Source organism: Stenella coeruleoalba (assembly GCF_951394435.1).
Source record: "Stenella coeruleoalba genome assembly, chromosome: 8".
NCBI lineage: Eukaryota > Metazoa > Chordata > Mammalia > Artiodactyla > Delphinidae > Stenella > Stenella coeruleoalba.
Genome location: NC_137154.1, coordinates 24609150 through 24681238, shown reverse-complemented (window position 1 = coordinate 24681238; position 72089 = coordinate 24609150). Strand labels below are relative to the sequence as shown.

Sequence of the window (72089 nt, the reverse complement as noted above, 5' to 3'; positions counted from 1 at the left end):
AGGCCAGAAGAAAGTGGCTCCTCACTTCCTGAGCACAGATAGGAGTGAAGCTCTCTATAACATCTTTTTAAAAAAATTAATTAATTTATTTATTTTTTGCTGCATTGGGTCTTCATTGCTGCAGGCAGGCTTTCTCTAGTTGCAGCGAGCAGGAGCTACTCTGTTGTGGCGCGCGGGCTTCTCATTGCAGTGGCTTCTCTTGTTGTGGAGCACAGGCTCTAGGCACGCGGGCTTCAGTAGTTATGGCACACGGGCTCAGTAGTTGTGGTGCACGGGCTTGGTTGCCCTGCGGCATGTGGGAATCTTCCCGGACCAGGGCTCAAACCTGTGTCCCCTGCATTGGCAGGTGGATTCTTAACCACTGCGCCACCAGGGAAGTCCCTATAACATCTTAAATGGCCAGGTCAAACCTTCAGACAGAGGAAAGAGAGCTCACCTTTGGAACTTCTGTGAGGCAGAAATATTCACAGCTAACACAGTGTTCAAATACCTAAACTTTCAATCTTCAGAGAACTGCTATAAGAGGCAGGCTCAAGGATCTCCATCCCCATTTTTCAAGAGAAAATTAAGACCAAGATGTTAACTAACTTGTCAAAAGTCACACGGCTACTAAAAGGAGAGCTGGGACTCATACCCAGGCGATCAGTTCTGAAGCCCACGCTTGGTTTATTTACCGTGATGTTCTTCTAATTGTCCTGAGTGGGAAAGAGAAGAAACCAGGACCAGTTATGGGGGAGACCGGGTCAGGGGCAAAGCAATAAGTCAGTGGCTGTTTGATATTCTAGCTACTTAGCCAGGGTGGAGGGGATCTTCTTCGCACTCCAACTCCCTCAGGAAAAACCTAAGTGCCCCCGAGACCCATCACAGAACAGCTAACAGCGCCAAACCCAAGCCTGATCCATAAACAAACGTAGACTGCTGGAAAGCAGGTATGACCAGGCTATTCTTCCTACAGAAAATTCACTGGGTAGAAGAATTAAGACAATAACGTATATTGTAACATAGCGGACCACATTACAAACCTCCGTGACTACAATCAACAGACGTGGGGAGGGAGGGGGGTCGTGACTTCTGTCTTTTCTCAGAAAGGGAAAACTTGTGCAAACATGTCCTTGGGCTACTTTGTTCTTTGCTTCCGTTTCCTCAACTGTAAGATGGGCGTAATAGTACGGAGCCCTCACAGGATGGCTGGAAGGATTAAATGAGCCAGGGTCGGGTACAGGCCCTAGTACCTAGTAAGCATTCACCATATGGGAGCTACTAAAGCTACAAGCTCTAAGACATGCTCCAAAATGCAGATGCCTCTGTAGTGCCCACCGCATGGCTACTTCCTTTTCTGCCTCCTGTCCCCACCCCTCAAAAATAACAGTTAGTAGGGCTTCCCTGCTGGCGCAGTGGTTGAGAGTCTGCCTGCCGATGCAGGGGACACGGGTTCATGCCCTGGTCCGGGAAGATCCCACATGCCGCGGAGCGGCTGGGCCCGTGAGCCATGGCCGCTGAGCCTGCGCGTCCGGAGCCTGTGCTCTGTGGCGGGAGAGGCCACAACGGTGAGAGGCCCGCGTACCGCCAAAAAAAAAAAAATAATAACAGTTAGTAGTACCAACGTGACATAGGCAGAAAATGACCTTTGATGTTTACAGTGAAGCAAAGCAAATAACACAGGTGTTCCTACTGTTACAGAGGTAACGAGGATCTCCAGCAGGCAGGGAGGGGTGGCCCCGAGAAGGAGCTGGGGCAGACACTCTGGTGCCAGGCTTATTTGGGTTCAAATTCTGGCTGCACCACTTTGGTGTGATATTTTACAAGTTATTTAATCTCTTTGGGCCTCAGTCTTGTCACCTGTAAAATGGCAAGAAAAATAGTCCCTGCTCCACAGGGTGGACATGAGGATTAAATAAGTAAATACATGTAAAATGCTGAGAATAGTGATTGGCACATGAATGCTACAAGCAGCAGCAGCATCACACAGGAGAAGCCCAGGGCGGGCGGCTGGGCTCAGCACCCTAAAGATGGCATCCATCGGTAGCCCCAGCGGCGGGTGGTGAACGGGGTGAAACTTAAGCAGCTCAGTGTAATCGCTCCCCACTCAAGCAGCTCTGTCACCCAGGATGAACTGTAACTCAGGAAGCTGCTCCACTCAGGGTAGGGCCGTAACACAGGAAGGAGCAGTCACACCACCCTGGACCTGTAGCACTGATGGCGAAAGAATGGAAGCTCGGCCCGAGGTCTGTGGCATCAGCTTGGTCTTCCTGAGGCCTAAGAAAAAGTTTAGGGCCGAGGCGGCCTACCTGATCCAGATTCACGTCCCTGTGGACCACTCACCTACATGGCAGACGACAGCCAGGCTGAACAGGAGCCCGAGCAAGGCGAACCCTCCTTTGCTTCCCATTGTGACCGGCTACAGATTCTGGAAGAAAGGAGCACAAAGCATGGTCATGAACCAACAGGTGATTGCCGGGTATCTCAGAAACCAAGAGGTGGAAGGCCTGGGGGCTTCAAGAAACATGGGAAGGAGTGAGCAGACCAAGAAAGCAGGGAATGTCCGGGCTGGGTGCGATGACCCTAGGGTGCTCTCAGGTGGGGCCGTGCTTGCTCCCTCCCTGGCTGAGACCTCGGCTTACTGAAGAAATGCTGCCGGGCCTGGTGGGAGGGGCAGCTGCGGGGAGTCAAAGCACACCGGGCCCACCCCAGCTCTCACCTACAGTAGCCGTGCACCCTTGAATAAATTCAGTTCCTCTGAGCCTCAGTGTTCATGACTGAGCAGTGGGACAGCACTATCTTCCCCCTCAGGGTCGCTGACTCAAATGAGAATATTAACAAAGTACATAACGCAGCACCTGCGATTTCAGCTCTGCAGGCCCCACCCCCAGCTGCTGGCTGAATTGAGCCTGAGCCCAGTGAGGGCCACTTCTCCAGGCCACGCCACTAAGTGCATCAGATGGAAGGGGTAACTCTGGAGGGCACCAGTGTGCCTTCAGAACAGGAAGCAAAGGCTTAGCGTGCACAGAAGCTCTGGCTCCCCACCTCCTCCTTAATCACTCTGGAAAAGTAAGGAGGGGTTCCAGGTACCTCTGGTGACAAGTCCCCATTACATTAATGCCTAGATGTGTGGCAGTGAGCATCAGGGGAGAAGAGGGGAGGGCTGAAACACCTTGAACCCTCCTTTTACCTGAGCAGGAGGCCAAGACACAGGGAGGGTTTTTTTTTTTAGACTTTATTATTATTATTATTATTATTATTATTATTTTTGCGGTATGCGGGCCTCTCACTGCTGTGGCCTCTCCCGTTGCGGAGCACAGGCTCCGGACGCACAGGCTCAGCGGCCATGGCTCACGGGCCCAGCCGGTCCGCGGCATGTGGGATCCTCCTGGACCGGGGCACGAACCCGTGTCCCCTGCATCGGCAGGCGGACTCTCAACCACTGCACCACCAGGGAAGCCCTATTATTTGTTTTTTAAAGATTTTTTTTTTATGTGGACCATTTTTTAAGTCTTTATTGAATTTGTTACAATATTGCTTCTGTTTTGGTTTCTTTTTGGTCCTGAGGCATGCGGGATCTTAGCTCCAGGACCACGGATCGAACCCACACCCCCTGCGCTGGAAGGTGAGGTCTTAACCACTGGACCACCAGGGAAGTCCCCACAGGGAGGTTTCTAACTTGCCTAAGTCCAAATCATGAGCAGTGGATCTAAGGAGTCTCCCGACCCTACCCTGACTTCCCTGAGGCCATCCTCCAACAAGGAGGCAGCAGCTGCCCCAAACCAGGGCAGCTCCACATTCTATTCTCCTGGGCCGCACAGGCCAGGATTTCTGCCTGGTAGACAGACGGGGCTCTTGGTGGGTGGGCCCTGCCCTCCTCTGGGTTGGAAATGGCATCTCCCACACCTCTGAAGGTCATGTGATGCTGAGGAGTTGGCTGAGGAAGGCCGGGCAGAATTGGGAAGCGAACAGGGCAGGGCCTGGCATTGCCCAAAGAAGACGCCATTGAGTAAAGCCACGCCCGGGAGAGAGACAGGTTGCTTGCTGACGTGTGGGAAAGTGGGGAGAAAATCTAACTGGGCCTGGCCTTTCTTTACAGGTTGAATACCCCCCACTTCCCTCTGGTACCTGCAACACCTACCACAGCCTACTAATGCCCCCCGCCACCGGGCTGACCCTCCCGGGGCGTAGCTGCCCACAGCACCCCTGTGCGGTGAGGACCTGAGGCTGCCCGAGGCCAGTGGTCAGAAGCTCAGACTGGGCTGGCGAAGACCTGGACACAAGGTCTGGCTCTGCCACGGCTACCGAGCCTGATTCTCTTCACCTATAACAAGGGGCAGGTACATGGGTGCTTTCCCACACCAGGAGACTGAGGTGAGACAAGTTAACTATGTGCTTGACAGTCACAGAAAAGTGGTGGCTGTCACTGCTTCCTACCTCACCCTGGACTTCCTTCCTGACCACACCCAGATTTCCTGACCAAAGTCAGGCACGTCCATACCTCCGTGTCAGACTATTGGCCTCTCCAGGCTCTCTTGTTCCCTGAGCCTGAGAGATGGAGGCAGCGAGGTCTCTGCATCCTAATAGCTCAGGGAGAGGCCCCTGCCCCTCCTGCCAGCACCTGACGCCCCTGCAATGCCGTCTGTCGGGAACCAGACGGGTCAAGGGAGAGAATCACAGCGTTCCCGCGCCACCGACCCCCCCAGCCAGTGGCCCAGGCCCAGCACACCCCAGCTCCCTGCCTGGTTCCTCATGCTCGGGGGCATCTGGGTAGAAAGGATGATTCACACACTCAGCTTAGGCAGGCCTGGGGCTGGGAAGAAGTGCTGCAAGAGAACAGGAGAGGAAGGCACCCATCTGAGGTCCCCGAACAGGGACGCGGAGAGCAACAGACTCTTCCTAAAAGTTAAGAACATCTGCTTCCTCAGGTAGCCCTATTGGAGGAGGAGGGAGGGACCTCCTGACGGGGGCGGGTAGGTGCTGGAAGGGCGCCAGGCTGGCAGGAGCTGCAAGCTCCAGGAGACTTCCCTCGGAATGGTCCTTGGCATGAATAACACCATTACAACAAAGAGGGTGCAGTGCAGTGAACTCGCCCTTGATGACACGCATCAGAAAGAAGGGTCTACTAAGAAAGGCTCATCTCTTAACAAAAGCTGCGGAAACGGCACAGTGAACTGGTCTAGGGACAGGCTTTCTCCTCGACCGGTGAACAAAGTCTTGAATATTTCTGGCTCTGCCACTTATTGCCATGTGTTACTCAACCTCTGGGCCTCCCTTCTTCACCAAGTAAACACAGGGATAATCACAGGTACTGCACAGCATGGTGCCTGGCCAAAGAAGGCCCTCAAAAAGCAGTAGCCACCATGAGTATTACTGGGAAGTCACGAGGTTCCCAGGAAAAGAAATTGGGCAGGCAGTGGGTGTTGGTGGGTGGAGGGTGTGGCAGAGAGAGGAAGTGATCAGTGTACGGATGTTGAGCTGTTCGGATCGGAAGACCAGGTCTTCATTAACCACTACTAAAATATGAATTTCCAAGAGCGATATGTTGTTATGAAATGGCAGGGGTGGGGGACAGAAAATAGCTGATTGTCTTAAAGCTATTTTATAAATGCCCCCCAAATGCTGCTGATAGTAGTAAACACTAAGCAGGATTATTTATAATCTCTTATTTCTCTTCCTGACCTTTTACTTTTTGCCATACCTCCCCAAATATTCTATAATGAGCCAAGCATTATTTTTATAATTAGAAATAGGAAACTCCGCACATTACAAAACTTTCCCTTTTAGTAGTCATAGATCACCTGTCTTCTGGCAAGTCTGTTACAGAATTAAAAAGAGAACCGAACCTCATGGCTTGAAACTCTTCCCCCTAGTCTAAAACATCCTCCATTTTAAATTTAAAAATGATGCCCATAAGTTAAGTGTAGATCAGATGGTAGATGAACCGAGAGCTGCCATTACTTTTTCAATCCACCCAACCAAACACTTAGATGCAAGATGTATCCAGAAGACCTCATCACTCTTTTCTAAACATATTGAGACTCATTTAAATGGATTTAATTATTGGAAACAGCCCAAAGTCATTCTGCCTCCCATCCAAGTACTAACCAGGCCCGACCCTACTTAGCTTCTGAGATCAGATGAGATGGGGCGCGTTTAGGGTGGTATGGCCGTAGACCCAAAGTCATTCTGGAAAAGGTCCACAGAATAAGATAGGTGAGCCTATTGGAAAACACCATTTGGGAGTCATAGGACACGTCTGGAGCCAGCCTTAGGAAGTCTGGACAGATTTTCCTGGGTGGCTCTGAAGTTGACTCTAAAGGGAATTCCTTCAGGGGCACGCCAAATAGGCTTTTCACCAGAGGAATAAGTAACAGTCAAGGATATATAAGCATTGTTTAAAATAGTAAAAATTTGGTAACATACATTTCCAACAAGAAGATGAGTAAATTATGGTACACTTCCATGGTGGGGAACTATACAGCCATGAAGAGTAACAGACATGGAAGACTATTCACAATGTATTAAGAAAAAAAGCCAGTTTAAAAATAGCTATAGGGCTTCCCTGGTGGCGCAGTGGTTGAGAGTCTGCCTGCTGATGCAGGGGACACGGGTTCGTGCCCCAGTCCGGGAAGATCCCACATGCCGCGGAGCGGCTGGGCCCGTGAGCCATGGCCGCTGAGCCTGCGCGTCCAGATCCTGTGCTCCACAACAGGAGAGGCCACAACAGTGAGAGGCCCGCATACCGCAAAAAAAAAAAAAAAAAAAAAAAAAAAGCTATAATTTTATTACTTTGTCTTAAAAAAAAAAATACATATATATATACACACACACACACACATACATACATACACACTCGTATAAAAAAATGCTTGGAACACCTTCCCACTTTTCCAAAAATTTTGGATCATGGGATTAACAGCATGGTAGAATTATGAGCATCTTATTTATGCTTAAATATATTTTCTTAACAATGAACCTTTTTATAGAAAGAGCTCTCAACATGAGTGAAGAATATTTTAATGTACTTAGGTGTCGTTTCACTTGCAGCTTAAGTTTTTATTTTCCTACTACTCTACCTGATTAAGTATTAAAAATATATACCACCTTTCAAAATTTGCTACATTAAGGTAAAAAATATTTCATGGGTATATATTCTCCTATGTCTAAAAATAGTTATTTTAGTCACACCCTATATTTGTAAAAAAAAAAAAAAAAATGAGGCTTGTGTGATTTTCTAGTCGTCCTGAAAGACCTATATTCTAATCCCACTCTGCTGTCAATTTATATAACCTTAATGCAGCCAACTACTTTACTTCAGTTCCTAATTTGTGAAGTGGTAATAATGATTTTATAGAATGATAGAATATAAAAATAAGACTTGAGGGTTTTAAAGCTCACTATGGGCTAAAATGTTACGTGGCACTTTAAGGAACAGACAAATGCACACACAATCCTGGGGTTACTCTGTCCTGGGCTTAGACCTGAGCTGGAAATAATATTTTTACTATTAGGTGCCAGATTTCTGAATTTCTTCCAGTTTATCAGGACAGCAAAGTACACAGCTGTAAAAGCCAGGAGAAACGGTTGGGATAAACCAGGGCTGTCCTATTTGGAAAAGTATAGTCAGAGACAGTAACCATCTTCAAATAGGGTAATGGCCACCAAGGAAGAGAGGGAGAGGTTATTCTGTGTAATTTACAAAGACAGCATTAGGATCAATTAGGGAGGCATTCTGAGCTTCCTAAGAGCAACTGCTTGCTATCACTCCACCCCTCCCTCCCTCCCTGCCATGTGCCAGGCACTGTGCAAAGTGTCAGCACATATGGAAATCAATTCCCTGGTGAAATGTGAAAAACTCCCCATCACTTGGAAATGTTCACACAGAGAGCAGAGATCACAGATCAGAGATGATGCAGAAAGATGCCAGCAGAAAGCAGCAAGGGGTTAAAACAAAAGATCTCTGAAGTACTAGAGATTCTCATCCTACAATAAGAACCAACCTGATCATTATTTATTCATTTCCATCCACCTGAGATGTACGGGGAAGCTACAAGTTGCAAGGTGATTTACAAATACAGGCACCCCTAATCAAGTTCCTGAAAATGTTTTGGGTAGCCAGTTTATGGACAGTGTAAGCCTATATTCCATTATTTTAAATAGGAAAACAAAGACGTGTTGCCGTCCATCCAAAGACCCCAGCCAGTCCCCCCAAATATCTATCTATCTATCTACCTATCTATGTATCTATCTATCTATCCATCTAAACAATCGAAATAAATGTGAACATAAAATATTTAACACACCAATGACCCAACAAACTGAAGGAATCCATCGGTGCATATATTTACTCTACGAAGTAAGTTCAGTCTCGGCACCTACCCCCCAGTCATCTCCACAACGGTCATTTATGAGCCCACTGTGAGCTGAGCAGGTGCCATGCTAGGCACTGGGCTACAGTGACTGCTGAACCAGGCGAAGCCCCACTCTCAAGAACCTTACAATCTAGCGGAGGTGGACACCAACTAACACTAAAGACCAGGAAGAAAATAACATAGGGTAACAGTATTGGTTCTCTAGCTTTAGTGGGCATCAGAATCACCTGGAGGGCTGTTAAACACAGATTGCTGGGCCCTGACCCTCTAAGTTCTGATTCTGCAGGTCTTGGGTGGGGCTCAGTTAGAAATTAGCATTTCTAACTGGGGACCACACTGAGCTGAAGATTCAAAGAGTGAGATGGACTTTGCCCACCCATGGGGATTCTGAAGACAGAGCAAGGGGGTCACAGCTGAGGCATACAGGTGGCCTCTAGGAGTGAAGAATGGTCCTTAACTGACACTCAGCCAGGAAATGGCACCTCAGTCCTCCAACCCCAAAGACTGTACTGTGCCAATAGCTTGAATGGTCAAGGGGACAGATTCTCGCACAGAGCCGCCAAAAAGGAACACAGCCCTGCTGACACGTTGATGCGAGCCCAGTGAGGCCCGGGTCAGATTTCTGACAGATGGAACTGTAAGATTAATAAATTTGTGTTGTGTTAAGCCACTAGGTTTGTGGTGATTTGTTTCAACAGTAATAGAAAATGAATACACCAACCTCAGAACTGGTGCGTGGCAGAGCAGCATTTAAACCCAGGTCTGAGCTCTTAACCACAGTTAAGCTCTCTGGTGGGGAAACTTCTTGTGAATTCAGCTTCTGAAATAAATTGGTTAACACAGGCCACCAGAGAAGAGATTTTACATTGGCAACGTTGCCACAAGATTCACAGATGCCCGGGAGTATAGTTTCTGTTCCTGGGAGCCTGGAGCCTCAGAGGCTGATAAACTTTAAGGCTAGAAGTATTCTCAAAAATTAAACCCAACGTTCCTATTTTATAGGACATTAATGGAGGCCCCAGGGGATGAAATTACCCATTCCCAAGGCAACAGGTTAGTTGCAAAGACACACTGGGTGGATCTCCCTTCTATTTACCAGGGGCCAGTAACTCACAAGTAGCTTAACATTACCTGGAGGCCAGTAGTGTTAGTGGCTTGGGGCTTTGCCTCCTTATCACCTTGTACACACACAGCCTGGCAAGCTGAGAAGATCACTGATCTTACACAAAGATCACTCAGCTCAGAGAAGTCATTACTTCAGCAAGTAGAGACAAACAGAAAGCCACCATCATAATGAACAGCCCCTCCCAGTTACTCTGAGGTGCCAGAGACAACCATCTCAGAACTCTCTAAACTACACAAATCGGAAGCTTCCTCAACAAGGAAGGGCCTTCCTCGCAATTTGTTCCAGGAACTCAAGTCTCTAGTTCTCCAAAGAGGGCCCTTTCCAGACAGCTTCGTCACGGCCCTGCCCTTTGAGATTGTACGTGGAGAGTCAACTGTGTAGTGAAGATATTTCACAAGATATAGGGTGTAGTAATAACATGTCCTCCGCTTCGGAAATTCTCAAGCATCTCTGGGCTTGGTTTTGTTTATGGCGTCTTTGCTCGTGAGGTTCTTCTGGAGCTGGCCCAGAATTTTTTATGCATTTCTTTTCAAGAGCTTGTACCTGCAGCTGTCAAAGCTGAATTCCATTAGACACCCGCTCTCCACACTCTAACATCCATTTTTATTTGGACTTTTGCCTTACAAGCTACTCAGCATAATGAGGTGTTTTCCTTATAGTTTTCTGTTTGAAAATACAGAAGCCATAGTTTCACACATTTGGTCCACAGTCAGGCACCTCCCTCAATTAACATTCTGAGCTGTATGTGCCTTCCTTAGAGAACTGGGAGTAAGCTGCCCCCAACGGGGAACATGGGTACATAAACATTAACAGCCACATTTGTTCTCCGCTTACCAGGTGCGCACAGAGTCCTTTCCACGAATTATCTCATAATTGGTGAGATATTCGTGTCCTTATAACACCCTAAGAAGTAAGGCCTGTTATTTTAGCAATAAGAAAATGAGGTTAAATAGCATGCTCAGCATTACGCAGCCAGTAAGAGCAGAGCCAAGGCTCAAACTGGTGCCAAGCCCAGGCCCTTGACCACACATGAACTTCATCACTTCTCTGCAAGCAAACCATGTCAAATTGTACTTATTTTAGGAGCATTCCAGAGCCATCATCACCGACAGATGAAGCTAGACAACGGAGAGCAAGGTGGTAGGAAAGAGCTGTTTCCCTGATCTGTGATTCTCAGAATTGCACACAAAGTAATCTTCGGATTATCTCGCCTGTATTTGAGGTCTCTCCCTCCTTTTCAAGAAATGTCTATCATCACAAGCAACCCTGATATGGTGTGGGCTATGTCTCTAGGTTTGTAAAACGTATGGGCTGATTTGTTTAGAATGAAATAGAATTATTGCAGTTGAGAGTGGTGGGCAGGTCTCAGCTGGAGCCCCCTGATATCCTTAAAAAACTGGCCAAGAACAGGATTTTTAAAAGAATCAGCTGGCCAAGAATCAGGAGGCACTTTCAAAGCGGACATGAGGCATTATAGGAAAGAAGGAAAGCACTGGTCAAAAGGAAAACCGGAGGAAGCCTGGGCCAGAGCCTTCACTAGGTGGCAACCAGGCCAAATCGCTATTTCACAGACTCCGAGGGCACGGACGAGATCCGAGTTTCAGAAGTCACACAACTACCGCCAGGGTGAGTCACAAATCCCAGCTCTTCGTGTGAGTTCCGGGATAAGGGGTGAAGCCACCTACGTCAGAGGAGAAATGGACCGTTACCTGGTACATTTCCAGGATCCATGGAGAAAACCACTACTTAACGTTTCCTTAAGTCTGCCGTTAGACTCTATGAAGGGTGCGGCCCAAGCTGGCCCAAGCAAACTAAAATTGGACTCAAAATGTCTAAGTCACGACCCCACCCTGCTGTTTAAAACTCAAAATTTAAACCTCCAGAGGAAGAGAAGAATGTCCATAACTTCCAGGGATGGCATTAACCTCCTTTCAAGGTGCGATGCGATTTCTTTTCCCTAAACTGCAAGAGCTTCCCTTCAGATTCAAATTTCGAAACAAATACTCCCAGGAGAATGGAGGGCAGGGCCCGCGGAATTGGGGGTGTTTTGGAAAGCGCGCCCGCTCCCCCCTTCTCGTTGGTCGTATACAAAGGAATCACCAGTTCTGCGGGCCGCGGGCGGGGGGAAGGGCGCCGGATCTCGCCGTCCCTGGGCGCGGAGGCCGGCGCAGGGTGGGCACGGCCCTCTCGGACCCTCCAAACCCCCCAGTCCCGCGATGGCAGGGGCCCGGGCCCAGCTGCCCGTTGGCGCATGCGCCGGCCCAAATCCCCGAGTGCCGGACTCGGAGCGCGGCTCCGCTCCCCTCCTGGCCCCCAGACCTCACCTTCCAGCCCCCGTCGTCCGCTTCTGCGCGGGTACGCCTGCTAGGGTTGTCCAGTCCCGTTATATCGCCTCGGCTGGGGCGGGCTCCGCCTCCTCCCGCCGGCCCCACCCCGCCCAGACTCCGGCCTCGCCCTGCGCGCCGCAGTTTGCCAGCGAAGGTCACCCGAGCCGGCGCAATTGCGGGCTCCAGGACCCGGTGCAGAAAAAGCCCTGTGGCCAGGACTAGATTAAGACCTTTATGATAAAACACTGAAACGGAAAGTTTATGATGTTCTTCCTCCGATTTGTTATCGAAAACAAAAACAATATGAAACTCCAACACTTATGAATTTTCCTCCTTTGTTGAAAAAAATATGAAAATGTTTTTCAAAATGTTTGTGTGCCCTTGCCAAGCTCCCAATTGGCCTGGCTATCGGGTTAGCCAGCCTGGCTGCAGCCTGAGGCTCCTTTCTGCTCCCGGGCTCTGGTAGCCTCCAAGTATCCTTCAGCCATAGTCACCTCTGTGACTTGTTTGGAACCGAGATGAAATTCTGCTGTGGGTTTTTTTTTGGGGGGGGAGGGGAGGCGTGCCCTGCAGCTTGTGGGATCTTAGTTCCCTGACCAGGAATGAAACCCACGCCCCCTGCAGTGGAAGCCGGGAGTCTTAACAGCTGGACCGCCATGGAAGTCTCTAGAACGTTATTTTTAGGTGAAGATGTAATCTGAAGTTTCTGGTTATCACTTTGTCACTACCCACTGCAGAACCGGCTTAAAGACGGCCATACAAGGGGGAGTGGGAAAAGCAGGCCAAAAGTACAGGTCTTTCTCCAAGAGATTGACCTCTATTGGGGACTGTGAGACTCCTTGAGGATCAGGGTAAGAAGGTATTGCATCTCAGGACTGCTCCTGTTGAATCGGGAGCGGAGGAACCCATGACAAAGTTCAAGCAGGGGAAATCGTATGACAACTGATCATGACACGTGCCTTCTACCATGATCCTCTGATGGCTTTGGGATGTCAGGGAATGAATTTCATTTGGTGGTGCCTTAATCTTGGTTTTTCTCTATACAAACAGTATTCTCAAATCAGAAAGATTTGCTTTGATATTTAAAGTGTGTCTGCTTAAATCAGCTAATACGTGTGTTTCCTATGATAGCTTTACAAAGCTCTTCCATATGCATTTTCTATGCATCCTATAAGCTCTTCCCTCCTTTAAACTCTCTTGGGTTCTGAGATGCCACTCTCTCCTGGTTTTGCGTCCAGTTCCTTGACCTTTCGGTCTTGAGATTCTTTTGTGTGTGTGTGTTTTTTTTTTGCGGTCCGCGGGCCTCTCACTGTTGTGGCCTCTCCCGTTGCGGAGCACAGGCTCCGGACGCGCAGGCTCAGCGGCCATGGCTCACGGGCCCAGCCACTCCGCGGCATGTGGGGTCCTCCCGGACCGGGTCACGAACCCGCGTCCCCTGCATCGGCAGGCGGACTCCCAACCACTGCGCCACCAGGGAAGCCCTCGGTCTTGAGATTCTTTTCCATTACCCCCTCATAATGTGGTGTTGCCAGGGTTGGACTGAGAACCATGGCTGTATGTTTTCCCTGGGAGACTATAGTGCACCCACTGTTTTACCTTGGGAATACAGTTGGCCCTCCATATCTGTAGGTTCGGCCAACCAACTGCAGAATATGCAGTTACCAAGGGCTGGCTGTATGACACCATTTTATATAAGGGACTTGAGCATGTTTTGGTATCTGTGGAGGTCCTGGAATAAATCCCCTGCAGATACCGAGGCATGACTGTATGTATGTTTGCAGATGATTAGCAAATCTTTATTCTCCAGTCCCGACCACTCCCTGGATCTTCATATTCATATCCAACTGATTACTGGACAACTCCATTTGTATGTCCCACAGACACCTTGAACTCAAAATGTGTCCAAATGTTCCACTGCTTTTCCTGCAATTTTTTTTCATAAATGAAGCCCCGTACCTGGAATCAACTTCTATTTCTTCCACTCCCACACAGGCAATCACCAACTCCTGCCTATTTTATCATTTAGCTACTTCAATTTCATCCTCTCTTCACTCTACTCCTACTGATACTGCCCTAATTCATGCCTGTAGCATGTCTTACTTGGGCCATTACAATTCCTTCATACCAGGTTTACAGGCTGCCCATGTTAATACCTGCATCTCTTGCCCCTTCTCTACTTTTGCTCCTGCTGGAGACCTGGCTGGTTTACCTCTCTCCAGCCTTATGATTGACTTTTTACTTTCCATTTAATTTTTCCCTTTTCTCGTCATCCTTCCTGGAATACAATATGACTGCAGTTGCTATCTTGCAGTCATGAGGTGACCTTAAAGTCTGCTACGAATGGTAGAACAGGAAGATGGAAGGAACCTAGAATGTTGACACCATTGGGCCACCTTATCAGTCCTGAGCTAGTTACTTTCTACTTTTCACAAGAGAAAAAAAAAACCCTAAGCTATTTAAGCTCCGGTTTATTTACGTATCTGCCTCATCCTGATACATCAAGCTTCAGACAAATGAGTAAAAGTGGTTTTCTGAATGGACCTAGGAGCCAGAAATGGGCTTCACTCCACCAAAAGCAGTCTGATCAACTGTTAGATACCTTTTCTGTGTGAATACACATTCTTGCCAATGAAATAAAACACCTGAGGATGTTATCAACTAATCAATCACACCTTAGTAAGAAATAGAGACCATTCATTCAACATACTAAGAGAATGAATTCTGATGGAAGGATAAGCAAGCCTGAAGCATTCTGAGGAGCAAGGATTGGATGGGGTGGCAGGGAGATTTGGGACATCATGAGTACTCTGGGAACTGAGAGAAGAGAGGCCATTCTGAAAAAAGAAAGATGCAAAGAATGGCAAGGTATCCTGGCTCCAGCTTTAACTTCCAACGTTAACTAGTTTTAATTAAATCACTACTTTACTGGGGAAGTTTATTTTTCAAAAAACCAGTGGTTTGATTAAAAAAAAAAAGGATAGGCATAATAGATTTGGGAGCCTATTTAAAAAGAAATAAGCAGGAAAAACTACTTACTCCACTTCAGAACATTTTGACATGTGCCAGTATGAAAGACTAAGTTTGCCTTCATGGTCCCTGATGGGAGCTGCTTAATCCTGTATATACCTCCCTCTTCCTACAGTTTTCCCTACAAAAGAACTGTTCCTGGGCGAAGTGCGAGGTGGAGTACATGACAGAGTATCGTCAAAGCCAGGAAATGACTTTGAATGGGCCTCTGGCAATAGGCCAATGAGTTTTGATCTCATCTTCCATCTTAAGAGCAAAGGCTTATTAATATTAGTTTATGGGAAATAGGCAATTATACAAAATACAGGATCGGAACCAAAATATGTTTTCAAAATGTGAGTTTTTGACACTTGGAGGATTTCATTCCAAACTCTCAATTACATAATTACAAAAAAATCCATGTTTTAGGGAAACATACTTAATCTTAACTTAAAATTCATGTCACTTATCACAAAGTTAGACAGTCAAGTATATAGAGGGGAAACAAAACAGAAGCAGTATTTTCAAATTTAGACTACATGAGATATTGTGAAGAATCTTTTGTTAATAAGCAACACAATACATACTTTTACACACTACACTTCAAAAATGATGCATCTGTGAACAACATGATAAAGTTCATAGTGTTGAAGACTTTAAGTTCAAGGTTGGCAGAGTTGAAGACTAAATTCAAGGTCAAAGTCATACTGATAGACTTTAAATTCAAGGTTGTTGTGACAAAAACTCTAAATTTAAGGACAGATTGTCTAAGAAAGGACAACTAGCATTCAAGCTATTTAGTCAATCAGTTCCCTGTGAGTACAAAATATACAGGACTCACTAAATGGATTAGCCTAATTACAAATTCTGTTCATTTCTAAATAACTTATGTCTTTTCACAGAATCATTCAGTCACAGTTTCTCTCTATCCTTGTGTAGGTATTTCTGCTTCATTTTAAATCCTTATTCTACTCCCTCCCATTTCCATATTTTTGTAAGTATAAAATATCTTTAAACAAAAAAAAGTCTGTTCCTTAGCTAGAGAACTATTCTCCCACTGACTTCTAGAAGAGGAAAAAAAGATTCCCATTTCCTCCTCTACCTCAAAAACACTACGCAAACTCAAACAATCCAGCTCCTAAAGTAGTGTCGTATAGAACCCAGGTCCTGGCACAATATTTCATGCTAGTTTTCCTGCTATAAGCTGAGAACAATTTAGTTATTTACATTACTGAGAAATCTATTTAACAGGCTGATTCACCCCGGGGCTTCCATCAGCAGAGGCTTGCTAAAAAAGGCGAGAGCAGCGGCGTCTCCGAATGGGAACGTCAAAGACTCTCCTCCGTCTCTCCTCCTCGTCGTCTTCATCAGATTCATCCATATCTGCCGAATCATCATCATCGTCTTCCTCCTCCTCCTCCTCTTCTTCCTCTTCCATCTCTTCATATTCATCAGGACCCATTTCCTTGAAAGAGAAAACAATCTTTTGATAAGAACTTCCATCAGTTTTTTGACTCTTATTTAATATAAGTTCTCATTTACCTAGAATCTAAACAACTGGGCATGCCAAATATGAATTTTTATAGACTTCTCAGAGAATGTTTATAGATTTTTAAAATAGAATTTTATAGCCTTTTATACATTTTCATGATGCACATTCTGATGCAAATTCTAGAGTATATATTCTATCACGTTTTAAAATGCTCAATGTGGTTTTAATGGTAAATATATTTCATCAGTATAGTACTTATTTTTTACATGGTGGTTGGTAATTCACACAATGTAGCAAACAGACCACTCCTAACAGCCCAAGATAAAATTTTACTGAACTTATTAGTGTACTGAATAACAATTCTTTATTAACCTACATGCTTACAGAAAAGAGGATCTGAAAATATTGCTAAGGTATGACCTCTACTGGTAAGTTTTATGTACTGTCAACAGGAGGTCTGAGATTTCTATTGAGCTCCTAGTATAAAGACAATCAGCATCGGTAGCCTCTGCTTTTAAATTAATTTGTTGAAGGCTCTCAGAATAAGGCAGTAGTGATGTTGAACATCCAATATCTGAACATCTCTTGGGAACTTCAGTTCCTTTTAAGCAGTGTCTCTAATTGAGTCTTGACCCATTCTGCTGTTGGTTTTCTCTCTCACACATTTGAAGACTCAGTGAGAGGACCTCCTGTATTGGACAGAACTCTGAACGGCAAGGAGGACCTAGCTGGTAATGTGGCAAGTATTGGGAAACTGGGGATGTGATGGCAGCAAAAGTCCTTCCACCAAGGCTTTTATGGCATTGCATATGCAGCATCCCACTACCCCGTGATCGAGTCTCTAACCACTCTCCCCTGTTCACGGCCCTCCAGCTACAGTGGCCTCCGTGCAGTTCTTCAGACGTACCAAGCACATGAGTGCTTCAGCACCTCTGTACTTGCTGTTCTTCTGCTTGGAACACCCTTCAACCACACATCCACCCAGCTCCCTCTACTTCTTTCAAGTCTGAACTCAAATGTCACCAAGGCCTTCCCTGACACATCTTTATATCAGAACAACCCAACAGTATACTCCTTAGCTCCCTTACTCTGATTTTTCTCCCAGAGCACGTATTACTACTTGACATAAGTGAGGAGTGTGTATTTGCTACACTTTGTCTCTTCCAACTAGAATGTAAATTCCAAGCCAGAGATTTTTTTTTAATCTCCTCAACTTTCTTCTTTTTTTATTTTTATTGAGGCATAATTGACATACAACATTATATTGGTTTCAGATGTACAACATAATGATTCCATATTTGTATACATTACAAAATGATCCCCACAATAAATCTAGTTAACATCCATCACCTTACATAGTTACAGGGCTTTTTTCTTGTGTTGAGAACTTCTAAGATCTACTCTCTTAGCAACTTCCAAATATGCAGTACAGTGTTATTAACCATAGTCGCCATGCTGTACATCACATCCCTGAAGGCAGAGATTTTGATTATATCGTTCACTGCATTTTCCCCAGCACCTAGTAGGTACTCAATAAATATCTGTTGAGCAAGCAAATTAATTAACGTGGGGGAAAGGAAATGTCCTTTAGAATTTGTCAAAGGAACTGTCACTTGGGATTTATTATAACACTAACAACAACAATCAGAGAAAATATACATAACTATATTTCATTACTTTTATCTTTTGATTTTTTTAATCTGGGAAATAAAGACTTTAAAATTCAGTAGAAGGTACAAAAGGGGGAGAGGATTAAGGCTTAGGAAATTCTGAAACATTAAATCCAGGTAGTATGATTATTAATTATCTTAAGGAAGAAACCAGAAAAACTGTTAAAGAAATCAATGTAGCTAAAGAGGGAGATTGCTGATGATCTCAGACAAAAGTGTACATATACAAACAGTAGATGGAAAGAGGAACACACAGACAAGAATGGAAATAAATAAGCAGCAGGAGCCTCTCAAGTGTCCAAAAACAAACCACCTAGACCAAGAAAAGGCTTAAGACCAACCAAAAAATGTTTTATAGCAATTCAAAGTATAAAGCAAAAGGAAGTATTAAGTATGATAATATATGGCTAGTGGACAAATAAGGGGAACAACTCAACTTCCATATCAAAAAAACTAATTTTTAAACAGGAAAGGTACAATACAAATAAACACAATACAAATACAATCCCCACTGCCTCTTTCATGTTGATTAGAAATAAGTCCAGAATTCTCATTTCATTTTATTGAGTTCTCATCCTCGAGAAAGAGAAAACATTTTCCACAAGGCAGATCAAGATTTTATATGCTTCTTTGTGGTTGGGAGGAAACTAAAACTCTTAAGTAAGAACATAGTTAAGAGAGGGTCGAACATGTAATGAGTTTATTATTGTAATTTGAAATTATAAATTTAAAAATTTTAAACTTTAAAAAAGGAATAATATTATAAAACTTCTCAGTTTTAATTTTTAACATGATAAATGTCATATAACCCATATAAGCAAGAGTTCTTTGGAGTCCTCAATAACTTTTAAGAGCTGAAGGGGATCATGAGACGGCAAAGTCTGAGAACTACTGTGCTTAAGTAAAAACTACTCTATCCCCACCCTAACAAACATTGAAAACAAGCCTCAACAGGATCGACTGACCCAACAGTAACTGCGCAAACTACCTGTGCAAACAAATGTCAACACTCTTTACGCTTTAGGTCAGGAATATATAGCAACTTTAGGGCAAGGAATATTGCCATAGATAGAGATTTTATAACAATAAAAGAAGCACTTCATTAAAAACATGTAACAATGCTAAACATATTTGCATATAATTAAAATACATGAAGCAAATTAAAAAGAGAATAAAAATTCAGAATTAAAAAAATAGACAAAACTGTAATTATAGTTGGAGATTACAACAATCATCTCTCAGAGAACACACACACATACAAAAGATCAGTAAATATATAGAAGACTTGAAAAACAGTCAACCAATTTGACTTGCCATTTATAGAATTAATATTCCCCCAAATATCAGAATATACATTCTTTTCAAATACACAAGGATCATTTACCAAGATAGACCATAATGCTGGGCCATAAAACATTTAAAAATATTGAAATTATACACAGCGAGTTCTCTAACCATAACAAAACTAGAAATCAATAACCAAAAGGTAACTGGAAAAGCTCCAAATGTTTGGAAATTCATACATTTCTAGAAAAGACATAGATCAAAATTAAATTACAAGGGAAATCTGAGAATATTTTGAATTAAATGTTAATAAAAATAATGCATCAAAATTTGTGAAATGTAGCTAAAACAGTGCTTAGAGAGAAGGTCTAAAATCAATAATTTAAACTTCTACCTTAAGAAGTAAAAAAAAAAAAAGCAAATTAAACCCACAGTAAGTGGGAGAGAAATAAAGATAACTCCAGAAATCAATGAAACAGAAAATGAACAAATAGAGAGAAACAGTGAAACCAAAAATTGTTCCTTTAAATAATCAATAAAAGTGACAACCCCCTGGCTAAGATGATGAACAAAAGAGAAGATGTACATTACCAATATTAAGAACAAAACACTACATATAACTATAGCTCTTACGGCCATTAAAAGGATATCAAGGGACTACTGCAAATAACTTTTATGGAAATAAATTCAACATTTAGACCAAATGGACAAATTCCTTGAAAGACACAAAATTACCGAAAGTGAAACACGAAACAGAAAATATGAATATTAAAGAAATAAAATTCATATCTCAAAACGTTCCCACAAAGAGAACTCCAGCCCAAGATGACTTCACTGATAAATTGTATCAAATATTTAAGGACAAGATGATACCAATCTCATACAGAAATGGGGCTAGTCAAAAATGGAAGACTGTTATAGGAAGTAGCAAATTTACAGTATTGGAAATATACCACTGGGAGGGAAGCTAAACTTCACTTCCAAACCCAGGCTGTAGACTCTTTTCACCAGAAATACCACAAGTATAATGGCCTAAAGTCTCATCATCATCCTTCTCTTTCCAAACTGGAGTTGGGAATGTATCCACTCTAAGTCAGATTAATATCATGTCTATCTTCCCAGACTTCCATTAGACCCACCCATCGGGGTCATCCCAGGAGCTAGAGGGCTTTTTTTGAACATTTGACACCTATGACTTGATTATATTCTGGGTATGCAATTCATTATTTATTCCTATTGTATAACTCAAGTGTCATAATTTTCTTTAATCATTTTATAGCCTGTAAGATTGGGGTTACTGCTATACCTGTCACCCTAGAAATGAGATTTCAAAAAAACAGCTAGTTGACTTAGGAAATGATCCCAAAGAGAGACTACTAAAAGTACAAGTCTACCCATTAAATCTTCTTTGTAATGATTTTATAGGATATTTGTGTTATTTTTTTAAAATTGGGAGTTTTAGCAAAATCACTGTAAGAAATTGCTTCCCCAGTCTTAATGAAATAAAATAAAGGCGATTCTAACTGGTCTAGTGTGGTGATTCTCACTAGGCAACAAAACTGTTTTTGGAAACTGGAAAAGACACTGAAACTTTGAAACCAATAACTACCTTATATGATACTGTAATGGTGGATACATGTCATTATACATACACTCAAACCCACAGAATATGCAACACCAAGAGTGAACCCTAATGTAAACTATGGACTTTGGGTGATAATGATGTGTCATGTAGGTTCACCAGCTGTAACAAAGTTACTACTCTGGCGGGAGATATTGATGATGGGGGAGTCTATGCATGAGTTGAAGCAGAGGGTATATGGGAAATCTCTGTACCTTCTGCTCAATTTTGCTGTGAATCTGAAACTGCTCTAAAAAATAAGGTCTATTTAAAACAAACAAACAAATAAAAACAACAACAAAAACATAACAGTAGAGTTACTCTGATTGAAGAATCTGGAGCCTAGTTTACTTATTGTCCACCCCCCCCCAACATATTCACACATCTCCCCCTCCCCCCAAAGATATTTCCCTCAAAATCTCTAGGGTTCTCTGAAATACCATTTACAAACTATCTGCCTGGGTAATCAACAAAGACCCTCTGTGGAGTTCATTCCACAAAGTCATGTAAAATCAGCACCAGAGGAAAATTTAACCTACCAATCGAGCTATAGACACCCTGAATGTCGGACATGCCATATGGAATCGGGGAATGGCAACATTAAAGATCTTGTCTTTAAAGTAAAGGAAATGGAAGGTATAATATCCTTCCATATAGCCTGATGTTGTAGAGAATGTGGTACAACTTGTGTATTCATATACCCGGCCTGGGCTGATGATTGGAAATTCACCTGCAGAGAAAACAGTAACAATAAATTAAAGTATAATATTTAGTTCTTCATTATAGCAAACACGATATGTCCTCTTTAAACTATATTAAAGAAAATGCATAATTAGAAAAAATCTAAAAGGAACTATAACAAAATGTTAATATTTTGGGATGGGATTATGAGTATTTTGACATTTTTTTGTACTCTCCTAATTCCCTATAGTGTGTTGGGGGTGGGGGGGTGATATCCAGTAGAATGAAAATTAAAAAAAGAGAGGGGGCCTTCCCTGGTGGCGCAGTGGTTAAGAATCCAACTGCCAATGCAGGGGACACGGGTTCAGGCCCTGGTCCGGGAAGATCCCACATGCCGCGGAGCAACTAAGCCCATGTGCCACAACTACTGAGCCTGCGCTCTAGAGCCCTCAAGCCACAATTACGGAGCCAGCATGCTGTAACTACTGAAGCCCGTGTGCCTAGAGCCCGTGCTCTGCAACAAGAGAAGCCACTGCAATGAGAAGCCTGCGCACCGCAACGAAGAGTAGCCCCCGCTCACCGCAACTAGAGAAAGCCCGTGTGCAGCAAGGAAGACCCAACACAGCCAAAAATAAATAAAATAAAATTAATTTATAAAAAACTAATTTAAAAAAAAAGGAGCGGCATTGAGGACACAATCTTTAAGACACTGGTAATAAAAAGTGTCACATATTCTAGTTCAAACAGAGATAAGGATAATCTAAATGTTTAAATGTAGCAAGAGACTAAAACATAAAACTCTGAAGATGCATCTTAAGCATTTAGCCCAGACAAAATGGCAGTCACAAGGGAAAGGTTTTACACCAATAGACGAAATGACAGAAAAAGAATTACAGCTTTAATAAAATTCTTTAATATCCAGGAAAAATTCCTTAAAAAGACACGTAGAATATGAATCTATTTGTGGCAATTAGTTAAAACAACTTCAATTTAAACTGAATTCTACATATGCTTAGGGCCAATAACAAAAGCACATAGCTTAAATAGTATTATTTTCCTGAAGGACACATATAAAACATGAACAATCTGAGGTCTCAGAAACTTATGATAATCATAATTTTTTAAAAAGCCAAATGTCAATGGTAATCAGAGGCTAGAGATGATTGAAATCAAAAAACAATAAAATCTGTGCTACTAAGTTTAACATTTCTCCTGAAATTTCAAAAAGATGACCAATATGAAATTTATTTTCTCTTTCTGCCATACACCCTGTAACCCTACAGAATATGATAATGAATAATTATCCAGCTAAAAAAATAAAGCAGTTAAGAAGGAAAAGCAAGAAACCCGTGTGATCTACAGAAGGGAAATTCAATCCCTGAATAATTGAGTTTGCTATAATTTTAGAAAAGTTCATGTTTCAGGTACTAAACTGATAAAATAATGACCTTTACACATTATATTTATGAAGCAAAATACTGTAGTTAGGAGAAGAATTCAGAATCTATGATATCTTTCACACTGAAACACAGCTATTAAAAAGATGCAGTCTTATCCACTAACTACATCATGCATTTGCCAAGCTATGTATCACATATATACTCTCCAAAATGTTTTAGAAGCAACTGATGTATAAACCCAAATCTTGGGATACATACCAACTACTCCAGGTCCTTGAACTTCTTCCACGTCACCTTTAGCATTTGTTATTCTCCAGTAGCGACTGTCTAACTGACATGCCTTCTCAGGAAGTGCATCTTTTGACATTTCAATCCTGGAGAAGAGAATGGAGTGGTAGAGACACGTTGGTTTTTTCTGTTTAAGAGCTACAGTATTTTGAGCTAAGCCAGTGAAAGGGATTTCCAAAGGAAATTAAGAAACCCAACCCAAAGTCTGTGTAAATCATCTATTCCTGTAAGTTTGCAAAGATTCTGGCCTAATTAGCTGAACTCCCCCACAGAAATGGTTTCATTCAATTTACATACTTGACTTTCATTTAGGATTTAACGATAGAATGGGCAACATAAAAATTTACAAACATAGTGGTGACAACGATCTTTTGCTGTTCAAATAAAGACCAATGTGGGAAACACTTTCTAGAATATGGTGCCATGAAAAACTTCTGTTCTAAAAAATGGAGTCTTTTCTTTCACTACAAGGCTATACAGCCCTTTTCTCCATTAGCTTCTAGAAAGCTCAGAGCAAAATGTCACTATTTCGTGCATCTACTATTTAGTTACTGGGGTTATACCTTGACTCTGTTTTCTAATACTATTATTTCCCTCCTTTTTCTGAGACTCTGCTGACTCTTATTTTCATTTACAATACCGTATAAGCACGTGTAGGTATTACTATTTTAAGCTTATCTCAATCCTAGGCAGGATTAAATTAAACAATTAAAACAACATTCATCTGAATATGTGTAACTGGACATATCAAAGGCTTCATACAATACCAAAATCCTAGAATGCCTTCTGGTTAAGTATACATTATTATTATTTCTAGTATGTATATATGCATGTATATGTATTTTTTGAAAATATATATCATAAAGTATTTAAAAATACGTCTAAAAACAAAGCATTCTTAATCCCTTAGGGCAATGAGTTATCTTTACCTCACAGTACAGAGTACTTCTAATTAAAGTGTATTTAATATTTGTTTTTTATTTAACCAAATCCAGGGCTTGCTCAGCACTATGTCTAATATACAGGCTGTACTCAATAAATATTTATTACACTTTTAATTAAATATAGACAGGCAAGATAAAACTGAAATGCATCGTTTTATCTTGGGCAATTTCATAGCTTTCAGAACGCATTATAACTCTAATACTGACCTTTCATGATGATTACAGCTTAGTGGTCCACCTCTCAAAGTACCTGGCACAAAAGTTGATACAAACTCAAGGTGCTTTACAAACACTATATTGTAGAAAATTTGTTTGTTATCCACCTACCTCCACACTTTAGCAAGAAGCTGCCTTTCAGAATGTGTTTTTATATCATGTCAAATGGGGTGATAACAACACATCCATAAGGTATATTCCCAGAGGCAACCCCATTTAAAATTCTCACCTGATTCGGTATGTGAAGAAATAGTGGGGTGGATGTACAGAGCTAAGTTCTGGCAGAAACGATGTGGAAACTGAAACTGTAATATCCCCAGTCGTTGCTACACACTCTGCATCATGAACATATCTAGGTAATTTTAAAAAATTAAACATTTTTTAATCAATAAACGTCAATTCTGTAAGATAAAAGATTTAAAGATACAATGCAAAATAGTTTATATTTTACTTTACGATAAAAACAAATTTAAATCATATTTGGCACCTTAAAGGTATAGTTATTAAGCTTAAAAGAACAAACAAACTAGAAAACCTTGAAGACTCTGAATCAATAATGATAGCAGTCAAGGTTCAACCAGTGGTTGACCAGTGGTTCAAATAATGGATCAGTAACTAACTTGGAAACTAAAAAGAGCTTATTTCAGTCTTTAGAGCTAAGGAAACTTTTGGAACATCTGAAAACCCAGCTATGCCCTATACACAGTGACTCTGACAATAAAAATGTGTTAGTATTGTTATTCTAGAGGCCTCTAATGTATAATTAACGTATCATTTCTGCCAACTGAGCTACTGTGAACCAACCTCTAGTTCCATCTATAATACCTGAGTGTTCCATTTAGAGATAATGACTAATATTTCCAGGAGCTAATAGTTACTGACTTGCTATTCACAGTAAATCTGTTATTGGCAACAGCCTCCCACTCCACCGCCAAAAAACCCCACAACTATGTAACTACTATAAAGCCACAGCTTCTAAATCAAAATCAGTTTTTTCTCTTGATTCTTCAAGATGAAAAAAATACTGGCTGTTCAACTGTTTGGATGTGTTGGCTTTAAAGTGAGAATAAAATAGTGAGACTTAAGATGAGAGGTTCTGTTATTAACCTTCATGGGAAACTTCATCTCCTGATCTGTAACTGATGTTTTTTCCTGATTTATAATCATTCCAATCCATAAAGCCCCAAGTGAAATACCTGAAAATTTGGTCTCTGATGATAGGGAAGCCACCTGATACAACATTGTTGACATAAGAAGTAAACCAGTCAGTAAAAGTAGCACCTGTAAAAAAGGAAGGGAAAAAAAAGAGAAAAGGACAAATAGTTTTTTTTAAATTTATACAGGAAACAAGGGGAAAAACGACAATTTCTCTATGCTTAATAGTGATATCTAGTGATGCCAAAACTAGAAATATTTATATATACCATTCTACTAATCCTTTATTAGGTAAATTTCTATCCTCAGTTCTATCAATCTTATTCCAAACTACCTTGCTAGGGAATCCTCCGACTACCTTCAAACTACTTTTTACACTTAAAACTAAATAGTTGACTTTTAAACTTTAATTTGTTCTGGTACAAGAATGAAAAGCCTTCTGTCTATAATTTCTGGAACATATAGAACAAAGGAGATATAGCTATGTCTATGAAGAAACTACAGAAAAAGTATCAGCACCTATCCTCACATGATCAGGGTACATCCCTGGTCCAGGCACATCCTGACTCATGCACAAAATTCTGGCAGAAGCCAGGCTCAGTCTGGACACCTAATAGGGGTATAGCACTGTGGAGTTCTGGGCATCAGGCCAATCCCAAAGTAGCCCAGTTGCATTACTACAGATTCAAATGTACAGCGGTCCTCCATATTCTCAGTGACCAGCTCAACGCAGAGAAGAATGACTGGGATAGTCCAGTCCAGACCATATATCCGTGACCTAGTGATTGGATCAATAACAAGTATTTACATGAATTATGTTGCCTCTTGTGGGTAATACAACATAACTTTCTCAGACCCCCATCACTGACTGTTAATACAGCTCAGTGCCTAACACATACTAGTCCCTTAATCAATGTTGTTTAATGAATTTCTTCATAATCTTGTTTCTATTAACCCAGTTCCTGTACTCTGCCACACTGAAAGTCAGATGCTAAATTTATAGTATAATAAATTAATATTTATTTAAAGTATAAATAATTTAAATATTTAAATTAATTTTAATTTAATTTAAATATTTAAATTAATACTTTAAATATTTAAAGTATAAATAATTTAAAGTATAATAAATATAAAAATATAGTATAATAAATACATACTATAAATTTATAGTATGTATTTACTTATAATTCTAGTTAGGGAATGACTGAAGATACAATTTAAGCTTGAGTCTGAGAGTATACAGCTTTAAAATTTTAAAGGTATCAACTGACAGAAGGTAAACTACAATAGTTTACTCTTTTTTCAATGCCTATTAATGGCCCACTCTGACCCTTTATTTATTAACTGCTACTTTATTCAAATGATCACTGATCATCTTCTATCCACTTTGAGCTAGATATTAAGGGGCCACATGAATGTTTTTAAATTCATAGAAGGTACAATTTTCTGTTTTGAGAACTAGCAGTTTCCCTGCAGGGTTTAAAAAATCATTTTGTAAATTTCATGAACTAAAATATTATATAAGAAAAAAGAAATTTCTTATGATTTACATTAAAAAAGAAATTGGCATGGTGTATTTTAATGTGCCTTAATTTATTATAACACATACCGAAGTGCGTTCTTTCAAATAAGGATAAAATTTTCCATGCAGCCTTCACCACTAAACTTATCTGCACATAGATTCCAGTTTTCTTAAATATGTATTAATAATGCACTGAATATCAGGAGATTCCGTCTTATGTTTTACCAAAAATTCCAAGAAAGTCAAACTTAGTTGAATTAAGATGTAATTTATATGTTCTACAGTAGTTTACCTTTTAAAGTAAGCCCATATCTTGCAGTTCCTTTGAGAGTATTGGGGTTTTATCAAGGTAGTGTAAAGGCAGATCAGATGCTTTCTCATCTTTCCTCCCAGACTAACTTCCCACCTCATTTCTTCCAGTGCATCTCAAATCTTTTGCTTTACTCGCTCATTCTAGGAGAAACCCCAACTCCCAGAAGAGTATTCTCAGACCTTAGTACTCTGCTGTAGTGGTGGGGTCTTCCACACCATGTCAGACCAGCACCAAACTAAGACTAAGAAACTCACAGAGCCTAGCCGGCAGCTTACCTTAGAGCTCAGGCAGCCTTTAGTTTATAGACTGAGCAGCACCACTGGACTAGAGCCAGGACGATCATGTTCTCAGAGTATGTGCCACCCAGAGAAGCCAAAGAGGGCAACGAGCAAGGGCGTAACCCCCAGAGGGTGCTTAACTTAGATACCATAGACCACAGGAATCAGGGTTAGCTGAAGGCTAGGAACCAAGCTTAAAAGTGTTTTATAACTGACTGCATAGGGGTGAGAACTTCTTGATATTGTGAAGTATGCCACAAACCTAGAATATGCTGTAGTTTGAACACACAGAGACTTATACTCTGTTCAAGGTTCCAATTAGGAGATGCAATTAAATACAGATGCCTTGGCCTGCAAGATCCTTTTACTATTAATATATAAAGATGTTTAATATGTTCCAGAAATGCCTTTAAAAAGCAGCATGGATAGTCAGGAAGCTTCTCTTTTTCCTCTACGTGAGCAAAATCTAAGCAAAACAAGAATGGATGAACAGCACAGGGGTGAGCTGCTCTTGAATACAAATTGAATTGTTCTCAAAATCCTATGAGAAATATGCTTTTAAGGCCAAGAAAAACCAGGTGTGCCAAGCAGTTTATAAGGCCCAGTTTATTCTGGTCTCTGAAGACTGCTGGTCTGAAGTCTCTGGTGTGACATCAGTATTTTACTATAGCACTGGCACCAGAAGAGAAAAAGTATAGTTATTTTATGTATCTATATCTCTAATTATGTATTAATATGATCAATGGAAAATGCATGTGTGTGTAAGGGAACTATACACATTCTTAGCAATTCTATACATTTCACTGTTCTATAGCAGAATCCTAAGAGCACAAGGTTGTATATGGCATAGCTTTTTCCAAATGGAAACCCAAGTCAAATAAAGTACAAGGGCTATTCTAATGAGAACCTAGTTATAGTACTTTATGAACCAGCAAGCTTTAAGAAATACAAATATAAAATTGCCAGTTGATCAAGTAACAGAAAAGTTTTTACCAACTTAATTTTTTTGACCAGAAAGAAGAGACTTTTCTCTTACCTATGATAAACATGTCAATAGCAGCTGGATTCCGAGCCATTTGGTCCTAGGTGAGAAAAAGAATATTGTAATCAAGGAAAATACATTTTACTTAATTCCCCATTGTTCACTACCTGTATCCTTCCCTGGGGACAAGACAAAACAGATAAAAATAACTTAAGTGCTCTAACCAATACTCAGACATTCCTCACACTTTTCAGTTTCTGCTCTTATGATTTCTATATTTAGGCTCTTCCTGTTAGTTACAATGAACTAATAAATGATCCTTCAAGAAAACAATTAGGACATTAAAACCGTGAGAAGACACATGGCCTATGAACCCAGAAGACAGGGCTTTGAATTCAGTCAAGGGACCTGAACAGTTCTAGATTAGTCTCTTCTCTCAGTAAATGGAGAGACCAAGTCATCATCCTACAACCTTACAGAGCTATCAAGTCAAAAATGAGATAAAAGATGTGAAAATGCTTAGAAAAAAAATTAAAAGCTATGCAAGCTCTTTAAATAACTTAAATGTTATATGGAGTCACATGTCTCAGATAACTATGAATTTTTTTTTTTTTGAATTTTTTTAAAAAATAAATTTATTTATTTATTTTTGGCTGCATTGGGTCATCGTTGCTGCACGCGAGCTTTCTCTAGTTGTGGCGAGCAGGGGCTACTCTTCGTTGCGGTGCACAGGCTTCTCATTGCGTTGGCTTCTCTTGTTGCGGAGCACAGGCTCTAGGCGCGCAGGCTTCAATAGTTGTGGCACGCAGGCTCAGTAGTTGTGGCTCACGGGCTCTAGAGCGCAGGCTCAGTAGTTGTGGCGCATGGGCTTAGCTGCTCCACGGCATGTGGGATCTTCCCGGACCAGGGCTCGAACCCGTCTCCTGCATTGGCAGGCGGATTCTTAACCACTGTGCCACCAGGGAAGCCCCTGAAAAATATTTTCTATTTAAGTTCACATCTAGGCAAAAATGAAAGCAGAAGGTCTGCAACTGAGGAATGACTGAGAACTGAAGAAATAAGAATGAAACCAAATGCCATATTTTCTGTGCTTACATTAAAATCATAACAAAATCCTCTTTAAAAAGATCTACATTTTTCAACAACTCAAATACCTACTGAAGAAAGAGTTTAGAAAGTTTCTATTGCACTCAGAACTTGAATCCAAAGCGAATGATGATGGATGATGTCCAAAAGCTAAAGTTAGAAATTTATATTACAATTAATCACTTCAACGAAAAGCTCATTCATTTTTCTTTTTTTTATAACAGCTTTATTGGACTATAATTGCTTTACAATGGTGTGTTTCTGCTGTATAACAAAGGGAATCAGCTATACATATACATATATCCCCATATCCCCTCCCTCTTGCGTGTCTCATTGGTTTTTCTTAAACTTAAAATGTCCTAATACAAATCACAGCTTCCCTCTGTATGCATGCTAATTTTAAAAGAAAATGCTAATTTTCTTTTAGCATTCCATGCCATTATATCAGAATATTAGCCCTCTAGTTAGATCCGTCTATAATCAAATTGCATAATGCTCTATACCCATTCTACAACCCTGAAAATTCCTAATGCACATTTTATACATCCATCAGAACACATCTTAAAGGCACATTTAAACATGCTTCCTACTTACTGGACATTGGTAGAAGACTTCATTTTTGTTTCGGCCCTCCGCAGCTTCCACTGCTATGTACTGACTCAAACCAGTATGTATGCAAAAAGTTAAAGGTAGACAGTATTTCAGTCCCTGTCTCTGCTGGAAGCCTCCAGCAGCCGTGTCGACGTCTAGCAAATCCTCAGAACGATAGTGATTAGACAGTGCCATGCTTCCCAACAACCTGAGAATATAGACTCAAAAATTTAGTCAACTGCAATCTTTTTGATGAATAATAATTTCACATTGACAACTTTATAAGAACGATTAACATGTCAATTCTAAACCAGGAATACCCCAAACACTACAATTTCTGCATATATTAAATTTAAACTCTTGAGTGGAAAGATTCTGATTTAAATTAAAAGCCTAAATGTCTAAACTGTCTAAATGCCAACCTTTTAAAAAGAAAAATAGTTTTATTGCTTTCAAAAATCTATCTTGCCATAATTTGCCAGTGTTTTGCTATATATATATGTATGACTAATTTAATGTTTAATGTTCTCTCTGATACCTTCATCTTGATACAACCTTTAGCTTACACTATCCTACCAGGCAGTATAAATGGAAATCAGCTTAATCCTTGTCCAAATTTTCATAAACTTGGGATGTATGGGGTCTAAACTCATACGTATGAGAACAACACAGGTGTCGGTCCTTGATGATAGTCTCATCCTAAGTCTCACTGTTTGGGCTGTGGGTAGATAAAAATCCCTGTGTTGCATGATCTGTTTGTCATGTCAATTCTGAGCAACGCTTAGTATAGTTCTCTCATGTTGGTTCTTGAAATATGACAATTTTTCCATTTTGTCAAGCTTCAGCTTGACAGGAAAACAGAATAGGAAAAAACCCAGTGATTTAGGCTTATCTAGTCCCAACTGCCCAATATTTGACTTCTGAATACTACCTTGTAACCTCAGTATGATCACCTCCTAGATTCCCTGTACTCACTCAACTCTGATCTGAAATGGTAACAGAGCCTCATATGGTTCTTCACACACAAAGAGATACCAAGTTCTAATAAGAACAATGCAAAGTTCTCCCTAAATTCCTATCAGTATGTCACAAGTGCAATGTCTCTGAAATACCTTAATTTCATGAGGGAACAAAGGGAGTAGAACCATTAGAAGCATGTAGCTTTAAAAACTGTGAGTAAATTTGAGAGCTACTGCATGGTCTGCTTTTACAAAAGGTTCCACAGTGAATACTTCATATCGTTTAGAAGTAAGTTTAAAATAGGCCATTCAATTATAGACTATGCTTGAATAGGACAAAACTAATATTTTCTTTAGTTAAGTGTATGTAGCTCTGAACAAATTACTTTTAACATGTATGATTCATAGAACTTATATCAAGCTTTCTAAAATACTTTACTTGGCCTGTAACAGGATAAACACTTCAAGGATTTGAAACAGGTTTAGTTAAATTATACTCACACACACATCTCCTCTCCTGTCCTGTAGGCCCACCCCAACCATTTAACTGTAAAGATGTGTTGATAGAAACCATGTTTGTGAGACATTATCTATTTTGGTAAAATCAAATTCAAGCTATAGATTTTGTCTTATGGATTGTTATAAGGAACAGGAGGAAGTTCTTATACTTTTTAATCTGTTAAGAGTAACTACAAATACAATTTGTTTACATTCTAGAAAATAACTTGTATCATTAAAAATAACTCAAACAGTGAACATCTCACCCAGGAACCACTAACTTCTGCCCATTGTGGATACGATATGAACATCGATAATCATCAGGAAGCTTGCAGCCAATCTGAGCTTCCACAGCATCTAGGTCTTCCTCTCGAGCCCCCTCTGCAGATGCACAAAAGAGCAAATTATCAAGAAACCATAAGCCTTAAATCTAAGAAGAAATGTAATCTATCTGCTAGCCAATGATACAATCTTAGAGCAAGTGAATTCTGTCCAAAATGTACTTGCTGAAATATAGGGAAATGAATTGAAAATTCACAGAAATATTATATCACTTTAGATTAGCTCTGACGTTTGAAGCACTGAGGAAGCAAATTTCTCAGTTTTCTCTCCATGGGGAAAACACTGGCACTAAGCAAAATATGGAATGGCAGGCACCAGTGAAATCCACAATAGTTTCTTCGCAGTACAATACAAACTTTAGAGCATATCTCATTTTTCTTAATCTAATATACTCAAATTTCTCTATTTAAAAAACTCTCCAGAAGTTCTCTAAATGGATGTTGTTCAAGAGTGTTAACCTAGTCTCTTAATGGGAAATATAGGACATAGGTGTAGGTTCATGCTGTGAGGAGGCCATTACCTTGAATTTGATTTTCACGTTTATAAGCTTGCCATATATTCTAGCTTTAAAAAGCAGTAATTACAAATACTAAGAGAAGAGATTCACTCCCAGCAATGGCCCACCAGGTTGTTGGACCAAACGTTTTGCTGAGAACTAGAAAAACTGAACAACAGAAAATTGGTTTCAAGGCTTTTGGAGAACCTCAAAGACAGTGAGAACTGGCAGGGGTGGGGTGGGGGAAGGTTGGTCCAGAAGAACAGGGAAACTGAGAGTTTAGCCAGGGCTTTGGAGCCACCTTGTCTCTGAGGCAACTGCCACTTCTGAAAGCAAACACGAGGCTGAGAGGCCGAGAAGCTGAGCAAAGCTTTCAGCAGTACCACAGGGTTGAGAGAATTTTCCAAAACTGATGAAAACATCAAACCATAGATTTAAGAAGCACTATAAACCCCATGGAGAATCATTACAAAGAAAATCATTATCTAGACACATTACTGGAAAATTGCTGAAAATCAAAGACAAAGAGAAATCTTAAAAGCAGCCAGAGAAGGGGAAAAGCCACAGTCATCTTCAGAAGAGCAACAATAAGACAGCTTCTTAACAGAACAATAGAAGCTGGAAGAATGGTATCTTCAAGTGCTGACTAGAATTCTATATCCAGTGAATACATACTTCCAAAGTGAAGATGAAATAAATATATTTTTCGACAAAAAAAAAATCTGAAAATATTCAGCAATAGCATTCCCTCGTTCAAAACAAAACAAAACAAAACAAAAAGGAATTCTCCAGGCAGAAGAAAAATTATCCCAGATGGAAGCATGAAGATTCAGGAAGAAATAAAGTGCAACCAGAAAAGGTAAATATTCAGGTAAATCTAAAATAATATTGAACATGTAAAATAATAATAATGTTTTCAAGGATATAAAATATGTTGAAAACTAAAATCACAAAACTATAATACAAAAGACAGGAGGGAGGTAATTGAAATTAAAGTATTCTAAGGTTCTTTCATTGTTCAGGAAGTGGTAAAAATACTAATTTACAATAGACTTTAAGTCAGAGATACATGTTTTAATCTCTAGGCTAATCACTAAAAAAAAGTTAGATAAATAAGAAAGGAAAGGAAGTATGGAATAAAAGATAATTAAGAAGAATGCAAAAAAGGAATACCTGCTCAGGTGCCACCAATATAAAACAGAAACATGGTATATTTACACTCAAATGTATTAGTAATTACATTAAATATAAACAGACTAAATAATCTAATTAAAAGACAAACAGACCAGATGAAAAACAAAACACAATCATATACAAGAGGCACATCTTAAAGATGTAGATACAGAAAAGAAAGCTAAAATAGCTACTAAAATCATACAAAGTAGACTTTAAGGCAAATAGCATTATTCGAGGTAATGGAGGACTTTTTGTAATGGCAAAAAGGTTAAATTCACTACACAGGTATTATAAGTTTAATTTTGTGCATCTAATAACACAGCTTCAAAATACTTTTTTTTTTTTTTTTTTTTTTGCGGTACGCGGGCCTCTCACCGCCGTGGCCTCTCCCGTTGCAGAGCACAGGCTCCGGACATGCAGGCCCAGTGGCCATGGCTCACAGGCCCAGCCGCTCCGTGGCATGTGGGATCCTCCCGGACCAGGGCACGAACCTGCGTCCCCTGCATCGGCAGGTGGACTCTCAACCACTGCGCCACCAGGGAAGCCCCCAAATACATTTTTTAAATGACAGAATTAAAATGGAAAAAATATATATCTGTAATCATAATGGGTGTATTAGTTTTCTACTGCCACAATATTAGCCGCTTAAAATAACACTCATTTATTATTTCACATTGTCTGTAGGTCAGAATTCTGGACATGACTGAATTGGATCTTCTGCTCAGGTCCCACAAGGCTGAAATCATGGTGTTAACTGGGGCTGCTAGTGCACCTTATGCATCTTTTGCTTGGGGTTCTCTTCCAAACTCACTGGTTGTTGGAAGAACTCAGTTCTTTGTAGTTGCAGGATTGAGGCTCTCTACTCTTAGAAGCCACCTGCCATTCCTTATCACCTGGCCCTCTCCACAACTTGCCAGTTTGCTTATTCATGACCTGTAGGAGACACACCCAGGCTCTGAATCTCTCTGACTTCTGGAAGGGCCCAGTTCCTGTTAAGGGCTCACCTGATTGGGTCAGGCCTGCTCAGGATAATTTCCTTTTTGATTAATGATTAATTCAAATGCAACTAATTTGGGACCTTCATTACATCTGTAAAACCCTTTTGTCATCTAATATGACCTAATCACAAGACAGAAATCAATTATATCCATTGTACAACTCACACTCAAGGGGAAGCTATCATTATACCAGGCATGTACCACAGTGGGTGAGAATCTTGGGACCTATCTCAGAACTCTGCCTACCACAGTGAGAAATTTTAACATACCTCTCTCAGTAACTAACAGAACAAGGAGACCAAAAACCTCATTAAGAGTACAGAAGATTTGAACAAGATCAACAGTTTTTGCCTAATCATATATATAGTACTAAATGGCAAGAATGGCAGAATATACATTCTTTTCAAGTATACATGGAACATTTGCCAAGATAAATTATATGCCGGACCACATAACAAATCACAATAAATTTCAAATGACTGAACTCATATAGAGTATATCCTCTGATCATAGTGGAATTAAAATATAAATTACATTAAAAAGATTACTAAAAAAGCCCCCAATGTTTAGAAATCAAGCAATACATTTCTATATAATCCATGGGTCAAAGAAGAAATCACAAAATATTCTGAACTGCATGTTAATGAAAATACAGCATATTAAAACTTGTGGGATGAAGTTAAAGCTATGTTTAAAGGGAAATTTATACCCCTAAATGCATTTGAAGAAAACAAGGAAGGCTGAAAAATCTATGATCTAAGTAATCATCTCAAGTCAGGAGAAAAGTGACAGTAAACTTAAAGAGAAGTAATCAGAGAAATTAATGAAATAAGAAATAAGATATTAACATAGAGAGGATTGACAAAGGCAAAAGTCAGTTCTCTGAAAAGACTAATAAAACTGATTAGCCCTTACCTAGCAAAACTGATCCAGAACAACAGAGAGAAAGCACAAATAATATAAGAAATGGAAAGGTGAAACCACTAGAGATCTAACAAGCATTACGAAGAGGATAATTATGAAAAATTTTATGGCAATAAATTAGAAAATGTAGATGAAGTAGACAATTTCCTAGAAAAACACAACTTATCAAAACTGACATAAGACTAAGTAGAAAATCTGAGTAGTCCTAAATCTGATAAAGAAATTGAATCCTTAATTTAAAACCTTCCCACAATGAAAACTCCAGGACTGAATGCCTTCACTGGTATATTCTACTAATCATTTAAACAAGAAATAAGACCAAGCTTACATAAACTCTTCCAGGGAACAGAAAAAGAGGCAACACTTCCCGACTTGTTTACAAGGCCAGCATCATCTTGATACCAAAACCTGACAAGAACATTGCAAGAAAGGAAAATTACAGGCCAAACTCTCTCATGAGCATAGATGTAAAAACCCCAAATACTAGCAAATCAAATCCAACAATACATAAAAAAGATAATACATTCCAAGCAAAGTAGGTTTATTCCAAGAATGCAAAATTGGTTTAACATTCAGAAAAATCAATCAATGTAATTCAGAGCATTAACAAAATGAAGTAGAAAAATCATATGATAATGACAAGGCTGGAAAGGCATTTGATAAAACTCAATTATCTGTTTAAAGCACAAAAACAAAAAACCCTTTTCCCAAACTAGGATCAGAAGGGACTTTCTTCAACATGCTAAAGAGTGTCTAGTAAAAATCTACAGCAAACATCAGCTTTAAAGGAGAAATGTTGAAAGCTTTCCCTCTGCAGTCAGAAAGATAAGGATACTCACTATTATCATTTCTATCCAACACTGCACTGAAGGCTCTAGCCAGTTCAATAAAGCAAGAAAAATAAAGAAATGACATATAGGGATTGGAAAGCTAGAAATAAAACTATCATTCTACATCTTTAAAGAAATGCAAATTAAAATCACCACTACACACCCACTAGAAGGGCTAAAATAAAAAGAATGACAACATTATTAAAGTGCTAGTAGGAATGTTAAGTGGTAAAACCACTTTGGAAAATTAACAGTATCTTCTGAAGTTTAATACAAGCACACTATACAACCCAGAAAACGCAACCCTAGATATTTACCTGATAGAAATATGCTCATATGTACATCAAAAATGATTTACAGCATTATTTGTAATAGTCAAAGACTAGAAACAACCCAAATATCCAACAACAGTAGAATGAATGTATAAATTGTGGTCTAATCATATAACGGAGTATTTATACTGTAACAAAAATGAACAAAATACTGTTACACACAACACTGCTGAATCTCACAAATGAAACAGAAATAATTCACGCAAAAAACATACTTAATCATGCCAATTATATAAAGTTCAAAAAGAGAGAAAACTACTCAGTGGCATTAGCAAACAGGATAGTGGTTACCCCTGAGAAAGACAGAGGGTTCTAGGTACACATAATTATTCTACTTCTTGACCTGACGGGTGTTACAATGGGCATGTTCACCTTGTGACAATTCACTGAGTTGTACACTTATGATCTGTGTACATTTCTATAGGTTGGTTAACATCACTAGTGATAGGCTGTGGATATCACATACCCCCAGCTATGTGATGACACACCTCACCTCGCTGGTAACCTGAAAACACATTACTCCAGTCTAATCGTGAGTAATACTTTAGACAAAGTCAGTTTGAGGGACATTCTGCAAAATACCTGACCAGTACTCCTTCAAACTGTCAACGGTGTGAAAGACAAAGAAAGACTGGGAAGTGTCCACAGACCAGAGGACACTAAGGAGACATGACAACTAAATGCAATGTAGTATTCTGGATTGGATGCAGGAATTGAAAAAGGATTCCACTGATGGAAAATCTGGTGAATTCTGAATAAAGTCTAGAATTTAGTTAGTAGTAAGGTGCCAGTGAAGACTTTAGTTTGACAAATGTCCCATGGGTTGGTATGTTAGGGGAAACTGAAACTGTGTGAGGGGTGTACAGAAATTCTCTGTACTATCTTTGCAACTGTCTTGTAATCTAAAATTAGTACAAAATGAAAAGTTTATTTTTTAAAAAGTTCAATACAAAAGAAAACAAGCTGAATAGCTGCCTGAACCAGAAGGTGAGTAAGAAAAAAAACACTAATATTTATATAGTTAGTGCTACACGTTGGACATTTAACATGTAACATTAAGAAACCAAGAATTTCTTGAAAAGAGAGAGCAAGGCAGAAAAAAAGTAAAATAACAACAAGCAAACATGGCAAAAGACAAATATAAGGAAATACATTTAGAGGGGCATCCTACTATAATAGAGTTTGGGAGCCAGGCAGACCAGGGTCAAATCTCAGCTCTACCAATTACAGCTGGCTTTCTGTATCCAGATGTGGAACTCAAGGATACAAAGGGTCAACTATGGGACTTGAGCATCTGCATATTTCAATATCCTCAGCAGGTCCTGAAACCAATGCCCGGTGGATACCAAGGGATGACTAGACTGACTGTGATCTCTGGCAAATTATTTCATCTCTTTAATCCAGTTTCCTCATCTGCAAGACAGAAGATAATACCACCTACCCAGGAGAATTACAGTGAGGATTAAATAAGCTTCATGTGCTTAATAAAGTGCTTTCCTGGCATACAATAAGTGTTTATGTACTTCCCTTGCCCCCAGACTATTTGTATGAGGAAGCAGTGAAAAGATTACTAGGAGCCAACAAACCTAGATTAGAGTTCTATCTCTGTTACTCACTAGCTACAGGACCCTGAATAAGTCACCTAAACTCTCTGAGCCTGTTCCTTCACCTGTAAAATGAAAGGGCTGGTATAAATCAGGGATCCACAAACTACAGCCTGCAGGCCAAATCCTGGCCTGCAGCCTATTTCCATAAATAAAGTTTTCTTGGAACACTGCCACACCCATTTGTTGTTATATTGTCTATGGCTGCTTTCCCACAATAGCAGAGTTAAATAGTTGTGACAGAGGCCATCTGTCCCTCAAAGCCTAAAATATTTACTATCTGGTCATTTAAAGAAAAAGTTTGCTAATCCCTGGTCTAAATGATCTCTAAAAGTCCCTTCTGACTTTAAAATTTTAAGCCAATACTTAAGGTTAATATGAAATTTAAAGATATGAGATATATACCATGAGATAGATTGGTAGAATGTACATCAATATACTATAATTTCAAGATACTTAATAAAAATTTTCCCAAACCCAGTGCCTATTTGCTTTCCAAGTTTCCTTCCTATCTGTGATCTCTATACCCTTGAAACTGAGTCAGGGACTATGGCCCCTGAGATGAGCAGCTAGTTTCCTGATTCAGCCCTAAAACTCATAGGTCTACATTAATAGAATCCCCAGCTTTCTAGATATCAGAGCCTTTGTTCTATTCCAATTTATGGCAAAGACCCCAGAGAACTGGCACCTGGGAGTAAAACAGGGGCTGACAAGGAATTCTCTGACAACCTCACCTTCAACCATTAAGTACAAAACAGTGAGCAGGGAGCCTGGGAATACCAATTGAGTGTCCCCTCAAAAAATTAAAAAATAAAAAATATAAAGAAAAAGGAAAAAGGAAGAAGCTGCTATGTATCCTTAGTTTCTTCCTTTCCTGGTAGCTCTGTGTCTCAAAGGAGAACCATGTCTATATTCCCATATTCCAAATATTCTAATATTAGACTAGCTCTCTAAGACTCCTAATACATTCTAAACAAAATAGGATAGATCTTCTCTCCCTTCAACAGCTGGTAAGACCACATCTCTGGAGTCAGCCCTATATTCAAATCCTGGCTCTGCTCTCCTTTGTGATAGCAAACAACTTACTTAGCCTTTTATGCCTCAGGTAGCTCACCTATAAAATAAGACTAGTAATGACCTACCTCATAGGATTTTGGCAACTTAAACGGAATAATATACAGTACTTGGCTTAGTACCTAGCTTTGTGTTTAATAAATAACAGCTATTGCAAACCCTTACATATTTTACTTATCATTACCAAATACCTATTTTCTGAATTATTTTCCTCTTGAAATTATTAAACCCCATACACCAAGTGGATAATATTTTTCTTTTCTTCCAAGGAAAAAACCTATTAAAAATATTAATCAAGGGTACTTTCTTTCAAAGCTGTACTCTCTCTGCCAAATCATTCTTTCTTCTACCTCCTAGCAATTCAGTTTTAAGTACCTGGTCATTCAATCATGATTTGTATGAAATTCATATTTGCATGGAAACGTACAGCAGAAATATGAAATGTAAAAGGAATGCCATGTCAAAAGAGTCCTTAGTTCAAAAGGTACACATTTGAGAAGAACTGATCCCAATTTCAGCTTAGCAAAACCAAAACACATATAAAATTCCTTTTAGTGGAGAAACTTGAAAAAAACTTGGAGGCTAAAGCAGGTAAGTAGCAATATATCTGCAATCCATTTATGTATTTCTTGGGCATAAATTTAAAAATCAAGTAATGAGAAATAGCTTGTTAATAATTTCTTGCCAAAATTGGACAATAATAGTATAGTAGAGACAGCATAGATTCTGGGGTCAAATAGACTTCAGTTCAAATCTTAGTTTTCATTATTCTGTAAATGTCAAAATAGGGATGAAAGTTTTCCCTACTCTATTAGGCTGCTCCTACATGCTTAAAGACCCAGTCTGTAATATTTGGTCTTTCAAATATTAGATTGTCAAATAAACATTTACTTGTACTAAAAAGAGGGAAGAGGGTTGATACAGCAGGCAATTTTTCAAATAAAAAAAGAAGTCTTTTAAAAGAAATTACAAGTTATCCTTAAGCAACAATAACATTACTAGTTTCTTTATGTAAAACAAATGTAAGGATAAAAAGAAGCTTTCACTGCTAATAATCATGTGGATGCTGAGGTAGGCCAAAATAGGGCAAGCACTAGAACCAGTGTCCTTTTAGCAAATTAGGCTTTCTATGTGCTTGACCAAATGCGAATGGTGAATTACAGATAATGTTGGATTAGCACAGATGATAGAAACCCAAAGTTATTTAACCTATTTATACTATGAAACTAAAATGGGGAAGGGAGACCCTGCATTCCCAATACCTTTCAGAGATAAAACCATACGAGGACATCTGGGTTCCAAATATTTCTTGAGATCATCCCAGGCCTTTTTAATAGCAGCATAATGGTCAATATATCTTCCTACATCAGAGTAAGTATCAATGAAGAGGGATTTCCAACACTGGTTCTTCTGTGTTTTCTCTTCCCTAAATAGATTTAAAAAATAAAATTAAAAATCTTTTGAAATGAAATTAGCATATATTTTAGACACTTATACCAACATACTTTATTGGGAATTTGTGGTTATTTTTGTCTTCATTTTCATTTATTGTAGCTACAAGTGAAGACTAGATAACAAAAAGTGACACATACATCAAAAAATTTAACAAGTTACTGCTGGCATGGTGGGATTATGAGTCACTTATTTTCTTACTTTCTACTTATTTTTTTTCTAAATTTCTAATCCTTGATAAGATATAATGTGAATAGTATATGGGATATGAATTTCAACTTACTCCTAAAAACATGCCAGTTACACAATTTTTAAACATATATTTAATTTTTCTATTTTAGAGAATATTTAGAATCTAATGATACAATAATATTAATCTAACTTATCTACATTGGATTAGCTAGAGGATCATATAGCATATCAAAGGAATCACACGATTCAACATTCCTATTTGGTACAATTCCACAAACATTTACTGTCTACTTAGCTACTGAGGATATTAAAAGTAAGGCACATTTTTTGCCTTCAAAAATGTATAATCTAATCAGGGAGAAAGAAGGAAGTATAAATTTAAGAGTCAGAAGTGGTACAAGATAAGGCAGCCAGAAAGGGCCTTAAGGTAACATACTAATGAGGTTGACCTTATCCTGTAGGGAATGGAGAGCCACTGAAGAGTTTTAACAGGAGAGTTAAAAGAGCAGAATTGTGGTTGTGGTTTGGGAAGGGTGTACACTAGAGCCACAGAGATGGACTGGAAGGGTTTTGCAGCAGTCTTGGTAAGAGATGATGAACTGAGCTAAAACTGTGGTGGCTAGATGAAATGAGAAGAAAGATTCAAGAAATATACAGGGGCTAAAATCAGAAAAGCTTGGTAATTGAATGAATGTAGAGACAGAAGGAGAAAAGAGATCTAGAATGATTCCTGTTTCTGGCTTGGAGGGCGGGATGGATGGTACTGCTATGAAGATATGAATGCAGGAGGATCAGGTTTAGGGATGGGGAAAAGAACAATTCAGGGTGTTGTATACATGTGCCTGCGTTTTTCGGGGTGGGGGCAGTGGTGGAAGGGAAGTGTCTTTTTATTAATCTAAGTAATATACATATATATTATTAAAACCAAAAAGTACTGAAGAACTTAAGATGAAAAACTAGGCAGTCTCCTGTTCTAAGTCCAACCTCTCAAAGAAATCTTTAGTTATTTCTGGAAGTTATCTCTATAATTCTAAATGTTTATGCCTCTAGTTCTTGGTTTACCAATTTATATCTATCTACTGATACCCCAAAGTAAAAGACCAGGATACAGCAATACTTAAAATTCCCTCTTCCTCATTCTTCCTCCTCCCAATGTTTGGAGGCTCTGTTACTAATTTTTCATTCTATTAAGTAGCTTGCAGCTTTAAATAGTATATTTAAACCTCTATTTCTTGCTTCACCAACTTCAGTCACTACCTGACTCCCCTCAACCTAAGAAAAAGATACTAGCAATCCTACCCTCTTTCATCTTTCCCAACTCCCACCTTCTGTCATCTACCCTTGTATTCTATCAAATTTATTAAAATTTACTGAATTCAGTGAACCCTGTGGGTCATCCAACAGAAAGATCCAGCAGACAGTTGTGCAAAGAAATCTGGAGCTCAGTGGGAATGTTAGGAGTGGACACTCAGGTTTGGGAGTTAGAAGCATACAAGTAGTCTCTACAAAGTGCAACAGTGCATGCAGGAGACTTCACAGACAGAGAAGAGTAGTGAGCCAAGGGTAGCAGCTTGGAGAACACCTGCATTTACTGGCAGGCACAAGAAAGGCCACCAAAGGGGTTAAAGAGACAAGGGTTAGAGAGGAGAATCAGGATAGACTAGCATTAATGGAAGCCAAGGGCCAAATTTCAAGAATACATTTCCCAAATACTCACTCAGATATCAGCCAGTATTTTTTGCAATGTCTTCTCCACAGCGGATCGTGACTTGATAGCTGGCTAAGTCTTCGACTGACATAGCAACAACTGGCAGTAACCAGATTCACAGTTAGTATAAAAGAAAACAAGAAAACAATTTAAAAGTAAAGATGAAAATATTCAATGTTAGGTTTTATTCCTTTTGCTTTTCTGCCACTATCTACCTTTATAACTGCAAAACAATCTTTTCTAAAACCTGTTTAACATGTTAGCTAGTATAATTACCTTGTGAGTAGTGAAATCTTAACTATTTGAGTTCACAAACCACAAAATGTCTACAATTGTAATTTTCATACGAAAGTCTATAAAACATATAAACCATTGGAGTTAATTTCAAATCAAAGAGCTTTCCTATATTTATTATTGGGGCAGTAATCATTTCTACATATAGAAACGTTATTCAGGTGTAAACAAAGTGCTTTTTCTTTTTAAGATCTGTGAGACATTTGATATTAAATACACAGGGCTTTTGTTTGTTCTAATTTTTTCTTAACAGAAAGAAATATTACAGCCATATTACTTTTTAACTATAGCAACTATTGGAAAGCCCACCTATAAAAGGTGTCAGATTCTCAACAATTCTGTTTCAATATCCATAGCTATTCAAGTTACTATCAGCTGCTCAAAAATTTGGAACGTTAGAAACAAATAATTTTCTTTTTATACAGAGATTTCTAATACAATAGTGCTTGAATCCTGTAAATCCTACCCTACATAATTAATTTTCAAAAAGAATGAACTTAAGATTTAAAAAAATGCATTTCTATCCTTTCAGAAGAGAAATCACAAGTTATAGAAAGTAGGTATAAAAGATTTCACTTGGGCAATAGCTAATCAATTAAGGGAATCTTAAATCACATGGGATTTGTCAAGGCCATAAGTGGGGCATGTTAAAAAACAACTGATGGTAAACAGATTAGCCTTTGTTCATTTTTCAGATTTTATACAAACATAATTCTCATCCTTTTCTGCCAAGCTCAGGAGATGCCCAAACTAACATTTGCAAACATAGGAATCCTTCCAGTTTTGTGAATTCAGAGTCCATCACTGTCCCAAGAGTTAACATAAAAGAATCTCTGGAATATGCACCAAAGGTGATTTCTGATGCAAGGCAAGGATGAAAACTACTATCCTAGAGCTTCTGACTCAGTTGGCATGGGGTGAGATCTGTACCTCAGGCATGTGTATGTTTAAAAAGTGCCACATGTAATTCTGATACACAGTGAGATTCAAACTATGCAGTTTATATTACATAATGATCCCAATGGACTAATTCAATCCAACCCAATCCAGTTCAGCAAATATGTACCATAACCTTCAGAGCTTAGCAATCGGCAGGACACCTGACAAATTTGGGCTATAAACTACAGGAAAGAAGTTGCAGTACACTGGAAACTTTTCTGTGGATAAAATTCTATGGCATTTGTGTCAACATTCCTGGGCTAAGGGATGCCCAGAGAGCTGGTTAAACATTATTTTTTTAAAACATATTTATTTATTAGCTGCGTTGTGTCTTTGTTGCTGTGTGCGGGCTTTCTCTAGTTGTAGGGAGCGGGGGCTACCCTTCGTTGTGGTGCGCGGGCTTCTCATTGCGGTGGCTTCTCTTGCTGCGGAGCATGGGCTCTAGGCGCGTGGGCTTCAGTACTTGTGGCTCGTGGGCTCTAGAGCGCAGGCTCAGTAGTTGTGGCGCACAGGCTTAGTTGCTCCGTGGCATGTGCGATCTTCCGGGACCAGGGATCAAACCTGTGTCCCCTGCATTGGCAGGCGGATTCTTAACCACTGCGCCACCAGTAAAGCCCCTAAACATTATTTCTTGATGTGTCTGTGAGATGTTGCCAGAAAAGATTAGCATTTGAATTGGTGGACTAAGTTAGCCAGATGGCCCTCCCCAATGTGGGTTGGCACCTTCCAATCATCGAGGGCCTGAATAGAACAAAAAGGCAGAGGAAGGTTGAGTCTGCTCTCTGCCTGACCGCTAAGTTGAGACACTGATCTTCTCTTGTCCTTGGCACTCCTGGTTCTCAGGCCTTCAGACCCAGACTGGGATCTACTTCATCAGCTCTCCAGCTCTCAGCCCTTTAAACTATACCACCAGCTTTCTTGGGTCTCCAGCTTGCATTTGGCAGACTGTAGGACTTCTCAGCCTCTATAATTCATGAGCAAATACCTTATAAAAAACCACACACACACACACACACACACACACACACACACACACACTCCCTCTCTCTCTCTCTCTCTCTCTCTCTATTGGTTCTGCTTCTCTCGAGAACCCTAATACAGTATTCAACTCAGTTCACTTCCACAAACATTTATGGAGGGATCACTTCTGTTTAAAATGTTGATTACTACCAAAATCATTTAAAATAAAATCCGATCTCCTCACCTTGTTTTACAAGGTCCTGCATGATCTCACTAGTCTCTTCCCAAGCCTCTCTGCCTGTGAATCATTCCCTAATTCCTGCAACACCAGTCTTCTAGCTCCTCCAACAGGCTATGCTATTGTCCAATCAGCTTCTGAAAACACCGTTCCTTCTGCCAGGACTGCTCTATGTTATCCGTCATATACAGCAGCTCCTTCCAATTTGAATCAATTCCTTAACAGACCAACTCGTTCACTTCCTTCATAGCACACAGCAGCTCTTGTAATTACGCACTTATTTGTTTTCCATCTTGCCCGCTAGACTGTAAGCTTACGAGAGGGGCCTTGTCTGTCTTGTTCACTATTGTTTCCCCGACATTTAATAGGCTGGCACACAGCAGGCGCCCAAAAAAAGCAAATCTGTTGAATAAATGGTGACTCTGCAAAGATAAACAAGACAGTCGTTACATTTAAGAAATGCATAATCTATCTGGTATGGTAAATACCTCTCCTTCTGCAGAGGAAGGAGAAAGGTAGAGACTGGACTCGGGAGAGGGGGTCCTTAAAGGAATTCCATCTTGCCAGGTTCAGAAGAAGGGGGCATGGCATTCCAGGCAGGGTCAGGAGTTTAAGCCACAGAACAAAGAAACACAAGTGTGCTGGCAGAGGTCTATTTGGCCAGAGTAGACTATGCCAAATAATAAGGGCCTTAAATGCTCCCAGAAGTTTAGGTTATAATCTGTAAATAACAAGGGGCATTATAGGTTTTTAAGGAGGATGACAGCCAGATCTGTCTTAGAAAAATCACTCTGGGAGCAATGTGGCCCACAGATCAAAAAGCGTGTGTGTATGTGTTAGATTTCTAAAAGGCTATAGCAACAGAATATTTCAGATGAAAATAGTTTGGAACTGTAACAGCCTTTTCGAAAGAAAAAGATAAACTTTATTACAAGCCTGAGTAGAGAAAAATTTGTTTTCTAGAAAAATAAAAGTGTTACAGGTACTAATATAGATAGCAGCCAGAAACTGGAATTATCCCTCTGTCACCACTTAGCTAAACCAACCAACAGCTACCAGTAACTTCAAGAAGGCTGTATTTCTAAAAGGATTCCTGACAACACAGGGTACAATCAGCAAATGACTAAAATCCAATGGTTAATCCAAAAAACAAAACAAAACAAAACGAATCTCGCCTACCTATCCTTAAGAGGGCGAGTCTGCCTCCTTTGCAAATATATGTGGTGGCACAAGAAAGACCCATGCCACCAGCTGTCAAGGGTGTAAACAGCGCCATTTCTTCCACCATCCCAGACGGTCCCAAGCGCTGAAGTAACTGGGCATTTAACCACCCCTACCAGCAACCGGTGTTTATTTTTGGAACAGATGCCGGTAACTTGGGAAACCCAAAGCATACAGGAGGGAAAATGGTCACCTGTACCGCACCACCGGAAGTCAGTACCAAAACACAAAATCCAACATGCAACCGTGAGAAGGAACGCTGAAAGCGAAACAATTATCTAGCACAGAAGTCCGAAAGTGAGCCCTGCCAGATATTACGTCGCTGCGTAAGTCGCACCCAGGGGTCAGGGGGTCGCCTGGCTCCTCTCTGGCGTCCCACCTGCCCACTTTGGCGCCTGACTCTACAGGCTCCTGGCCCAGGCAGAGAAAAGCGCTCGGCCCGGACGGGGACTTTTCCAAAGCGGCCAGGGCTGCCCTTAGCGGGCAAAGACCACGGGGGCCGGGAGGTGCGGGGCGCTGGGGTCCGCGCGGCGGCAGCGGGGAGCACTTGGCCCCGCTTCCAACTGGGCCTCGCCACAGCCTGGGAGAAAGAGCTGTTGTCGCTCCTCAGGCCTGGGCCCGGGACGGGAGGAAGACCTCAAGGCGGGGCCCTTTCCGCCCCGGTCTCGCCCCTGCCCCCGGGTGGCTCTGCAGGATCAGGGCGGCCCTGGCGTCACCTCCTGGCTGTCACGGGAGTCCAGGTCCTGTCGGCGAGCCGGGCCTCCGTCCCTCTTGCCTTACGCCTCCTCCCCCACCCGTGACCCCACCCCTGCCGTGCGCATCGTCCCATTACTTGATTAGGTCCCGGTAGTCCAAGAAGGATAAGATAAGGAGCAGGGGATCGGTGGGCAGCGATTCTAGGGTCAGGGGCGCCGACTCGGTCTCCACGGCCGCCATCTTGCCTGGCCCAGTGCAGGCCTGGCCCCGCCCCGGCCCCGCCCCCTCCGCCACCGCCCTCGCAGTTCCCTAGCCGATTGCACAGGTTTGTTGTGTAACCGACAGGATAGCCCCGCCCACGGGGAGGCCGATGGGCGGCTCCCTGGAAGGCTCCGCCCACCGTCCTGCGGGTCAAGGGCCAGCGCGGTGGCGTCCGTCTGCGTCTCGGGTACCTCTTCAGCCAAGCTGCGCGAGCTCTGCCAGGTGCCCACATGCTCACCCTTAGATCTCCCGGTCTCTCTCCTCCCATTCCGGTCCCTAAACTTGCCCAGCCCGGACCCCTATGAGCCTTTATTACTAAATCTGCTTGGGTCACTCCAGCCTCTCATGCGAAATTTTACATCCGGTATCCTCGAAGCGTGCCCCCAAATCTCACAGTAAGTTCTCTCTCTGCCCTTGGCCCCCAAATCCATCGCTTCTCTTCGTTTTCCGACCTAGAAATTCCTCGTTTCTCCCTTCAGCTTCCCTCGCCCGGCGTGTCCCTTGCACAGAGCAGGAACCTTGTCCGCTCTGTAGTGGGCAGAGTTGGGAATCAACTAGAGGCTCTTCTTCCAAACTAGGGAAATGGTCGTCGAGGGCATAATTTTAACGCTCTCCCAAGTAAACGGTGCATGGGGTCTGAATCTAAGGGTCAGCCTCTCTCAATTAGGTTGTCCCGGTTATTTTTCAGCCCATTAGGGCAATGCAAAGCGTATATTAAATGGATTTTTTTTTTGCTAAGATTTAATCTCGGAGGGTTAAGTACTTCCGGTGTGAAGGGATGGGTTGAGACCCGGCTGGGCTTGATTGAGGCACATGATGGCCACTCTTCAGCTTAGACAAGATGGTATTAAAATGGGGGTGGGAGACGTGTCATGGATTGTGAGCTAAGGAATACATCACTTATCGGATTTCTTCTTTTCCGTTTCTTTCCAAAGGCAATATGGTGTAAGCAGCTGTGGGGAGTCTGGTCAGACACGAACTTCACACATCTGTTATTTACTAGAAGTGAGATGGTGGACTAGTTAACTATACCTAAGTTCTATGAGCTTGTTTACTCTAAAAACCAACCATTCCCTAAAGTGGTCTATGGATGCTGATAAAGATTTTTGCAAAGTGCCTGGCTAGATATTCAATAAATGTTAATTTCCCAAGCCTAAGTATACATCCATCACTAAGTTTTCCAAACTCTTCCACATCCTGGAGAAAGTTTTCTCCTAACTATTTGGAAAAGTGGAAATGATTCTACCCCTCCCATCTCACCCACCCCCAACAATAAAACACTCCATTTCTTCTATTCACCATGCCATTAATGCTTTATAATTATGGTTTTGTCTAATTTTATAACCCCTCTTCTCCCCCCCCCCCACTGTATTAATTACATTTTTTATTTTCTGTGTCTTATGATGTTTTGACATCCTAAAAATCCTGCTGGCTGGGGAGAGACTGCCCCCCTCCCCCCAGGGCTAGCTCGTTCCTAAAGATAGCAAACAACTTACATGGACGCACCTCTCATATGCAAGCCAACCACCCCCTTTATCTAACTGTCACACACCGAGCCACTATTTCCCCTGCCTAAATTGTCTCAGGGCTAGGTACCAGGCAATGAGAGAACACCTCTATAGCCCAAAGCCCACCATTTATTGTTCAAATTAGCCAATCCCAAGCTGTTTACTTGCCCTGCCCAGTGCAAACTCCAATAAAGCTCTGGCCTAAATTTGCCTCTTGCTCCTGCTTCTGCCTCCTGACCCAAACCTGATGCTTCCACTGGGCACCTTCACAGTGTCGTGTGCCCCTTTCTCTAGGGAAATGTAATAAAAATCTTCTTTCAATGGCACTGATCTTGCCATGTCGTCATTCAATCACCTTCATAAACTAAAATCCCACAGGTAAAATGAGAGCCACCCAGCAAAAACCAAAAACTAAACAAAACAAAACCCTCTGCTTACATCTCTGTATTTCCAAACTATTTATGCACATATTTAGAGCATTAATTGAACCAGATTCAGGTCAGTTGTTCCCTGTTTGTCTCTCTCACCAGGCTGTAAACTCTCAGTCTTTTTCATCCTTGTAACCCCAAGGCCTTTCTACAACAAGTAGAAAGTTTAAGTTCAGGTTGAATGGATGAAGACAGAGCTGTCATTTCTGTTTACAAGGGAACCTTGCCTGTTGATATAGGTAAATGCTTATAAAGGCATTTGATTCTAATTCATTTTGTCTATTTCTCCCTCAGATGGGCTACTTTACTTGTTTTAAATCGAAAAACTGGTAGGAGTTTCAAGTGGACTGCATTTGCTTCTGCTATCCTATTGCATTTTCCTTCCCTTTGGACTTGGTCCAGTTATGACCTAATGAGAAGACCAGAAGTGTGAAGTTAATCTGTCATGGCCAGGATTAAGGTGAGGCAAGATTTGCGCTCACTTGGGGCACAAAATGTAAGGAAGTACCAAAAAACCAGTAATCAAGATGATGTTAATATTTTAATACAATACTTAAAAAAATTAATGCAAAAACCCATGATGAACAAAATCTTAAACAAAAACGGGATCCCACAGTGCTATGCAAGCCAAACTGGAGCCTAAGGCAAAAGGAAAAATATATGTTTTTATGTCTTTTCAAATGGTTATTTTTTTCCTATAAGGCCAGGAGGGGGTGCTCAGGCAGGGGACTTGCTTCTCCCATGTGGCAGGGCTCAGAGCTCTTGCCATCCTTGGGGAGTGACATCAGGTTGCTGGCCCCTGCTGTGACAGCCCACACCTCCCTGGGGAAGTGGTCCCAGCCCAGGCTCCATTTCTGTCCCCAACATGGTAGAAGCAGGTAGAGGAAGCTGGGGGAGCAATGTAGCTGAGCAGGACCCAGGACAGCCCTCTCCTGGGCTGTGGCTTCCTGTTACCAACCGCCATACCCCTAATCATGGCTGGAAAGGGGTAGGAAGAGGAAGCTGGGACTTGGCTATTTGGGTCCCCTGGGCTAAGGTTGAGGGTGAGGGCTCCATAGCCTTTGTGCCTTGGTGGGAGAAACAGTTTCTCCAAGTCTGCTAATTGTTTTGGAAGCTAGTCTCTAAAGGGCATGGAAGGATTTCACCAAAACAGAATTTGCTTGCCATTAATATTCCTATGGTAGGTCAGAAAGCACAAGGTTCTGAAAGAAGAGTTCATGTGTGGCATAAAAAAAAAGATTTCTCTATTCTCTCAGGAATAGAGATAATGCCTGAGAAGTAAATATACTTACATGTTCTCTTGCCTTCACTGGCAAGCAGTTTTTAGTGCACAATGCCTACCTCCTTACACATGATTACACCTTAGCTTCAAGGTTCCCATTGGCTGTTTTGGTAAATCCCTCAGACATCATTCATACCTTATCACATGCGAGGGTCTGGGCTCAGGACTGGAAGGGATCAAGACACAGTGCTGTTCCTGCTTTGATGCAATTACTCATTAGAAGGTGAGAGATACACCTGTTTGCTCGGGGAGAGACAAATCCGCATGGCCCTGCAGTCTGTTTTCTCCCTCGTTTTCATGGTTTAGCAAGTAGCTGCATCAGCAGATCTGAGTTTGCTGGCAAGCAGGACAGACAGCAGACACTGAGCTTTAGAGGCGCTTGCTAAATGGTGTAAATGGTGCCCAGGGGCCCCCCATGTGTAAAACACCATAGTTTAGGGTCCCTCTCTATTGACCACCCTCTGGGATGTGTCCAGTCTTCTTCTGCCCAGCCTAAGTGTGCCTCCCAGTGGGACAATGAAAGCTGTGAATTGGGATGGGGCGGGAGGTGGGGTGGGGTGGGAGTTCACGTGCATTCTCCTCCTTCTCTGCTTGTAGACCCGCCCCAAACATTGTGTGTTGACACTGCATGGCCTTGGTGGCATGCGTCCTGGGCCCGTGAATAGCAGCTGCACGAAGGTCAGACTCCACTTTGTCTCATGCTCAGTGTTTTGGGAAAGGGCCTTGACCAATTGGGCCTCTCAGGGGCAGGATACATTCTCAGGGGTTCCTGGCAGGTTGTAGGGCAGGCCTGGGATTGGACCGTTCAAGCCTTGGTGTCAGCTCTCCTAGTTGTGGTGAGGCAGATGAGGCGGTGGGAGGACCAGGATGGAACTGCCAGACACCAGCTCCCGCAGACAAGTGCGTCATTCAGAAGGAAAACCGGGCTTCAAGGCTGCTGGTGATTGGTCAAAAGGAAGCCTGCCTCCGCAGAGCCCAGGAAAATTCAAGACTATGCTTATGCTTCATGGCTGAAAGCAGGGAGAAGAATAAAATTACAGGGTGGTAGGGAGGTTAGGGGCTGTCAATGTTGCTCAGAAAGGCATCCAGCCTGATGGGTTGATGCAAAAATCTGGAAGGGATTTAGCTGTTTCTGTGGAACAAAAACACAGACAAACCCATGGCTAATGAGAAGCCTAGAATGAAGGTAAGATTTAAACGCATAGTTCCAGCAGTCACACAAACGAGGTTCTGGGACTCCTGCTCTTCCCGTAGGCAAGACTTTAAATATTCCTGAATTTGCTGAGCATATGTCTGTTGTTTTGTTTTGTCTGGAACATGCTTCTTGATTTCTTGCAACCTGTATAATTAATATGAATTTTCTGGACACATGGTGAATGGACCTGCTTATTGGACGCAAAGTGTCCCCTATTGGTGGCTTCTAATATGGTGAATACTGAAGGTGTGGCCAAGAATGGCCTGTAATCCCAAAGCTTACCAAGATTGCATCATGGAAACAACAGCTCCTCGCAGGGACAGAGAAAAATGCAGTCTTCTCATACAAGATGTTATACAGGTCAGGGAGCCAAATAACGCCATCCAATTCAATAGCCTACAGGGCTGGGGAAGCCACTAGTGTCTGGAGTCTTACTGTGTCCTTTTGAGGCTTATGCAGGTCAGTTTGTCCACTGTTGTTGCTATAGTGCCTGACAGACATCATAAGAGTGGCTGAACCAGTGATGCTTGGTATGTGGGCTTGGATGGGCCAGTGTTTTTTTTTGGTGGGGTGGCGGGATACTTTCCAGGAAGAAGGGAAAATTCAGTCTCTGACCTATGCTCATCTCTGTGCCCTGGGAGGCTGATCTCTATGACCTCCTTCACCTGGGTTCTCTTGTCATCTGGCTTCTGGTGGGGTTCAGCCAATGAAAAGCATTGGTCGGCAACTGAGGAGCGGGGGAGAAAAGAGAAATTAGGGTATTTCTCTGTGTAGACCAAACTTTTTGGTGCCCTCTTTGAAGTCTTTGGCTTGTCCCACTATGGTAACACTATTCCTTCCCATTGCTCTTTCAGGCTTGGAGACATCTCCCCCCTGTTTTCTAATCCCTGGGCACCTCACCATCCCTTATTTGTTCCCTCATCCTGTTCATACCTCTTACGTGATCTCCTCATTGAATTCTGTTCAGTAATGTCCCTTTGAAAGTTTTGTCTGTTTTGTTGTAAGACCCTGACTGATATCATTTGCCTTCACCCACCCAGGCAAGCAGTACTGTAAGAAACTCCCTAGTACATCATCAGTGGGTTGAACTCAGCCTAAAACAGTGAGAACTGCTGCTTGGGGCCAAACATTCCACTATATTGATGACACAAGCATTGAGTGTACTTCATGGATTCCATCATGTCCCATGTTGGAAAAATTGACCAAAGATGGATGGGTTCAAAAACTTTTGGAGGTGATGGATATGTTTATTACCTTGATTATGGTGATGGTATCACAGGGGTATGTATATGTCCAAACTCTTCAAAAGGTATACAGTAAATATGTGAAACTTTTGGTATATATCAACTATACCTCAATAAATCTGTAAAAGAAAAAAAAGAAGAAGAAGAAATGATTCTGCCACTCATGGGACCTTCTTGGGTGCTTCCTGTGTGGCTACTAGCTATGGGACTGGAGGCCCAACCTCTGATTGGCCTATTTTAGAAACAAGACTCTGCGTACCTAGGAATTTCACTACAGCCTTTATATACCAGACAAACAACCACACGTGGGGAGGGGGCACATGTGGCAAGAAGCCTGGAAAGTGATCCAGTCATCAGTAAAGCAAACCTGTGCTGGAGGCCTCCTCTCCTATCTCCTTACCACCCATGGAATCACAGATATCAGTGTTCAATCTCGAAGCAGGTTGTAGACTGTGGAAATGGGACTCTACTTTCTCGTCAGCCAGGTCTACAAGAACTTCCTTCTGTTGCCAAGCCTGAAGCTAGCCCATTCTGGAAAAAGAGACTGTCAGTGAAAAGAAAATGACTCTGCCACCTGACATTCTCAACTTGCATCGAGTCCTATACCATCTGAACTGGAACACCCAGAAAGTTCTGTAGTGATATAGAAATGGTCCCTCCAGTCAAGGCCCAAGCCTGTTTCCTGATACCTCAGCCAACTTCAGGAACAGGTGGCTGCCCACCCGTTAGACACAGAGAGACCCACCTACTGTTAAACGTAAGCAGTTGGCTCACTGGGGACCTCTTCAACAAGACTTCCATATGACAAAAAAGCATGGTTCACTGATGAAATAGCTTGCTTCTGAGATGGGCAAACCCCATGGAATGCCACAGCCATAAATTGTGGAGTTCAGCACTAGACATGCTGAACAATGTGGTAAACTTCAGATGCTATTCTTGGCTGTAGGGCACGCTGCCCCAAGATGGACAGAAACAAACCTTTACGCAGTGTGTCCATTAGGGTCCTCCAAGAAACAAATGCTGGATAGGATTAGATTCATGAGAGATGCACTGCGGTTGTGAGTAGGGGTTGTGAGGGATAAAAAATAGGGAGTAAGAACAGGCAAAAAGAGCCTCAGACCATGATGCAATTCTGATGCTTGGGAAAAGAGAAGGTGGAGGAAAGAGGATTGGGAAGGAAGAATCTCAGACTGGACTGCAGCTCTAAGAATGTCTCAGCCAGGCCGATGGAGAGTCCTTGAGCCAAAGCTGCCCACTGGAGTAGTCCAGAGACCCACGGGATTGGCCTGCGCTAACACCCCATCATGGTCAGGCCTGGACTGGGAGCACCCCAGAGGAAGTGTGACCTTGATGCAGAAACGTTGTGGGTATCAAACGGGAGTTGTCAGTTAATGATGCTACCTGCAGCAGGAGATCTGAGCTATTTCCATGGCTGTCACACACAGAACATCCCTAATGGTCTAGCAATTGGTCAGGCCATTGGGACACCCAAAGACTGAATTAATAGAGGCATAACAATATGGGGCATCCCCTGTGGACATAGTTACGAAGTGGCAAAATCTAGAGGAAAACAACCTACTTAAAAAGACTGATGAGGTATATATGGGCTTTGTGTCTATCCATGGCAGCCCATTGAATCTATGCTCTAATCCACTACACCAATGGAACCACCAAAAGGATGGGGATACCCAACTGGAAATTCTTTTGACACAAATAGAAGCTACTGCTACTGAAAAAGCTTGCGTTCTTGTCCCACTCTGTCCAGTGATGACCTGGTGGTCTCTACAAGCCTGGCCTGTTCAGCTGTCTTGGGCCATTTGTAAGTTGCACACTGTCATAGTACCCTCTGCCTTGACTGAGCAACTGGGCACCTGGGAGTCAAGGAGGAGGCACAGAGGAAAATGTAAGTGGGAAGAGGACACTCTTCTCTCCACCCCACCCCCTTATCATGGAATAACACACAGTTGAGGAATGTATCAGGTTACTTTGGGGAAAAAGAATTCATGCTCCATATTTCAAAAGAGGAAATTTAACACAAAGAATTGTTAGACAATGTGCAAAGGCTGAAAGAGCAGGGAAAGAATACTGAGGGGATCCAGAAATTAGGACTGCCAGAAGCAGCTACCACCCCAGGGCTCTGGAAACAAAACGGAAAAGAGCTTATAGAACAGAGGAGCTGGAAGTATGTGCCTGAGGATCGAATGATCAGATGTCTAAGGGAGGGATCCCGTGCAGCTGGTGTCAAGATCTCTGAGAGGGGTCACCTCACAGCTGGTGCTAATGAAATCGCTAGGTGGTGTTTCGGGGGGCTTCGAGGAGCTCTGGTGTTTTATGCTTTAGCTCAGAAAGAATTTGGTGAGAGGCAAAGTGATAGATAAGAAGTGATTTATTAGGCTAGGATGCTTGTGAGGCTTACAAGCGGGTGGGTGAGAGGGTGCTGTGCCCCAAGAACTTAGTAGGCTACAGTTTCATAATTAAAAGAAAAGTGGGGAGGGGGAAAAGACCACTTTTTTTTTTTTTTTTAGTAGACATTAAACTTCCATTTTTAGCTCCTCCTCATCAGGTGGGGGAGTTTTCTTTTCCCTACATGGTTAAGCCGGGACTGTCAGGGCACTCTGGTAAAATTATTTCAGGTTGTAGGACAATGAGGGTCTTTCACTTTGAAATGCCTCCTTGCCATAAATTATTATTTTTATGTGTGCAGAGATCACGTCCTAGGGATTATTAACTCACTGAGCTTACTGGGCAGGATGTGGATTTCATGCCACCATTGTTTTTTTGTTTGGGGGCATGTCTCATGCTTTTGTTGCATGGTTTTGTTGCTAAGCAAGCCTGCTTGGTTTTGCAGTTAAGCAAACCTGCTTTCTTTCTTTCTTTCTTTTTTTTTTAAAGAAGATGTTGGGGGTAGGAGTTTATTAATTAATTAATTAATTTTTGCTGTGTTGGGTCTTCGTTTCTGTGCGAGGGCTTTCTCTAGCTGTGGCAAGCGGGGGCCACTCTTCATCGCAGTGCACGGGCCTCTCACTATCACGGCCTCTCTTGTTGCGGAGCACAGGCTCCAGACGCGCAGGCTCAGTAGTTGTGGTGCACAGGTTTAGTCGCTCCGCGGCATGTGGGATCCTCCCAGACCAGGGCTCGAACCCGTGTCCCCTGCATTAGCAGGCAGATTCTCAACCACTGCACCATCAGGGAAGCCCCAAACCTGCTTTCTTGAGTGATCATTAACTTACAGGGTTTTTTTTTTGTTTTTTTTTTTTTTACTTACAATCCCCTAGTGGGATTAACTATTTAATTACCTACTTTGGCCCTTTACTCTGTCCCTATCACGAACATATCAGAGCAGGTAACTCACAGCAGATACTCAGAGTCTTGAAGTCGCCAGATTTAGCACACATACACACATACCACCACCACCACCATCACCACCTTCAACAACAACAAAAAAACAAAGGAAAAACAACGCCACCAGGAAACCTAGTTAAATTTGAATGATTTCTAATTGCTTATGTGCATATACATTGAAATAAAAGAAAAATATCACATGGGACACATTTATACTAAAATATTATTCATTCTCTATCTGAAATAAATTATAACTACATAAGTTACCTACCTGTTTCTTTAATTATATTTCCCTGGTGATTTGGGTCTCCCTAACGTTTCTTTGTGTTGCAGAATTTGCATGTATAAGTCCTTGAATTTACAATCTGTTTCATTTACATTGTAAAATAGTTTCTACAGTGGTCACATCCAGCTTATTTTGTTCTTTTGTCTACTGAACGTCCATTAATGAGAAAACACGCTCAACAATTGCATTGTGAGCTGGTGTGCTGAGGTGTACCGGCTGTCACCAACTGGCTCAATTTCAGAAGTTTGGGGGCTATCTGTGATTTGCTAACTTTCCGTAGTGTGCGTTATTGGAGTGAGGCTGTCATTGACTGGTTGATTTTCAGAACACAGGTTATCTCTAATTAGTGGTGGTTTCTTGTTCATGACCTGGGACTTTGACCAAAGAACAATCTTTTTCTTTCTTGATGATAAGAAGAATCAGTACTTTAATTCTCAAACCTCCTTTTTGGCCTATCCTAAGTCAAACCTGCAGGACAGACCATGTGGAATTGTCCATAACTATATTTGTGGAGGTATGATTTTCAGCTATGTTGCATTCAAGTGACTTAAGCTTCAATTACTATAGCAAAAAAATACTCTAACTGCTGATACTTGGTAATTTATTGGAAAAGAAAAGCTGTCTAGAGGGCATTGAAGGCATTGGGGCAAAGTCAGTACAGAATACAGAGCACAATCATTAAACACAAGACATGTCATATAGAGGAGTCCTGGCAACCCTACTCGAAAGGGTACCACTTGATTGGTATTGGACCTTTGAAAAGGACAACTTCATAGCTAGTGATTTGGATCCTGAAAGGGCATCCTGGGGCTGGGGATCAGAGTGCCTAAAGACCTCCAGAGAGAGACATGCAGGGGCTGGAAATCAGCAGGAGACTCCCCCGCCCCTCCTTCCTTCCAGTCTCCTGCCAGTGCTTCCCAATAGGCAGTGCCTAACCGGAATCCAGCTTGCAGAAGCATCAGGGAAGTGTCATTTTCAGTCTTACAGGCCCACCATCACTGAATAGAAAACATAAGGGCAGCCACAAGCTGAAAGACAAGAGGTAAATAATTAACACAAGGAAGAATTAGTCAAGGAAAAAAAAAAAGCATCCAAATCAGAAAAGAAGTAAAATTATCTCTGTTTGCTGATGACATGGTATTATATATAGAAAACACTATAGACTCCACCAAAAAACTGTTAGAACTAATAAGTTAGTTCAGTAAAGTTTCAGGATACAAAATCAATATACAAAAATCAGTTGCATTTCTATACACTAACAACAAACTATCAGAAAGAGAAATTCAGAAAACAATCTCATTCACAATAGCATCAAAAAAGATGAGATACTTAAGAATAAATTTAACCAAGGAAGTGAAAGATCTGTACACTGAAAACTATAAAACACTGATGAAAGAAATTGAAGAAGACACAAATAGATGGAAAGATAGTTCATGTACATGGATTGAAAGAATTAATATTGTTAAAATATCCATACTGCCCAAAGTGATCTACAGACTCAATGCAATCCCTATTAAAATTTCAAAGGCATTTTTCACAAAAATAGAACAATTCTAAAATTTGTATGGAACCATAAGAGGCCCTGAATAGCCAAAGCAACCTTGAGAAAGAAGAAAAAAACTGGAGGCATCACATTTCCTGATTTCAAATTGTATTACAAAGCTATATTAATCAAAACATTATAGTGTTGGCATAAAAACAGACACATAGATAAGTGGAATAGAGAGTACAGAAATAAACTAGTGCATTAGTTAATTAACTAATGGTCAGTTAATTTTAACAAATGCACTAAGAATATACAACAAGGGATAATAGTCTCTTCAAGAAATGGTTTGGGGAAAAGTAGATATCCACATGCAAAAGAATGAAACTAGACCACTATCTTACACCATACACAAAAGTCAACCAAAAATGGATTAAAGACTTAAAGGTGAAACTGTAAAACTCCTGGAAGAAAACATAGGGGTAAGCTTTTTGACACTGGGCATGGCAATGATTTTTTGGATTTGTTATCAAATCAAAGGCAACAAAAGCAAAAATAAGCCTGTGGTACTACATCAAACTTAAAAGCTTCTGAACAGTAAAGGAAACCAACCAAATAAAATGAAAAGGCAATGTATGGAATAGGAGAAAACATTTGCAAGCCATATATCCAATAAGGGGTTAATATCCAAAATATACAAGGAACTCATACACCTCAATAGCAAAAAACCAGATGATCCAATTAAAAAATGGACAAAGGACCTGAGCAGACATTTTTCCAAAGAAGGCATTACAGATGGCCAACAGGTACATGAAAAAGTGCTCAACATCACTAATCATCAGGGTAATGCATATCAAAACCACAATATAATATTACCTCACACTTGTTAGGGTGGCTATTATCAAAAAGACAAGCAATTACAAATGCTGTCAAGGATGTGGAGAAAGGAGAACCCTTGTTCACAGTTGGTGGGAATGTAAAGTGGTGCAGCCACTATGGAAAACAGTACGGAGGTTCCTCAAGAAATTAATAATAGAACTATCCAGCTATCCCACTTTTGAGTAAAAATTCAAAGGAAATAAAATCATTATCTCAAAGAAATATCTGTACTCCTATAGTCATTGCAGCATTATTCATAATAGTCAAGGTATGGAAACAACCTAAGTGTCTATAGACAGATGAATGGATAAAAAAGTGCAGGGTATGTAATGCAGTGGACTATTATTCAGCCTTAAAAAAAGGAAATCTTACCATTTGCGACAACATTGATTAACCCTGAGGGCATTATGCTAAATAAATATGCCAGACAGAGAAAGACAAATACTGCACCGTATCACTTATATGAGAAATCTAAAAAAAAAAAAGGTTGAATTCATAGAAACAGAGAATAGAATGGCTGTTGCCAGGGGTTGAGGGGTGGGGGAGGTGAGGCGAGGTTGGTAAAAGGGTACAAACTTTCAGTTATAAAATGAATAAGGTCTGAGAATCTAACATATGACATGTTCACTATTGTTGATAACACTGTATTGTATAATTTGCTAAGAGAGTAGAATTTAAGTGTTCTCACCAAAAAAAAATTTTTTAAAGGTGAATTTGTAAGATGTGTTAATTAACTTGATTGTGGGACTCCTTTTGCCATGTATATCAAATCAGCATGCTGTACACTTAACTACAATTTTGTCAATTATACCTCGATAAAGCTGAAAAAAATAAAATGGGAAAGATAAAAAATAAACACAAATATAATAAAAAAGAAATGCATAAATATTTTTAAAGGATTCTCCTTATATTTTTGTACAACTTGTATTTTTGGAACAGATTGTAAACTTTTTTCCTTCTTAGGAAATATTCATCTACATTATCATTATTAATGACTAGATGTATGTTTCTTAATATGAATGCATCATATTTTACTTAATCTCCTATTATGAGACATATAGACAATTTCCAATTTTGTTATAATAAAAGCATTGTGATAAGTATCCTTGTACATTCATTTTTGTGAATTGTTACTGTTACGTTCATAGCATAAATCTTAGGTTTGGAATCGCTGGGTCAAATTTACAAACTTTTAAATAGTTTGTCACCTATTTCTAAAGGACTCTCAAAATAGGCTACAGACAAAGCACTGAGTTCAAGGTATAGAAGTAGTACAGACCCACATACTCTGACCCAAATATAGTAAAATCAGAAACAAATAATAAATGTATATTCTCAAAGCCCCACCAGTTTAGTCTCAAAAAGCAAATAAATGAAAAATATCCTCTAAAAACCTCTTTGGTCAAAGAAGAAATTAAAGCAGATATTACAGAATTATTTGACAGTAATGACAACCAGAATGGCATATAATAAAATTTTTTATTTTTCTGCCAAAACTTTACCTAGAAGCAAATTAAAAACCTTAAATATTTTCTGTATTAGACAAGGAAGAAAATATATATATATATATATATAAATTAAGGAAAAGTATAATGGAAAGAATTAGGAATAGAAAATAGTGGAATTGACATGTAAGTTCCATATCTTGCTCTATGTTTGTGTAAGTGTTGGTGCATTTCTGTGTGTGTGCGTATTCACATGTGCTCAATGGAGCAGGGAGCACCATGGAATCTTCCCACATTTTGCTGACAGTTCAAGAGACAAGAGAAACCTGACCTCACTTGCAGTGAGATTAACTGGGATAATGTCAGTGTCAGCAGAGCGTCATGAAGGCACAAATGTGGAAGTGACTAATTTAGCAGTGGGCGGGTCAGTGAAGGAAAGCGTCCTAAAAAATGTGACAGCTGAGTTGAACATCATGGGATGGTTCGGATTTTGCCAAGTAAAATGCTTGTAGAGAGAAAATGAAGCCTAGATGTGTGACTGTTTTCAAGGAGCTAGAATTTTTTTCCATGCCTAATCAGTCCGAGACATTCATGGGATTATTAAAGATGCAGCCTTATCATTTTTAATTATATGCTTTCTTTTAAAACTGTGATTCTTTTGATTGAGGTCATCTATTTTTAGAGCCTGGTTTATATTATTAGTAATTACGGCAGAAAATGAACTTCATAGAAATTAAATGTCTTTTTGTTTCTTATCTGTACTTAGCTGATGAAGTTAGCATGCAAAGATATATTGAAAACCTACTTTATCCTATGAAAAGGACATGTTTCAAGGATCTAAATGTGGTCAAGGAATGCAGTCTGTTAAATCATATGGAAAACTTTTCATTAATTTTAAATTTTTTAGGAATTTATCTGTTGGGTATACCATGACTAAGTTACAGTATTTTATATATTAAGTATGTAATGGGAAAAATGAGGTATGTAGAACTTCTTTTTCCAGAAAGATATACTTTTTACTGTCCTTGTTGTTATGAGTGTTTTCAAAGCTCAAACTTATAAATTCAGTTGAGTCCTTTTTTGGGGGAAAGAAACAATGTTATCATGGGTGTGTGTGTGTGTGTGTGTGTGTGTGTGTGTGTGTGTGTGTGTGTGTAAAATCAAGAAGAAAGGTGTAAAAAGATATATTTTTTAAAGTGGCTTCTCTGGGGATGGAGACGGGGATGTTGTAGAAAACGTGAGTAAGGAAAATAAGAGAGCATGAAGGGAGACAATTATTTTATTTCTTTTTATACATTTGTATTGTTTTGTTGTTACAGTGATAACTGGTGTGATGGTTAATTTTATCTAGCTACTCCACTGGACAATGGCATTTGGTCCAACATTATTCTGGATGTGTCTGTGAGGGTGTTTCTGGGTGAGATTAACAACTGAATCAGTAGACTGAGGCATCTATGAAATCCCCACGGCTAATGTCACACTTAACAGGGAAAGACTGAAAGCTTTTACCTGTAGGATCAGGAATAAGACAAAGATGTCTGCTCTCATCACTTCTATTTAATATTATACTGGGGATTCCGGTCAGGGTAATTAAACAAGAAAAGAATAAAAGGCATCTAGATTGGAAAGGAAGAAGTAAAACTGTATTTGCATTTGACATGATCTTGTTTGTAGAAAATCCTAAGGAATCCACACACACACAAAAATACTATAGCTAATGAACAAGTTCAACACAGTGGCAGGATATAGGATCAATATGCAAAAATTAATTGTATTCCTATATATTAGCAATGGGCAATCCAAAATGAAAAATAAGAAAACAAATCCATTTTCAATAGCATCAAAAACAATAAAATACGTAGGAATAAATTTAACAAAAGTGCAAGACTTTTACACCAAAAACTCTAAAACATTATCGAAAGATATTAGAGAAGACCTTAATAAGTGGAAACTTATTGTTAAGATGACAGTTCTTCCCAAATTGATCTATAGAGTCAGTTCAATCTCTATTAAAATCCTAGATGGTTTCTTTGGAGAAATTGATAAGCTGATCCTAAAATTCATATGAAAATGCAAGAGACTCAGAATACCAACACAATCTTGAAAAAGAAGAATTAAAGTTGGAGGACTCACATACCCTGATTTCAAAACTTACTAGAAAGCTACAGCAATCATGAAAGTGTAGTACCGGCATAAAGAGAATTATATAGATCAACAGAATAAAATTGTGAGTCTAGAAACAAACCTGTACATTTAAGTCAATTTTCAACAAGGATATTAAGACAATTCAGTGAAGAGAGAATAATATTTTCAACAAATAGGGCTGGAACAACTGGCTAGTCCCATACAAAAGAATAAGATTGGATCCTTATACAAAAATTAATTCCAAATGGGTCAATGACCTAAATTAGAGCTAAAACCATAAAACTCTTAGAAGATAGCATATAGGTAAATCTTCATGACCTTGGCAATGTATGTATAAAATAGATAACTAATAAGAACCTGCTGTATAAAAAATAAATAAATAAAACAAAATTAATAAAAAACACAATAAGGCAGCACTTCACATCCACGAGGACGGCTATAATAAAAAAGACAGATAATAACAAATGTTGATGAGGGTGTGGAGAAATTGGAAACCCCACATATTGCTGGTGGGAAGATAAAATTTTTCAGTCACCTTTTTCTGATAAAAAATTATTTAATCCAAACAAGTTTACATGTTGACACATGACGTGACTAGAATAAATCTATCCAAATTAAAATTGTGTTAAGGACCAAACAGATGACTCGTTTATATAATACAGAGTTCGCTCAAAATAGTGGGTCCTAGCTCTAACGTAAGACCTCTCAGTTTGGCAGTTCCTCAAAATATGAAATACAAATTTATCTTATGGTCTAGCAAACTCACTCCTAAGTATATACCCAAAAGAATTAAAAATATTTGTTCACACAAAAACCTACACATGAATATTCATAGCATCATTATTCATAACGGCCCAAAAGTGGAAACAACATATACGTCCATCAACTGATGAACAGATAAATGAAATGTGGTACATCCATACAATGGAATCTTATTTGGCAAAAAAAGAGAAATGAAACAAACCGAAGGACAGTGGTACAATGCAGATGAACCTTGAAAATATACTAAATGAAAGTTGCCAATCACAAAAGAACACATATTGTATGATTACATTCACATGAAATGTCCAGTATAGGCAAATCCAAAGAGGCAGAAGGTGGATTAGTGTTTGCCAGGGGATGTGCTGAGGAGGGAGTGGGGAGTGATTGGGAACAGGTACAGGGTTTCTTTGGGGGTGATAAAAACATCTGAACTTAGGCAGTGGATATGATTACATAATTCTGTGACTATACTAAAAACCACTGAACTGTACACTTTAAAAACAAAGTTGATCATTTTTTCATATACTATGTGTTCTCAGGAAAACAGTTGGATAATGCTGCAGAAATGAATATACTCAGTATAATGAACACTGCCCACCTCTACATAATTACACCATATCTATTTCACAGTCCATATTGCCCATTTGGAGAACCCATCAGAAGTGCACATGTGAGTCTCTGTGCTTGTTACTGTCAGAGCCCAGGCAGCCTAAGACCACTAGGGACAAACCTGCAGTTTGACAAAGTCAGGTTTATTGGCTCATTGCAATGAGAAAAACCACACGGTAGAGTTAGTTACTATGGAGCTTCTCAACAAACAAAGGGAAAAGTAGAGTTATTATAGAATTTGGGGGAAGGATGGAACCTGGGTAAAATTCAGATGAAGCAGGTGTTTTAATGCATTTAAAGCAATGCAGGGTGAGTGCAAAAGGGTCACAGCATGGCTAGACTGTGAAATGGATCCAGGGTCATACTTCCTTGGAACCACTAAGTCAAGATAAATGTGGACTCTTGCGTTCCAGACACCTTTATCTGAATGTCTGCACCTGGGTTGTAAATCAAGGTCGCTTCTTTGTGTCAGAGTGTCTTGGTTATTCCAGGCAAAACTGGAGGGGTTTTCATTCTTACCGGAATAACTTCAAACAGCAAAGTTTCTGATAGTCTGATTTTAGAGGACAGGTGAATGGTGAGTAGGACAGCAGTAGTCATCCTAAGAAGGGGTCCTATGGCACTTTTCAGCGTTTCCTTGGGAGAAATACTGTTTACTGTGAACTTGGCAGCCGTCTTTATTTGTGTCTGTTGTCCCAGCCTGATGAATGGCAGGGATGGTTTTTCCTTCCTCAGTATTTGAGGGAGTTACAAAGATTAATGTGATGCTGTTTGTGCTCTTAAGACCCTAGAGGGAAGAAAGGCAATACTTTGATTAAGGAGGGACCCAGGCAGGTTGCCCTTGTGTTTTGGTGGTTTTCAAGGTGCTGGTCAGCAGGACTCAGTTAGCTCAGAGGAAGGACAGTCTGGACTCCAGAGGCGTCTCCTTTCTAACAAACCGATTTCCTCAACCAGGAACACCTGCTGTAATGTGGACTCCCCCATGGCCCCCCTTCCCTTTCCCCCCTAGAGAAAGAGCAACACTCGGCGGCCAAGACCTTACTGCAGTGCCCAGGCCAGCCCTGTCCGGCCCTGACACACCCTGTGTGCTGAGCTGAGAGCGCGTAGGAGGTTCTGCCTCCCCTGCCCCTGGGTGTCCCATGAACTCTATTTGTACTGCGTGCGACCGCAGTGGGGTGCGTACCCTTGTATTCCCGTATGAGGGTTCCGACCACAGAGGCACACGTCCACTCTGTCTCTAGTTTTTGCAAGTGGTCATTTGAAGCCGGGCCACCGTAGAGGTGGCAAACATTTCTTCTCAGAGGTCGTGTCAGGTCTCAGGAAGGGCTGGAGAGTGGGTGAGGGTCTCAGAGTTCGGGAATCCAGATGCTCGGGGTGGGTGGGCTCTGAGATGGGGGAGAGGAGCGGAGGGGTAGCAGCCGCAAAGCGAGTGCGCCATTTTTAAGAGGTAGATTTAAGAGGAAAAACCTGGTAGCGAGGCTGCCAAAGGGAGGCGGGTGGCAGAAGCAGAGGATGGAAAGGCAGCGGCGGGTAGAGAAGACAGGCAGCAGCCGCTGCCTGAGTCGCAGCCAAGCTGGTGGGCGGATAAGAAAACCTGGCGTGGATTTCGCTACTCCTGGAGGCAAAAACCCTGAGAGGCTTAGGGTACAAAGGGAAAACAAGGAATGGCTCCAGGAAAATGATAAACACTGGACCAGCAGGAACCAGGACTAGGTCTGGGATTTAGTCCCTAACCCCTCCCTCTCCCGCAAGAGGATGCTCAAAATTTCCTGAATCTGCTGGAGACCAGAGCTTACTTGGCTGGTTAGTAGTAGTCAGTTCTTTTGTTTGTAGGGACAAAATTATGCACGATCTTGGGCCTTTGAAGGTACTGATTAGAGACGTTCAGAGCGACCCCTGTTGGTGACTTCTAGAAACAGTGGGCCAAGGGCACTGCCAAGAATGACCTGTACTCCTAAAACTTGACTAGAATCAGTTTTGTTCCTCTTACCAAGAAAAGGAAAAACAAAACAAGCAAACAAACAAACAAATCGAACCCCGCGATTTGTAGGAATCCTGCGTTAAGCAGGTTCTGCAGCTCTTGGCGGCTCCGTGTTCTCTTAGCTGCAGTATAACTTCCTCCTTCCCCAGGGGACATCTGGCTTCCCATCTTGTATTACACCTGTCCTCACCTCAGGCCAGAGTCTGGTCTTGTTCTTGGTAGTCGGGGGATCCCCTTGTCTTCCTCTTCTCTCCTAGGAGACTGAATGTCCACTTTTGTCTCCTTATTTTCAAATGTATGGGGCTAATCCTAGCCAAGGCTTTTAAAATTTTTTATTAAAATTTTTTTTGATGTGGACCAGTTTTTAAAGTCTTTATTGAATTTGTTACAATATTGCTTTTTCTGTTTTATAGTTTGGTTTTCTGGCCACGTGGCATGTGGGATCTTAGCTCCCTGACCTGGGATGGGACACGTACCCCTTGCATTGGAAGGTGAAGTCTTAACCACTGGACCGCCAGGCAAGTCCCTACGCTTTTTTAAAATGGGCTTCAAGGAATCAAATAAGGTCCATTTATCATCCTCAAGGGTCAACCAGTAGTATTTGATGAATTCATTGCATAGAACTAGAGAATAATGTGACATGGAAAGAAAGAAAAACCAATAGTGCTGTGAGGTGGGCAGTGATGACCAAGGCCCAGAGAAATGATCTTGCCCAAAGTTGCAGTGAATAATGATAAAGCTCACGCTAAGCACTCACTTCCCAGGCACTTTACAGATATTATTGCATCATCTCAAGTCTCCTACTTGGCTTTGCTGTCTCAGGAGCTCCTCTGAACTTTATCCGTCTGAATTCCCCTCACATCCAGCAGGGAGATCCAGAGGGCTGGTCCTGGGGGCACATTATTTGTTGTAGGGGAAAAATGGGAATGGAAATGTCTGTGAACCCATGGGTCTGGAGAAGCCAGGCCTTCTCTTTTTCCTCCTCTTTTTAATTCTTCCTATTCCTCTTCTCAGTTACATTTTTCCTGACCCAGGTTGAAACCCTTAGAGGTGGAAGTCTTCCTGTAGTGAGCAACCTGACCACCAGAAGGCAGCATGAGACCATGGCTGTGTCTGAGCATTAACCAGGTCCTTCTAATGAGCGCTTCCCCACCAAGCATGAGGATCTCGGGTTCCCAATCCTGTCTGCACATTGGAATCATCCGATGAACTTTTATAGAATCACGACTGCCTGGGCTCCATCACAAGCCAACCGCATCTTACATTCCTGGGAATGGGGCACAGGTGTTGCTAGTCTTCAAGTTTCTCAGGTAATTCTAATATCCATAAAGGGTTAAGAATCACTAATGGAGAACACTGAATCCTGAAAACTGTACAGGCTTTTAGGAATCACCCATCTCAGCCCGTCTGCTCCCATTTCACAGCTTCAGGACCTGAGGCCCAGAGATAGAAACAATAGGCTTAGGGATCATTGGAGGACAGAGCTCAGGACCCTCATGCTCAGCTTGTAATCATTCCTCCATAGCACACATTCTTCCATGTTTATACCAGGCCTAGGCATCAGAAGGCAGCAAGGAACAGCTCTTTCCTGCCCTCTGATCCCAGGGCTGTGTGGTCTCTGGCTAAAGAGGCTCCCCATTGATGGAAGAATTCAGGAGAAACAGCTGGAGAGCAACCCCAGCCATGGGAGTGCTGAGGTTCAGAGCTCACATGCTCTAGGAAACCATAGGAGGGAGAGAGGGTGTGGAGCGGCTACAGCCAAGGAAGGCTTCCTGGAGGTGAGGCGAGAGTAGAGGACAGGCTGGATTTCAGTGGCCACCATGGATGGTGGGAGCCGCATTCCACACCAGAGGACCAGGACAAATGATGGGCATTGGTGGGGCCACGTGAGCCAGTAGGAGTGGGCAGAGGTGAGGCCTGGAGAGCAGTGAGGGTTAACACCGCAGACAGAGAAGGGGGCACAGCCCAAGGACAGAGGAACATCCAGAGGAACCAAGGCTTTGTATGGAATGTTCTAGGTTTCAGCCTGGATGCAGTGAAGAAACACGGATGGGAGGGGCACAGGTGAGCTGGGCCTTAGAGAGATGCTGCTGGGGTAGGATGGACTAGAGACCCAGAGACGAGGCAGTGTGTATGGGGGCCCCATCCAGGGAACTCCCTTTGCATCATCCTTTTCCAGGTCCTCAGAATCTAGAAAAGATGTGACTTTTGGAAGGTGTCCTAGAAATAACTGCTGAATAGAATGGAACGTTTAGTAGAAGAAGGAGCTCAGCAGGGAGTTGTGGCCAAGGACAGCATGGTAGAAAGATACGGAGGGAATAGAGGGTCGTTTGGAGAGCAGCAGGGGCTCCGTGTCCAGAGGCCTTCTAAGTCTGACAGTTAATGGGGCTGTCAGAACTGTCATAATCCCAGGGGAGCAGGACAGTGGTGTTCAGAGTGAGGCGACCTCCCTCTTTCCCATCCTCTTTCTCCTCTAGTCAGGATATTCTTGGGGATCCCCAGAAACCCCACTTGAGAAAGCTCCAGAAGTCCAGCATTAACCCCGCACCCCATCCTCATGCATCGTTAGAGTTTTGTTGACATGAGGGCTCCTCTTTCCCATGGTTTTGTCCGTGATGTGTCCAGTCCAGTTTTGCCTAATGTAGCCAGCTCTCTATGGGATAATGGGAGCTCAGGAATCCTGTACACTCTACTTTTTTGCTTGTAGGATCCCCCCACCCCATAAACCCTACCATGTGGCACTGATGGTGTGTGCCCTTGTCTTTCTTCCATGACATCTGGTTACCGCATAGGTACACACTCCATTTCCCCCAATGCCGGGTGTTTTTGGAAGAGTCATTATTCGACTGGGCATCCCCAGGGGCAGATGGGTAATATTTTGCTCCTAAGCATCCTAGCAGGTCACGTGTTTTTTTATGGTGGGGGAGGGGCGGCAAGGAGAAGAGCCAGAAAACACTGCCCTCTATTTGCAAGGCAATACAAACTTTTCAGAACATCATGTCTGCTATCTCTTCCATCATTCACTGGAACCTTCCAAGGCAAAGAGTATCCTTATTAGGAAATGGCTGGCCAGAGATGGCCCCACCTGCACTGCCCAGCCAATCCCACAGGGAAAGGGGGTCTTTTCCCCTAAAGAAGTGCCCAGAGAGTAAGCTGTTTTCCCACATTGGGACGTGGGCATGAGGAGATGGGAACACCAGAATTGTTAAGCGTGAGGGAGTCATTCCAGTAAAGGACCAGTTTTGGTAATAATTACGCGGGTTGAAGGCTATATTGGCACTAACATCCTTTGTGCACTCTGGGATGCTGTGAACAGTCAGCGGGTGCAGTCACAGATTCCACATAGTTCCCTTTGGTATCCACCCTCCTGCTAATTAGGAAGATTTGGCAGGTCTTGAAAACATCACCTTCTCAAGGTGACACCATTGCTCTCTCCTTCCTTAGGGAAGATCTGGTCCCTGGTCTTTCAGATTTCATCTGTCTTCAACTCAGCTCAGGGTCCCAGCACTGCCATCTTCATATAAATGGGTACAGGCATCCACCCGCCCTAGACTGGTAGTCGGGGGTGTTTGGTCATAACTCTCGGTAGTCCAGAGATTCCCTTTGTTTTCCATTTCTCTCGAAGCAGCTGGAAGCCCACTTTTACCTTCCTCTTATTTCTGTAGGCAGGGCCTGATGTTAGTCAAAGATTTATTAACTTTGGGTCCATACAACCAAATAAGGTACATATACAGCCTCCATGGGGGTCAATCCACTGAAATTTATATAAAATTTTATGTGTATGTCCATACACATAAGAGAGAAAGTGATTCAGAACTGTTGCCTGAGACTTAGCAGCTACTGAATAATCCTCAGGAAAGGCTGGCTTTCCTCCTTAATAATGGGAATGAGGTGAGGATGTCTGGTCTCTCCAGTTGTTTGTTTGTTTGTTTTTTAACATTGTGCTGGAGGTCCGAGCTAGCGCAAAAAGGCATACAGATTGGAAAGGAGAGACCAAAACTTTATTTGCAGATGATATGATCATGTACTCGAAAATTCTAACGAATCTTAAAAAAAATCTACCGGACTATTAAGTGAACTTAGCTAAGTCACAAAATACAGGGTCAATATCACAATAATCAATTATACTTCTATACATTAACAATGAACAACGGGAAAAGGAAAATTTTAAGTACCATTTATAAAAGCATCTAAAAAGGTGATATATACTAAAGGAAAATTTAATGAAATATGTGAAAAACATGCATGCTGTAAACTATAAAGCGAAGCTGGGAGAAAATAAATGGAGATATATACCAGGCTAATGGATTAGAGGACTCAATATTGTTAGATGGCATTTCTCTCTAAGCTGAGTTACATATTCGATGCAATCCCAATCAAGATCCCAGCAGGCTTATTTCTGATTTTTAGAATTTGACAAGCTGATTCTGAGATTTTATACAGAAATCAAAAGGTCATAAAATAGAAAATTTTTGGAAAAGAACAAAGCTTAAGGGTGTAATCTGTCTAAATTTTAAGACAATGTAAATATACAGTAATCAAATAGGTTACTATAGATTAAGTATAAAAATAGAAATCAATGGAATAACAGTCTAGAAGTAGACCCATATTCATTGATTTTCAATTAAAGTGCCAAGGTAATTCAATGGGGGAAATGATGGTGTTTTCAGCAGATAATGCTGGTAAAATGGTATATCCATTTGGGAAAAGAAGGTGAATGTCAACTCTTGTCTCACATGATACACAAAAGTTGACTTAAAATGAGTCACAGAACTAAATGTAAAACTATAAATCTTCTAAAAGAAAACATAGGAGACAATAGTGTAAACTTTAGGTAGGGAAAGATTTCTTGTGGGGAAATATGAAGTGTGAACCATAAAAGAAAAAGCTGACAAATTGGACTTCATCAAAATTAAAACTTTCGGTTCTTCCAAAAAACACCATTAAGAAAATGAAAAGGCAAGTTAGGGGCTGGGAGAAAAATATTTGCAATACATGTATCTGTACAGGACTTGTATTTGGAATTTATAAAGCACTCATATCACACAGTGAGGAGGAGACAAACCAGCCAATTGAAAATGGGTGTGGTAAGAATTCTAAGATGACCCATGCCCATGTATAATAATCTCCCTTACAGTATGTGTGGGACCAGTGAATGTTGTGGATGTCACTCCTGTGATTGGATTACATCATATGATATGAAGGGATTGACAGATGTAATCAAGGTTCCTGATCAGTTGACTTTGAGTCAGTCAAAAGGGAGATTACCAATGGGTGGGCCTGACCTAATCAGGTGAGCCTTTTAAATGAGGCTCTAGAAGCAGCGGCAGAGCTTTCCCTTTGGCCTGAATCACCATGGGTTCTACAGCTGCAAGGAAGTGAATTCTGCCAACAACCATGTGTGACTGGAAAAAGACCTGCAGCCCTGGCCAACACCTTGTGAGACCCTGAGCCGAAGGCCCAGCTCAGCCAGGCCTGCAGGACCCATGGAAACTGTGAGACAATACATGTGCGTGACACTTGAATAGCCAATGAGTACCTGAAAAGATGCTCAACACGATTCGTCATAAAACAAAAAAGCAAATTACAACCAAAATGCATACCCCTCTATACACGCGATAGAATGGCTAAAGATAGGGAGAAAAAACTGGCAATGCTAACTGCAGCATCTAGAACTTTCATGGACCACTATGGAAATGTAAAATGGTAGAGCCACTTTGGAGAACAAGTTTGGAAGTTTCTAGTAAAACTAAACATAGATTATCATATGGCCCACCTATTCTGCCTGTAGATATTTACTCAAGAGAAGTAACGTGCATCCACACAGACTTATACATTTTCGCTGCACTTTTTGTTCATAACAGCCAAAAAGTAGAACTAGCCCAATTGTATACCAACAGGCAAAGGCATGAACAAATTGTGCTGCATCCATACAAGGGAACACTCCTCAGCAGTGGGATCCCTCACGGG

At 41.1% G+C, this 72089-nt stretch overlaps 2 protein-coding genes across 5 annotated transcripts in view; both read right to left on the bottom strand.

Annotated features, from left to right (window-relative positions):
- CD59 (CD59 molecule (CD59 blood group)) overlaps positions 1 to 11989 on the bottom strand; it is a 21132-nt gene extending 9143 nt beyond the window's left edge. The window contains exons 1-2 of one of the 2 annotated variants that reach the window (XM_079928886.1): positions 11805 to 11989; positions 2323 to 2407 (exon numbers count right to left, since the gene is read on the bottom strand). In XM_079928886.1, coding sequence (XP_079785012.1) covers positions 2323 to 2389 — 67 coding nt within the window. In that variant the 5' untranslated portion in view covers positions 2390 to 2407; positions 11805 to 11989. Of the gene's footprint in view, positions 1 to 2322; positions 2408 to 9075; positions 9123 to 11804 lie in introns of those variants that run through there. The other variant, XM_079928887.1, reaches the window with a different exon arrangement.
- A 1772-nt stretch (positions 11990 to 13761) lies between these two features.
- Positions 13762 to 47537, bottom strand: FBXO3 (F-box protein 3). 3 transcript variants are annotated; one of them, XM_079929429.1, is made up of 12 exons: positions 47406 to 47537; positions 42931 to 43020; positions 40832 to 40995; positions 32060 to 32174; positions 30340 to 30544; positions 28714 to 28759; positions 25606 to 25690; positions 24639 to 24761; positions 23220 to 23335; positions 21420 to 21610; positions 17656 to 17846; positions 16231 to 16278 (listed from the first exon to the last, which is right to left on the bottom strand). In XM_079929429.1, exons 1-11 carry the CDS (start codon positions 47507 to 47509, stop codon positions 17703 to 17705), a joined length of 1383 nt encoding a protein of 460 aa, XP_079785555.1. In that variant the 5' UTR covers positions 47510 to 47537; the 3' UTR covers positions 16231 to 16278; positions 17656 to 17702. The 3 variants fall into 3 exon arrangements, with proteins under 3 accessions (XP_079785553.1, XP_079785555.1, XP_079785554.1); XM_079929427.1 differs by lacking the exon at positions 17656 to 17846 and having other exon boundaries at positions 13762 to 16278; XM_079929428.1 differs by lacking the exon at positions 16231 to 16278 and having other exon boundaries at positions 16331 to 17846.
- Between the last annotated feature and the right edge of the window lie 24552 nt (positions 47538 to 72089).

Bases quoted from the DNA above. Each gene is read 5' to 3' on its own strand.
- FBXO3 (XM_079929427.1), bottom strand. From the start codon at position 47,509: ATGGCGGCCGTGGAGACCGAGTCGGCGCCCCTGACCCTAGAATCGCTG. The intron at 28,760-30,339 runs GTAAGTAGGAAG...TTTCTCACCTAG, and splicing joins AAGTCTTCTACCAATGTCCA to GACCAAATGGCTCGGAATCC. The intron at 23,336-24,638 runs GTGAGAATTTTA...TCTCTTCTCCAG, and splicing joins TTCTTCACATACCGAATCAG to GATTGAAATGTCAAAAGATG.